We start from the raw sequence: 63,566 nt of genomic DNA on the forward strand, positions 1-63,566 counted from the left end.
GTTTTGAGAAATGAGAAAGAAAAAATTAAATAAAAATATTATAAAGTTAAAAAAATATTTGAATATAATTTATTAATATTATTTTTGTGTTTTAAAATTTTAAAAATTATCTTTTTTTTTTTTTTGGTATTTTGTTTGAAAGTAGAAAATTGTAAGGATTATGTAATAATTAAATGAAAAAAAATCAAAAATTTGAAATTAAAAAATATTTGGAAAAAAAAAATCTCCTTGCCTTGCATGATAGCTCCTTGTCTATTGTCTTGATTTTCTTCCCTTGACGTGGGCTTTTTAATATCAATGGGCTAGTCTATTACTTATGGGCTTATCGCATTTTTATCCTAAGCAAATCCTATTGATCGTCTTTTTAATTTGATAATTATAAATCAGGTAATATCACGTGAGATATAAGAAGATAACTACAAAAGAAAATTTTAAAAGAACCATGAATAATTAAAACGAGGACGGATAGATAACACTTTTTATAAAACGGAGTCACAAGGAGATTATTATTTTATAAAAAAAAATCATTTATTTAAAAAAGAATTGTAAAAAAATTATAAAAGATTTGTATTTTTATCATTACTTACTTTTTTTTTTCAAGTTGTGTTTCTATCAATACTCTTTTTTAGAAAATAAAAATTAACAAATATACCTTATTTAGATTGTTTTTGTCTACAAATCGATATAGAAGACACACCTTTGAGTAATATAGTAGGATTTGATTTGAATTAGAAGTTTATAATTCAATTTTTTTACAAATAAAATTAAGTTATGTCACTATCATATGAATAATATAAAGAGTATGTAGAGTACATTGCACCTCTACATACTCTTTATATTAATAAACATGATAGAATTTAGATAGAATGAGCGACACTTTTCTATACTTATTTATCTAGCATAGGAATTAATGTAATGATTCGGAGTAAAATGCACCTCTACAGATCCCATGTTGGACTGAAATATCCCTAATACACATATTAATCTAACTAAAGTGCCCCTGCTTTAATTCTCAAGTTAGGCTAAAATGCTCATTCTACATATCAAAATTGACTAAAATATTCGTACAACAAAACAAACTAGACAAAAATACCCCTGATCTAAATCAAACCAACCAATCGGAATCCAACTAGAAACCTCAACAACTACAACTCCAAATCTCCATCTTAGATCTCAATCAATCATAGAACATATACAAATTTTCATCTTCTTCTGAAAGATCAAGAACACATTAGTCTGAGCATCATCAAGACCAAACCCATGGTGGTATCGTGGGTATGAGAACCAATGACCCACGGTGCTACCATGGCTTAGCACAATCAAAAGCAAAACAATGACAGGGTTGCAACCACGATAGGGTCACTTGTTATATCGATTTCGTGGGTCCAAGTCTACTCAAAGATGGACCATGACACCATCGTGCGTCCATATCAACCAAGGGATGAACTATGTCGCTATTGTGCGTCCAAATCAACCAAGGGATGGATTGCGAAGTCAACATGGGTTCAAATCAACCTAGGGATGGACCATGTTGTCGGGGTAAGGAGCATTTTGCCTCTCATGGTGATCACCAAGGCGACGAGCACTTTCCATCTCCACGATGCTTGCCTAGATGGTGAGCTTTATGCTCTTTCACGGGGCTTGCCTAGGGTGCGAGCACTTTGCATATAATGCTCGTGGCGAGCACTTTTACTATCCATGGTGCTCGCCTAGGGCATGAGAACTCTCCATTTACACGATGCTCGAAGAGGGGGCAAGCACTTTCGCTCCTGCATTCCTAATTGGCCAGCATTTTTGATCTTCATGGTGCTCGTCTTTCCCTCTCCACAAGCTGAAATAGCGAGCTTCATGCTCATTCACGATGCTCGATTAAGTAATGAGCCTTTTGCTTCATCCAGGATGCTTGCCAAGTTAACGAGCATTTTCGCTCCTGCAGTGCTCATCTTGGTGGCAAGCACTTTTGTCGTCCACAGTGCTCGCCTAAGGTGCGAGCACTTTCCCTTTCCACGATGTCACTGAGGTGGCAAGTTTCTTGCTCATTCACGGTGCTTGTCGAGATGATAGGCACTTTGCCTCCCTGTCAAGGTAGCGATCACTTTTGTTCTCCATGGTGCTCCCCTTGTGGGCCAACAATTTGCCTTTCCATGAGTTGAGGTGGCAAGCTTCATGCTATTTCATGGTGTTCGTCGAGGTGAGGAGCATTGTGCTTCATTCAAGGTGCTTGCGGAGATGACGATAACTTTTGTTCTATGGTGCTCACTTGGGTAGCAAGCACGTTTGCTCTTCATGATGCTTGCCTGTGGTGTGAGCACTTTGCCTCCCGTGATGCTCGTCTAGGTAACGAGCATTTTTACTGTTTATGGTCACTTTTGCTCTCTTGAAGGCATTGACAAAATGTTTAATCAAATGCCTCTCATAAGGAAAATTAAGGTTTGGTTCGTGATTGTGAGCTTTACCCTGAACAAATTTAATTGAAGCAATTTGACAAGATATGTAATGTCATACATAAAATTGCAGGTAATGATGCAAGTTAGTATCAGCTTAGTAATAAATGGGCTGAGAATTATATTCTACAAAATATTATTCATGAAGGTTATAAAAAGACAAAGGTAAAAAAGATAGTGGCATTTCTAGTACATTTTTTTGGAAGCTTCCATCTTTACAATGAAATGTTTGAACTATTTTATCATAAAATAATTATGTTTTAGTGGATGTTAGCCTGTCTTATTTTATCCTATATCATGATGAGGAGAACTTTAACTAACATGTATATATATTAAAGAAAAATGCTGAATGCCTGTGCGTAATTACAAAGAACCGGTATCTACGTGGAAAATGAAACGCACTGTTTTAGTCAAATACTTAAACGATTCGTTTCATCCCAAAGAAATCTCCTCCATTGGTTTAAGTAAATTTTTAGGCAAAGTTTGGCTAATATGGCCCTTTTCTTTTGGTAATCATTTAAAATTTAAATTATATATTGGATTAGACATTTTATTCTGTATAATAATAAAATATTTTTATTTTTATTTTCTTTATTTTATATACTTTTATGCATATTTTTATTTGATTTTTAAATTTTCATTTTCATAAATTTCGAGAGATGTGAGAAAACTTACTATTCGAGATTTTTTTGTGGCTAAAACATTTCTCAACTAATATATAAAAGAGTAATGTTACTTATCATCCTTTTTACCATCTCTCGTTATTTCGTGATATGGTATTAAGTAATTAGAAATTATTTATAATATTTTACTTGTAGATTTATTATTTAATCAAACATTAAAAAATGTGGAGAGAACGATGATAAAAATAAAAATATATAAGTTTTTTTAAGGCTAATATAGCCAAATTTTACCTTATAATAAATAACTCAATATTACCAAAACCAGAGCTCCAAGGATAAATTGGATAATAATAATAGCATTACCTGCCTATGTCTCCCAGTCGTCTCTCTCTCGCTCTATCGAGGCAGAGGAAAAGCCCTGCAAAAGAATTTTTATCACCGGACTCTTACGCAACACTCACCGTACGATCTGCCTGTTTCCTTCTCTTCTACCGTTCTGACTCTCTGATCCTGATCTCTGTAATACCTCTCTCTCTCTCACACACACACACACTCTCTGTTTTCGTTTGTTTTTCTCGTGCATTTGTTTTTGTTATGCATTTGCGCTTGTGTTGTGTTGTGTTATGGAGTGGTAGATCGGGGATTTGTTCGGTCTGTTCAAATTTATCTTCTTTATCTCGTTTTTATCGGCAGCCAAATTGACCGTTAATGATTCGTATAGTTATATTTTCGGGCATTTTGATCTGCAAGCTCTCTCTCTCTCTCTCTCTCTCTCTCTCTCTTTTTGTTTTTGGTTTCTTCCCGGGCATTTTGGTAGGCTCTGTCTTGTGGTCTGAATATCCGGTTGTTAGTGAAGGGAAATTCCATTTGGTGAAAAAGCGGAGGGAGAGATCAAACCATTGCATATGTTTGTTTCTCATGTGCTGTATATAATACGATTTCTCGTTCAATTTGCTCCCTGTTTATTTTTCTTCATTTTTTAGGCTTCTTTTTTTTCCTATGGTTCTTTGGAATTTGTTTCTTTTATCTTAATTAATATATGGCGTCTTTTGATTGGTGGCTGGAAATGGATAAACATAATCAAATTAGGGGTCGTAATTTGAAATGTATCTGTTCTAGCTTGGTTCGTTTCCACGGAAGATCTTTTTGCATCTGCTTTGCTCAGTGGTGCTTTCTATGATAGGTTTTTGGGATCTTTTCAGATGTGCTCAACCCCTGAAAAGTTATCCCTTAATGTTGGAAAGGAAGAAGATGATTTTAGTGGTACAAGTTTCCTAGCTAAACGAGACAGCAATATTCAGGAACCCATAGGTGTCTCTTCTTCTTCATCCTCTTCTTCAGAGGATGGAGATGGCCAGTCTAATGAGAATGCCTCAAAGCAGTTGGTGCTATACGACCCATTGGCTTACAGTGCAGGAATTGTACCTGCTCCTGACCCAATTCAGTCCCGGCCTCCATCTTTACCAAGATACTCTTCTCCAAATTCATCTTCCAGAGTTTTGCCATCTGTAGGGGCTTTCACTGTCCAGTGTGCCCGCTGTTTTAAATGGAGGCTCATCCCAACAAAGGAAAAGTATGAGGCAATACGAGAACATATTCTGGAACAGCCTTTTTACTGTGAAACAGCTCGTGAGTGGCGGCCTGATGTATCATGTGATGATCCAGCAGACATTTCTCAAGATGGAAGTAGGCTCTGGGCGATTGATAAGCCCAATATTGCGCTGCCCCCTCCTGGGTGGCAACGGCTGCTCCGGATCAGAGGTGAAGGAAGCACCAAGTTTGCAGATGTGTACGTGTTCCTTTGCATTTGATTACTTCTATTGTAAAGAACTCTTATATGTAGGTAATTTAATGTTATGCTCTATTTCTAGCTCTTATTTACTAGTCAGTTCCGTCTGGAATTTTATTATTTGGATACTAAATTTGAATTATGCATTGAGTTTTCAGAAACTAAGGTAATAGTGGTGCAACTCTCCAGACTGCCTAGTTCTATTTTAACTACTTGAATAGGATTCATTTTTAGCTTGCTTTATTTTTATTTTTTTCCTGAGCTTGCTGACATTACCTTCGAACTCTTTAGTATTCCCATTGGGTTTCTATCAAGGCTTGAAGAAGTTTGGATGTTTCTGGAGTTCTTTTTTTTTTTTATAAGTAAGATGAAAATTTTATTGATACGAATGAAGTAGGCAAAGCCCGTGTACACATGAAGTATACAAAAGTACACCTAAATACATTCTAGGAACCAGAAATTAAGAACAGAAAATCATGAACACTAGTTCCGTTACAATGGCTGAAAAAACCAGAGCAATAAGGTTTTTACAAAAAAGTTCTGAAGTTCCTCCATTGTACGCGCCCGCCCTATCTTCAAAGTACTGAGCATTTCTTTCCATCCAAATACACCACATAATGCACAAAGGAATCATCCTCCAAATTGGAGCCACTTGGGGACAAACTTGAATCTCCTTCCAACAAGCGCTATTAATGGAAGAGATTTCATGGAGGCAAAAATCGAGGGTGTTGTGGCTGAAGGAGGGGGATAGGTGTACCAAATTTTTTCATCAAATGGCAAACTCTCATCGAAGATCTAATGCGATTGAGGTCCTTCGTGACGGGGACAGGTTGATTACGGATCAAGAAGATGTTAAGGCTCACATTGTGAATTTTTATGAGCAGTTTTTTTCGGAAAACTTTTCTTGGAGACCAAAACTGGACAGCCTTGGTTTTAACTCTATAGAGCAGGTGGATGCTGTGGTTGGAAAGAGAGTTTGAAGAAGAAGAAATTCTAGATGTGGTAAAGGGTATGGACAAGGATAAGGCTCTGGTTCCGGATGGATTCACTTTGGCATTTTTTCAAGTTTGTTGGGATGTTGTTAGAGATGATATCATGAAGGTGTTTACCGAGTTTCACTCATATATGAGGTTTGAGAAGAGCTTGAATGCAACTTTCATTGCTCTTATTCCGAAGACGGTAGGGGCTGTGGAGATAAGAGACTTTAGGCCTATTAGTTTGGTGAATGGCATTTATAAAATTATCTCTAAGGTGCTGGAAAATTGTTTGAGTAGGGTGATGGAGAGGATAATTTCACCATCTCAAAATGCTTTTGTGAGAGGAAGGCAGATTTAGATTCTGTTTTAATTGCTAATGAATGTTTGGAGAGTAGATTGAAGGTGGAGAAAGCTGGTATTCTTATTAAATTGGATATGGAAAAGGCTTATGACTATGTAAGCTGGGATTTTCTTAATTATTTATTGAGGAGATTTGGTTTTGGTGTTAAATGGTGCTCGTGGATTAAGCATTGTGTTTTGACTTCAAAATTTTCTATTTTGGTGAATGGAGAACCAGCTGGTTTCTTTTGTAGCTCTCGCGGTTTGAGTCAAGGCGATCCCATATCCCCCTTTCTTTTTGTTATGATTATGGACGCTATGAGTAGAATGATTGAGAAGGCTGTGGAGGGTAATCTTCTGTCCAGTTTTGTGGTGGGTAATGAGACTAGGAATAGCTTAAAGATCTCTAATTTGTTATTTGCTGATGACACCTTGATTTTTAGTGAGCCTGATTCGGATAATATACGTGCTTTAAGAGCACTTTTGCTGTGTTTTGAAGCTGCTTCGGGGTTAAGAGTTAATTTATCGAAGTCTGAAATTGTTCCTGTGGGTGATGTTCAGAATTTATCAAACTTGGCTAATTTACTGGGGTGCATAATCTCTTCTTTGCCTTTGAGGTATAAAGGGAGCCTCTTTTAAAGCTGTTAACATATGGGATGGGGTGATTGAAAAAATTGAAAGGTGGTTAGCGGGTTGGAAGAGGATCTACTTGTCTAAGAGGGGAAGACTAACTCTTATAAAGAGTACTTTGTCCAACCTGCCCACCTATTTCCTTTCTCTTTTTCCTCTTCCGGCAATAGTTGAAAAGAGGATTGAGAATTTATTTCGAAACTTCTTATGGGGGAGGCAATAGTGAGGAAAATAAGTTTCATTTGGTTAGTTGGAAGAAAGTTTGTCAACCATTGGATCGTGGTGGTTTGGGGATTAAAGATTTTAGGGTTTTTAATAGAGCTTTACTTGGGAAATGGCTTTGGAGATATCAATTGGAGAGTAAAGCCCTTCGGAAAAATGTGATAGAAGTGAAATATGGAAGTTTGTGGGGAGGTTGGTGTACCAAAGCAGCTAGTGGAGCTTATGGGGTTAGTTTGTGGAAATTTATTAGAAAAGGATGTGATTCCTTCTCCAATAATTTCAGATTGAAGGTGGGAGATGGAAAGAGGATTCTCTTTTGGCATGATCTGTGGTGTGGGGATACTGCTCTCAAGCTGGAATTTCCTACCCTTTTCAGAATTGTTAGGGATCATAATGCATCTATTTATGATTCTTACTGCAGTAATAACAATAAGGTTGAATCGAATATCATTTTTAAAAGGGACATTAATGACTGGGAAGTGAATGAAGTTAAGGCTCTGCTGGTAAAACTCTACAGTTCAAAGTTGGTGCTAGAAAGAGAGGATAGCATGGTGTGGATTCCTGCTGGAAATGCTAAGTTTTCAGTTTCTACTTATTACAGAATTTTGTCAAGCCATAGTAGTTGTGTTTTTCCTTGGAAAAATATATGGAAAGTGAAAGTTCCCTCTACGGTTGCTTTTTTCTGTTGGGTGGCTTCTTTGGGCAAAGTATTGACTACTGATAATCTTAGAAAGAGAGGTCTGTTTATTGCCGATTGGTGTGTCATGTGTAAAAGGGAAGGAGAATCTGTAAATCACCTTTTTCTTCACTTCAAAGTGACAAGATTCTTGTGGAATGAGGTTTTGAGTTGGACAGGATTACATTGGGTAATGCCTAGAGAAGTGGTGGATTTATTGGTAGGGTGGAAGGGTTTGAAGGGCTGTAAGAAGGCGGCGAGAGTTTGGAAGATGATTCCTCCTTGTCTTATGTGGTGCATATGGCTTGAAAGAAATGGGAGATGCTTCGAAGATAAAGAACGCTCATTGGGAGATCTTAGGGATTTTTTCTTGAGTACTTTTGAGTTCTTGGGCTAAAGTTTTTGTAATGGCGGATAATTTTCTGCATCTGTTTCAGTTTTCTGGTGTCAGTTTCTTTTTGTTTTTGGAAGTTGTAGGTGTTTCCTTTGTATACGTCCTCTGTACTTGGGCTTATGCCTATTTCTTTGAATAAAATTATTACTTATCAAAAAAAAAAAAAAATGCATAACCCAAGCCACACCAATTCTTCTAAAGATCTCATCCCACAACACTTGTCACCTCACAATGCAGTAATAAGTGATCCACTGATTCTCCACTCTTCTTGCATAAATAACACCAATCCATAACAATGAGGCCCCGCTTCCTCAAATTATTCGTGGTCAAAATATTCCCAAGAGAGGTGGTCCATATGAAAAAAGCTACTTTGGAAGACACACGAGACCTCCAAATACTCTTCCACGGGAAAGGAATATTACTGTTTGCTAGTAATAAATATTCTGCAATAGACTAAATATTGTATTGATCCAAAGAATATATAGTGCCCATCTCTCGCTTCCTGTTTAGCTAACGTATGAGCGAACTAGCCCTGAAGGGTGCTTCTCATATCGCACTCTATGGTTCTTAGGCTTATAATCTGATATCCATCCCCCCCCCCAACCCTCCCTTTTATTTCAGCCCAAACTTCATAAGCTCACTTCTTCTGTCAGCTAAAGAGGTCTCCTTTTCTTGATTACTTCTCTTGTGCAACCCTCGTGCATCCCCAACTCCCACGTACACACACATATATAAACTCATTATTACCTATAGTATAGAAAATCTCCCTTACATTGCTGTTTGCTAGTTGATCCTTGCATATATATAGCTCTGTAGCTGCTACTAGTTATGTGGTTATGTGCTCCATATCCGAGGATAAATGTGGTATTTGAATGTTGGAGTTGAAATACACTGGGAGTGGTTTTACAATATTCTTTTGATGCTTTCACAAATTGGTATTAGTCATTTAGTGTATACTACATGAAGTCTTCTGATTGCTTCCACTGCTTGTGGTGTATCATTTTTTTATAATATCCTTCCACTCTCATTTATGAGTGTTCACTTGGGGTTTTTGGTTCCTATCTAGCTGAAAACTGGATGAACTGTTAGTGTTGTCTCACGTTTGATATTTGAGGCTTATCCTCATACCTAGTTTTTTTCTACTTTGCTTTATCAATTTTTTATTTTTAGGGCAGGTTTGGGGCATAAGACAAAACACAAAATTTTCATCTCATCTCATCTCATTATTACACCTTTTTCAAATCCCCATACAAAATATAATAAACAATTCAACTTTTTCAAATCCCAATATACCTTTTTCAAATCCTAAAACAATAATAATAAAACATAATATTTTAAACTTCAAAACAAAACACAAAATTCTCATCTCACCCCCCAAACCTCCCCTTAATGTTTATTTTGGTGTTTCTAAGTTTATAAGAAGACCATTTAGACCGTCAATCATCAACTTCATTCTAATATGCTCTGTCCAATTATTACAGATATTATCAAGCACCATCAGGTAAGAAACTACGCTCGATGGTGGAGATCCAAAAGTATGTTGTTGCCACTACTCGACTTTTTCCCTGTTGCTTCACTGTGTAATTTTAACTTTACAATGTTTTTCCATATTTCCTTTGCAGCCCTCTTGAGGCTTTTGATTTTGCAGGTACTTGCAGGAACATCCAGAGTATACGAGTGATGGTGTATCTCTCTCACAATTTTCATTTCAAATTCCAAAGCCTTTGCGGGACGATTATGTGAGAAAGCGCCCTCCTCGTCTGCCAGCTTCACGTGTCACTGGACCTCTTGAACCTCGTGAAGGTATGCAGAAGAAGCTACCTGCATTTAAAAAACAAACTGAAGAGCTACCTTTTATAGTTAACTATATTTTTAGCTCAAGAAGAGGAAGTCCCACCTGGTTTAAGTTCTGGCTTATTGCCATGCAATCTGGTGGTGCAGTCTTGCATTTATATTTTGGGGCTTTTTTCAGAATGCTAGTCTAGAAACAATGGGTGTGTTTTGAGAATATTTTTTAATTTTTAATTTTATTTTTAAATTTTTGATATGTGTCTTTCATTGGGTTTTGTGAAGGTAGACTGGAAAATTTGATTTTTTTTAAATGTTTTGTATTGGGATTTTCAAAGTGAATGGGTGGAGTTGAAAAGTTGTTTGAATATAATGTCTTAGGGTATTTTTGTTTTGGTTCTTATGTTTATGACTTTCTGAAATCTAGGCAAATGATTGGATAAAAAGTTGAAATAGGAAATTTTTTTGAGATTGAAAGATGTTTGGATTGAAGTTAAAAAATGTTTTTGAGAAATTTTAGAAACCTAAGTAAACCAAGCAAGGCCTATCTTTGTGAAAATTACACTTGCTATAAGTTACAATGAAACTCCGATTTATCCTTGAGGAGTTAATTCTCTTCTCTATCATGGGGTTCTCCCGATAATGGTATGTCAAAAGTACAATACCTGAAGGCTATTTTTCCTCTATTAGATAGACTCGTTTCAGGGGTGCCTGGCTGCAAAAGTTGGAAACTTCTTCGATGAGAGCGATGTTAAGCAAGAAGTCCGTAGGTTTGGATAGGGCACTTATTTCTCATTAGTAAGTTACACACACGCCTGATGGACTTGAAATGATATAATCCTCTACCTTGTTTTTACAAGAAAGGAGATGTCATTTGAGTTATAGCTTGTTTGCTTTGATGGGAGGAGAGACTTTAATAGAATTTTTGCAACGGAGTTCTCTAATTCCTCGAAGACATGTTCTTGGGTTTTTTATTTTTGGCATATTTACATTTTTATGTTCTTTCACTTGGGGTTTTTTCGAGTTTGCTTACAACATATGACTGTTTCGTTTTATCATGTTTCCATTTAGGATTTCATTACAGTTCTTTTTTTGTCCATCGATTCCTTTATCCACTATGGAAAATCATACCTATGCTCTGGGTGCCTCCTATTATATATCAGTTGCTGACTTGTTGGTTACTTCAGACTCATCAAGTGATGTCTGCAAGTCTGATGCTTGAACTAACTCAAATGAACATGGTTTTACTGCCTGTTATATCATCTTTTTTCCTATGGATTTAGTCTAGAGTACTGACGGCTGAATCTGAAGGGAAATCCAGCAGAGGAATAATTGACCATAAGAGATATTTTTGAATGGAACCTTTCATCTTTGGCTCCTACCTTAGTGATGACATCTTGGTGCATGGAAAAAGAAAACAATTCCAAACTAAGAACTGTAACCCTTTTTTGTTTTTTGTTTCTGCTGCAGCGAGTCCACTGGCTTTGGCAGGTCCAGATGACTGTCCAGACTTGCAGCTTACTCGACCAGGGCTGCCTCCTTACTTTGAGGACCCTGTTTTAGATCCTGTTGGTCGACCTGCAAAGAAGCAAGCTAGAGCTCCCCGAAAAGGAGAAGTACAGTAGGAAGCCAAAATATAATCAGCACAGTGGTCAAAGGTTGAATGGGCTTGGTCAATCTTGAAATAGTACTTACAATCCCGTGGATTGGTCCAAATAGTTTTTGTTGTTTGTTTCTTTTTCTCTTTTCTCTCTTTTTTCCCTTTTTTGGGGGATTGGCCATGTTGTATCTTGTCTTATATTGCCTTGCATTGGTGGATTCTTGCTTTCCCGGCCCCGGGGGGGGTGGGGGGAGGAGAGGGGAGCGGAGGATTTTTGTGAGAAAGATGAAATAGAACAGGTCAGGTTGGGGATTATGCTATGTTGTTGTAAGGTTGGTGTCTGGACTCTATCAGAAACACAAAAGAAAATCTTGTAGTTTACTAGATAAAATTGAATGCAAGGCCAACTGATTTTCCACTTAACATACGTGCATGATTTCCCAATTTGTATGACATTTGCTTGTCTGCTGGCACATAAAAAGAGAACTGTCTTGGTGATCTTAGTGAGTTTCTATATTCTGTTTTGAATATACTTTATATGTTCTTAGCCAAAAAAAAAAGAACGGTCTTGCATTTGTTTCTGTTAGAAGATGTCTGTGCCTTTCATCCTAAGATGATTAGGGTTAGTGGAATTACTTTCACTCTTTTGGGAGTTAACTTGTAACACCCCCATCCCTAGCCCCAGGGATGGGGTGGCGGTGTTACAATTTCGTATCAGAGCTTAGATATTCTGCAGACTTTTTTAAAGGAAAAACAGTATTTTACACAAAAAAAAAAAAAAAAAGCTGCTTATTTTATTAAATTATGCAAATTTTTTGTCGGACTATTTTTATGATAACACATGACATTTCCTAACCTACAGAAGCGGGTGTTACAATTCTTCTCAAGTAGATATTGAAGGCCAAAGGAAACTGACATGTGGTCTTCCTATAGCCTGTTTCAAAACTCATCGTTGGTCCTCTTTGGACATATGAAAGGATATTGGTAAACCTACAAAAATAGAGCTGTAAAGAGCAAACCCGACCAAACAGGATTCAAAGCTAGAGCTATCTCCTCTCCACCTGATGAGAGGAAAGTGAAGCATTTCAGGTTAGATTCTATGTTTTGACAGCTCCTAGGCTACTCATTTTGAACTTTGACATCTGCGAATCTTCACCCAGAAATAATGTTTTGATCCAACCTGATAGGCTTTCCAAGAAACCCTAGTGATTGTCACCTCAAAACTGTTTCCATTTAATTTGGTCTCTGCCCCTCTAGGCTATGGGTACACAAATCATGAAACTATAAAATTTGTGAAAGACTAATCACATCTGTGTCATATCACAACAATCACATATAATCCAAAGTCTCACAACTTGCTCATAAAGCACACAATCTAGGTCTCATAACAAAGGGCCCTTCCCCTTCCCAGAAAGAAAATAGGTAGCAATCTCTTTACTAACTTCCTTCTTTTGGCCAAAGCTCAATGCCATGGACCACAAGGCCAGACTTGCAGTGAAGGAATTCAACCTCCGTCAAGCACATCTCGACCACTCCGTCAACATGGCCACAAAAGAATTCCCCAATCTCAATCTCCATCCACATGATATCATCTCTCTTGATTGGAAGTTGCCCATCCACTGTGTTTTAATTGGTAATAAAATGTCGTCTGGTCGTTGATCATAATGTGTATCCGACGACATTCTTGTCTGCAAGTAAGCATTGGTAGCATCACTTCCTTCCACCCCATTTTCAGACTTGATGAACACTACCACTGGGAGGTGGAACCCATAGAAACCATCCCCATGGTGTAAATAGAATTATTCAAAAAAACATTATCCATGTATTTAGCAATTTAGAGATATATAGAGTTTATTTACAATAATAAACAAAAATTGTGAGTTATAAATAGGCTCCCTCTTTAACAAAGAACTTAATATGATTAGTGTTAATAAAGGAAAACATTCAAGGGAAGGGAAGACAATCAAGCCTAGAAAAGAGAAAATGGAAAACTTCTTAAATTTGATCCAAGCCAGGTGACATGGTAAACTTGCAGCAGGGTACCATGGATTCCACCCCTTACCTAGGCTATGTTCAGGCAAAACAAACGATATTTCAGAGATTGCTGCGCATGCCTTGCTTGTTCCTACAGTAGATGAAGTAATTCCTCCTTTGTAGAATATAAGCGTTCATATAACCGTAGTTTCCCTCAGTAACAATCCCAATACATAACACAACAATGCATGCGACGTATTCACAATACATAGTCCAAGACCAACCCTCAAAACGTTTCTCATAATATAATGCAGAAAAAACAGGTCTCATAGCAAATGTACTTTGCTCAGAAAGAAAATAGGTACCAATCTCTTAATAATTAACTTTCTTCTTTTGGCCGAAGCTCAATGCCATGGACCACAAGGCCAGACTTCCCGTTAAGGACTTGAACCTCCTTCAAGCACATCTCGACCGCGCCATGATCATCAACTTGGCTGCCATTGAAGAATTCTCCAATCTCAATCTCCATCCACATATCCTCTCTCTTGATTGGAAGTCGACCATCTTGTTGGTTAATTTGTAATAATTCCTCACTTGGATTCAAATAAGCATTGGTAGCATCACCTCCTTCCACCTCGTTTTCCAGTCTAATGGATACTTTCACAGGGACATTAAACCCATAGAAACGATCCACCATGGAGTAGATAAAGTATGCCCCATATTTTGTTTTTGGGGAAAGGATTTTTGTCTCAATTCTGCCTTTTATGTCAAGCCACCAAACAATTCTAAGATGAGCTACTTCCGAGAATCTGCACATTATACACACCATTGCTATAAATAACAAAAAAGGGTAAACAAGCATGCAGTACTCAAAATACAGAGAGATGAAGAGAGACCTAGACTTGGGTAGAACTGGTGCCTGAGTTGAGGAAATCCATTCCCAGTAATGTGGAGTTTCTCCAGATCCCCATATTATAGTTAACTCCCTCGCAGCCAGCATCAAACATTTCTTCCCACTCAGTTTATCTATTTGGAAACTCTGTTCAATCATTGACACAGACAGAGATTACAAAACAAGAAGAAAAGTCTAGAGTTGTCAATTCAAGTGGTGATATCACATAGTATTAGAACAGAGGTTCTGAAGTTAAGTGAGGGAGAGTGTGAAGACAAGTATAAATATACGTTAAATCTACATATTCCCATCAACTTAAGCTTTTAGACACAGGTGGTGATTTCACAGGAATAGATCAGAACCAAAGAACAAGGGTCAAAGGTGGTTGCTGTTATCAGAACATATGAAAAATTACCATGTGAAAAATGAGTTTTAAACTAAAAGAACAAAGATAGCATCAAAAATTACCATTAAAAATTATTGGGAGTCGGGACTGCAGTTACAGACTTAAAGCACCTCTCACATTCAAATCTAACAAACAAGAATTCAAGCCAGAAAGTATAGCCACTTTAAAAAGCACTAAGAAACCAATCTATCTGAATTTGGAAAAGTTTTCCAATATAATCATTTTCAGTCTCACAACATGTACTAATCCATATTAGGAACTCAATTGACAAGGGTATATCTTGAAGCAAAAACAATATAGAAAAATAGACCTGAATTCCTAGCTTATAGCAAGTAAACAAAACTAGGTAGACCTGACAGGGTAAAGAGAACAAGGTTTTCTTTTTGCTGATTACCATGTTGTTACCGTTTCCGATCAGAATTGGATTGTCGCAAAGATGGAAATAAAGATTCTTCTTGGTCAAAAGGTTCAAGGATGAGGACGATGATGACGACGATGAAATGATCTCTTGATAATCAGGTGGCAGAAACCTCTCCCACACGAGATTCGAAGTTGCAGCGGATTCGAAGGCACGGGAGACCAGCGACAACCTACATGCGTCCCGAGGGGATGTGCCGGAAATTATGTTGGCGATGCATTCTTCCGGCAGTGTTCTGGTGATATCCATAACCTTTCTCTCCTACTCTTCTCCTTCTCTCGGAAGTTATTACAGGTTCAACGCGTTCACATTTCTCTCCCTCTCTCAGTGTCTCTTAAAAGGGACTCAAAAATGTCTCATTTGTTTATAAGAAACGTTTCGGCTCGTCTCATTTTATTATTATAATTTTTTTAAATTTTTATATAAAATAAAATAAATAATTTAATTTTTTTAAAATTTCAAAATAAAATTAATATTAAAAAATATATTCTAATAATATTTTATTCAACTTTTTAATTTTAATCTCAACTCATTTTATCTCATTTTTTAAAATAAACGAGCTCTAAAGAATGAAAACATTTTCTCATCACAAATACATAAATAACAAAATGAAAACAAAAGACTTTCTACAAAACAACTCCTTAATTACTCAGAAATTTATAACAATCATACATTGTTAGAAAATTCTATAATAATATTTAAATTTCTATGAAAATTCAAAACATGATCTCAAAACTTCTTATACTTCTTCATGAAAATTAAAGCTTGGCCCAACAAATTCTAAAACTGGCATTCAATAATTATATTTTGAAGAATTCTATGCATCAGTCATGATTATCTTTCACATTCAATTTTTATTTTGTTATTTTTATTTTTTTTATAGGGTGTGAGTATGTTTTTTATAGGATATAAATATATTTGTTATAAAATATAAAATGTGAGATAATATATTTTTATGCAATTTTAAGTTTGTAACGAAATATTTTAATACTGGTTCGTACCATTTCAGAATTAGTTATATATATATTTAAAAATATAAACTAATAATTAACAAAATAAATACATGTGTACGTAACTATGTATCATGTATGAAATAAATATGCGTTGAAAACATTAAAATAAAATATAAAGATAATATCATAAAAGATCACAATTATATAAGAGTGGGGAAATTATTAAAAATAATGAGATTTTTTAAACAGAGTGAGAGAATGAGAAGACATATTTAATATTCCAAAAAATTTAAAATTATCTAAATGGCTTTTTGATTTTAAAATTACATGAATGTTATTTAGATTTGGAATTTACAACAATATCATTCAAACTTGAGGTAGTTACAAATCTGCCATTAAAACAATAAAAAAAGGGAATATAGTCCAAGACGCAAAATTGCAGTTGAAGGCTGGAATTTATAAGGAAACAGAATGGAAATGTAGTGAACTGGATACCACACCGAAACAGAATATTCCAATCATGGCCGAAACGGAACGGGATTCAAAACTATGCCAGTGACTACTGGCCTTGCTCTTACAAGAAATGAAGTAATCACTCCCTTCTTATTTGTCTCGTTTATATTCATAATCTATCTCAACTAATCTCAATTCATCTCATTTTATCATTATTATTTTTTTAAATTTCCATACAAAATATAATAAACGATTCAATTTTTTTAAATTTTAAAATAATTTTTTTAAATTTCCACACAAAATATAATAAATAATTCAATTTTTATTCTACAATTTATAAACTATCTCAATACATTTCAACTCTTCTCTAGATCTAAACCACTGCTAATCAACCATTTTGGTGTGGGATTAATCTTTGAGTTTCACGCCTTCTCTCCCATTCCTCCATAGCCGAACCTTCCATTCATTCTCTTCTTCTCCAATTGACTGAAACACATCCTGTAGCATCCCCTTCTCTTCTCTTCCATTCCAACACGCTTCTTGCAAGCTCCTATAGACTTTGCCACTTAAACCCTAGTCGGTCTTTGGATTAAAACCTAGAAATTTACAGACTCAAAAAACGGAAAGCATCATCTGACACCCAGAAACTGGGAAATATCTATTTTGTATTTGACTTTTACATTTTTATTATTATTATGATTTTTTCCCCTTTTAGGTTTTGTTTTTTGAATAAATATTAGTTTCTTGTTGTATGATTTGGGTATACTTTACTTATAAAAGAAGAAGAAAGGACGTGAGCAGAGGAGGAATGGTGGGGTTTGGTGTTGATGGGATTTCAGAAATGAGAGTGGCATTGTTGATTAGATTATTACAACCCGTAATCCCAAAACCACGAACAAAATGAGTGAAAATAAGATAGCAAATCTGAGAAGGTTAGGAATCTTTTTACAAACATGTGGTCGACATTTTGGAAATGAGCATTGGGCCAGAGAGTCAATTTATAGGGCATTGTTTCTTCGACTATGGTGGCAAGCACAACAAAAGTTCCATGGGTGATAGAGGGAGGGATGACTTTATGAAATTATTCAGACTTTAGGTTGTTTTCATGAACGACTTTATGAAATTTAGCTAGCATGAGAGAGAGAGAGAGAGAGAGGGAGAGTATGGGTCTTGACTCTTGATCACATGTTTCACGGGTGATCCATTGAACTTGGACATATCTTTGAAAGTGGATAGTACAAGACCTTCATAGTTATGTTTAGAACTTAAAATCATCTTAAATCATTTTAACTTATCATTATAATTTTTTCAAATTCTAACACAAAATATAATAAATAATTTAACTTTTTCAAATCTCAAAATAATAATAATATTTTAATAATATTTTATCATCTCAACTCAACTCAACTCAACTCAATTCAACATCCAAACGCAGGCAATGTGAACTTGACTTATTCTCTATACACAATTCTTCCACTAAAATTTCAACCCATTAATTTCCTTCCACCCCAGTTTCAGTCTCTCCTCTCCTTTTCCTTCTCGGAAGTTATAACAAAGTTCAACATATGCATGCATATATACATTGAATGCACCAATCGGCTATATTTTATAGACATTATTTTTGAAATGTTACAAACTCAAAAAGTTTCATAAAAGTAAATTCATAAAGTTTCGTGTGATTCATTAGATTTATTTTATGAGAAAATTAACTTTACAATCTACCAGATCACATCAAGATGTATTACTTTGTGGCCCAAGTTTACATTTATGTAATCTATTTGTAACTAAAATATCTCTCTATTTTTTATAATTCAGCTCTTAAAATTGGAAGTTGGATTAGCAAAACTTCTTAGATTTGATCCAAACCAGCTGACATGGTAGGTACCATGGATTCCACCCCTTGCCAAGCTTTGTTCACTCCAGACAAACGTAATTTCAAAAACTACTGCGCATGCTTTGCTTGCAGCTCCTACGTACAGTAGATAAAGTACTAATTCCACCCTTAATAGAATATAGTCGTTTTTATTCATAAAATCCAAAGTCTCATCAAAATGTTGCTCATAATATAATGCACACAAATCAAGGTCTCACAGCAAATGTCGTTTGCTCACAAGGAAAATAGCTAGGCACCAATCTCTTTACTAATTAACTAATTTCTTATTTTGGCCGAAGCTCAATGCCATGGACCACAAGGCCAGACTTCTCGTGAAGGACTTGAACCTCCTTCAAGCACATCTCGACCTCGCCATGATTATCAACGTGGCTGCCAGTGAAGAATTCTCCAATCTCAATCTCCATCCACATATCCTCTCTCTTGATTGGAAGTCGACCATCCTGTCGTTTAATTTGTAATAATTCCTCATTTGATCGTTGTTCCTGTGTACCTGACCACATTCTTGGATTCAAATAAGCATTCATAGCATCACCTCCTTCCACCTCGTTTTCCAGTCTAATGGATACTTTCACAGGGTTGTGAAACCCATAGAAACCATCCACCATGGAGTAGATAAAGTAGGCCCCATACTTTGTTTTTGGGGAAAGGATTTTTGTCTCAATTCTGCCTTTTATGTCAAGCCAAGAAACCTTTCTAAGAAGAGCTACTTCCGAGAATCTGCACATTTTAGACACCATTGCTATAAATAACAAATGGGGTAAACAAGCATGCAGTACTCAAGCAAACAGAGAGATGAAGATAGACCTAGACTTGGGTAGAACCGGTGACTCAGTTGAGGGAATCCATTCCCAGTATTGTGGAGTTTCTCCAGATCCCCATATAAGTTAACTCCCTCGCTGCCAACATCAAAGATTTCTTTCCACTCAATTCATCTATTTGGACACTGATATGTTCAATCATAGACAGACAGAGATTACAAAACAAAAAGAAAAGTCTAGAGATGTTAAGACAAGCAGTACTGATTTCACATAGTATTAGACCTATCTCTTTCCATCAGTTTAAACTTTTGGAGTAAGTGATAATTTCATATAGTATTAGAGTAGATTTTCTGAATTCGAATCCCGGCTATACACTTGTTCAATTAATTAAATATTCCACGTAGTTGGCCCACTTACAGAGGGAGATCTGGTTCACATGTGTGAGAGAGTGTTAAGACAAGTATAAATGATTTAATTTATATCTTCCCATCGGTTTAACTTTTGGGCACAAGCGATGATTTCGCAGGAGTAAATCACAACCAAAGAACAAAGGTCAAAGGTGCTTGCTATTAACAGAATATATGACAAATTACCATGTGAAAAATATGTTTTGAACTTCAAGAACAAAGATAGCATTAAAAATTACCTTTACAAATTATTGGGACTGTAGTTACAGGCTTAAAGCACCTCTGACGTTCAAATCTAATAAACAAAAATTTCAAACCAGAAAGTATAGCCACTTTAAAAAGCACTAGGAAATTAATCTATCTGAACTTGGAACAAGTTTTCCAAACTAACCATTTCAGTCTCACAACATGTACTAATCCATCTTTAGGACTACCTATGAAAAGGGCATATCTTGGAGCAAAAACAGTATAGAAAAACAGCCCCTAATTCCTAGCTTATAACAAGTAAACATAACTAGGTAAACATGACAGGGTAAAGATAACTGTGCATATATCATCATTCTTTCTAATATTTGAATGCTGATAAATGTCTTGTATGCGAACCTCTTTTCCCATTGGATACTTGGCAACACTTAGAGGTGTATGGTATGCTATTCTTGAGTCTACCCATTGAACTATTTCTTGGATAAATTCTGACTCGTCCCTATCAATACAAAGAGAAGAAAAGTCTAAAAGACTTCTCAAAGTATAAGCATGCATGAATTATATGATGTAGTTAATAAAAGAAAACAGAGAGAAGATTTAGATTTGTATTTTTTTTTCCATGTTCTTCTGTTTCTCCAATATACTTTGTGTGAAATTAATCGATAATAAATCCAAAACAGATTTCAAATTTATTTATGGCTTGCATAAAACTCGAGTGTCGAAAAAAAAGGATAAAATATCAAATTGTTTTGTATGGCACCATATCTTCACCAATCAGCACCCTCTCAGATCCTGGATTTGTCTAGATTTTACCCATAAAGTTCTCTTTTAACATCATATATATATATATATATATATATATATATATATATATATATATATATATATATATATAGGCACAACTCATAGCAAGTACCTGTTCCCTAATTCGAACCCGGACAAGTTGGCTACTTCTTCTAAAGCTGCTTTCCACTTCAACATCTTTACGTTATCCTTGAACTGATCTCCAAGTTTATCAAATGATTTTCCAAAATCCCCTTTTTGATGTCATACTTCCGATGGATCTACGCAGTAAAAAATTGGTAGAACAATTTGTTTCATCGCTTGTTTACAATCCAGGATTTTCAATAGCTCGTTCAAGCACCATCTTGATTCTGCATAATTTTTAGAGAGTACAACGACAGAAATCCTTGATTCTTCAATAGCTTTAAAAAGTGCTGCTGAGATTTCCTCTCCTCTTTCAAGATTTTTGTCTATGTAAGTATTGATTTTCCTTTTTTCCAAACCGTAGAACAGATGAGAAACAAATTTTCGGCGAACATCTTCACCTCTAAAGTTCAAGAATACATCATGATTCCATGGACAGATGGAAGAAGAAGAGTCTAAGAAAGAGGAAGAAGCTCCATGAAAGGCCATGGAAGAAGTCATCCTCTGTGTAAGCGTAATCACCATTGACCAGAGATGTCCAATTATAGAGAAGTTGGAAAAAGAAAGAAGAGCAACAGTCATTCCTACACCGGATATGTTGAAGAGCAATGGAGCTGCTGAGTTGCAAGAACACAGTCACTCTCACCCACATCAGCACTGGATGGCAACTCAGCAATAAGGAGAAAAAGGACGAACCAAGGGGAATGAGAGAAGAAAATTCTGAAGTACGAAGTTTTGTTTTATATGCACAGCTTTGTCCTTTGTCTGTCATCTACTCCTTTGTCATTTCTGTAAAAACAAAGTTGGTTAGTAGTGCGCACAACAATGCTCTTTTGTATGTTAGTGATATTCATGTAATGCTATAAATAGCCACACTCTGTACAGGCAGATATACAAGGAAATATAGAAATCCAATTCTTTCCGGACCTCCTCCATTGTTTTGCTCTTGGTGATTTACGTACACTGTTTTTACATTTCTAACAGGATAGGTACATCGATTACAGAGACTCGGTCAAAGAAAGTAGGAAAACTATGTCTGGTACTGTTGCCTGAAGGACTTCTTTCTCATTATTAATTTTTTAGAAAATCGTTGATCAATTTTCTACGGAGAAGATGGGGTTACAAAGGTATCCCATAAATTGAAGTGGTACTACAAGTCAGTTTTTTTTTTTCTTTTCTTTCTTTCTCTTCCGCCGCGCCCCAGACCCCTTTCCCTTCCCAGAGCCCCCCAGACAGAGATTTAGAGGCAGTCCCTCGTTGCCCAGTCCCATGAAGAAGATGAAAAAGAGACTGAGAGAAAGAAGCAAACTAATAATGGCTCTCACAAGCAGCAGCTCCTTTATTCCCACCGAATTTTGTTCAAGCCCATTCTTCTCTCCTATGGTTCTCACAAGCAGCAGCTCCTTGATTCTCACAAGAATGCGCTCCAGCTTTCCTTCTCCAGTCCGGTGATTGCATCGAGAGCTTCAAGGAATTCAATGCCAGCAATACCCATGAAACGTTCAGAATCATCCTCCTGTTGAAGTCCCTGCCCCAAGCAAGCAGTCAACAATGACTGCTTGCTTCTCAACCTCCAGCGTGCAGCGCCCAGCGCCTAGCGCCCAACTGTCTATTGAATGCATATTAAATGCATTCACACGGTAATGCGATATACATTCGCTTATAAATTGAAGCTCCATGCGAGAGCTTCTGATACACCCAAGAAGAGAAAAGAGAGAGAGCCTAGAGAGCTCTGAGAGAAAAGAAGAGAGTTGAGTTGAGTGGAGTGTGATCCTCCTTCTCTGTAATATTTTTTTGTGTGCCACTATTTAATAGTGAAGCTCTTTTCTGTGGATGTAGGCAGTTGCCGAACCACGTTAAATTCTTGGTGTCACTGAGTGAGTAGAGCGTACTCTTTTATTACCGTTTTTATCCCTTCCGCTGTGTTGTTTTCCCCAACAAGTGGTATCAGAGCGATTGTTGGGAAGAGTTTTTTTTTTTTCAGAAAACTCGTTTATTGTGTAGCTCAGTTTTCAAATTTGAGCATTACCACTGTGTTCGTCTCATCGAGACAAGAAAAGGCGGTGAAACTAGAGGCCGGACGGACGCCGCACGCTCTCCCACGCGCCGTCTGAAGATCAGAGAGTGAGTCCACTCTCGACACGCGCTGCACGCGCCCAGGAGAGGAACAAGCGCGTGACACCCACTCTCGGCACGCGCCGCACGCGCTTCAGAGAGGCCCTTGCGCGTGAATTTCACGCGCCTGACGCTTCTATTGACCCAGAAAGCGCGTGAGTTACACGCGCCTACGCTTTCCACGCGCTCCAGTGAGGTTCTGGCGTGTGAAGAACACGCGCCTATGCGCTTTTAGTCACGCCACGTGCTACACGCGCGACAGTGTTCCTGTTTTGGTTCTTTTGCTCATTCCTTATGCTATCTGAGTCCGATTTTGACAAAACAAGACTCGTTTCCAACAAAATCAAGCGTTCCGGACACAACGGTGCTGTCCGTCTTGCGATATTCCACTTCAAAGATCCTGTACTTGCATTTTGTATTTAGAATCAGTCTAAATCCATGGAGGATTCAGCATCAGGCGCCATGATAAAGCTGACTGCCTCAAACTACAGTCTTTGGAGGCCTCGGATGGAGGATCTATTGAACTGTAAAGATCTGTCTGACCCCTTGGAAGATGAAGGGAAGAAGCCAGATGAAGTTACGGATCAAGTGTGGAGAAAGATGCACAAGAAGACTATCGGTCAGATCAGACAATGGATTGACCATAGTGTTTTTCACCACGTGGGCCAGGAGACAGATGCATATAGCCTCTGGAAAAAGTTGGAGGATATGTATCAAGCTAAGACTGCTCGAAACAAGGCCCTCTTGATGAGACGGCTTGTTAACTTGTAGTTGAAGAGCGACACCTCTGTTGCCGAGCACACTAGCGAGTTTCAAAACCTAGTTAACCAGCTCGGATCCGTCAACCTGAATCTTGGCGATGAAGAACAAGCCCTGCTACTTCTCAGTTCGTTACCAGATAGTTGGGAGACGCTGGTGGTCTCCCTCAGTAACTTTACTCCAGATGGCAAACTTACCATGACGATGGTTAAGGATGCCCTGTTTAATGAGGAGGCCAGACGAAAAGAGACAAGCATGAATCAAACTCATGTCCTTGTCACCGAGAGTAGAGAAAGGCCTTGAGGTGATGATAGAGGGAGAAGTGGAGGCAGAAACAGAGGGAAGTCTCAACCACGTGGAAGGTCCAGCAGTAGCAGGAACCAGCAGACGGGTAACATGAAATGTTACCATTATGGCAAAGAAGGCCACATAAGGAAAAACTGCCGCAAGTTTTTAAGGGAGCAAGGTCAAAGCGGTAAGCTGAAGAAAGAAGATGGTGAAACCCCTGTCACTCTTTCGGGAGATGTGGCAATACTCTCTACCAGTGACGAGACGTGTCTGCACGTTGCAAGCCATGATGTTGAGTGGGTGGTAGACACAGCAGCATCATACCATGCCACTTCCCATAGTGAATTTTTCACTACGTACAAAGCAGAAGACTTTGGTATGGTAAGGATGGGAAACGCCAGTTCCTCGAAGATCGTGGGAGTTGGCGAAGTGCAGATAAAAACCAACGTTGGTTGTACCATGGTGTTGAAAGATGTTCGACACATTCCTGACCTTCGGCTCAACCTGATTTCGGGAACAGCCCTTGATCGACAGGGCTATGACAGCTACTTCAGCAATGGCACTTGGAAGCTGTCACAAGGTGCCATGGTTGTCGCCCGAGGACATATTTGCGGTACGTTATACAAGACCAATGTGAAGATTGATACTGATAGCCTCAATGCAGCGGAAGACGAGGCATCACCGAATCTGTGGCACAAGAGACTCGAACACATGGGTGAGAAAGGGTTGGATACGCTTGCGAAGAAGGCACTCATCAAGGTTGCCAAAGGAATAGCGTTAAACCCTTGTGAGTACTGTTTGTTTGGCAAACAACGCAGAGTCTCGTTCAATTCCTCTACAAAGAGAAGATCAGAGTTGTTGAGTCTGGTACACTCTGATGTATGTGGTCCCATGGAAGAAGAGTCATTGGGAGGTAACAGATATTTCGTGACATTCATTGATGATGCTTCACGAAAGGTCTGGGTATATGTTTTGAAGTCAAAGGATCAGGTCTTCGAGCACTTCAAGAATTTCCACACCCTAGTGGAAAGAGAGACGGGAAAGAAGTTGAAGTGCCTGCGAACGGACAATGGAGGAGAATATGTTTCCAAAAGGTTCGCTGCATACTGCGCTGATCGCGGTATTCGACATGAGAAGACGGTCCCATATAGCCCTCAGCACAATGGTGTAGCCGAAAGAATGAATCAGACCATCATTGAAAGAACAAGATGCATGCTCAGTATGGCTAAGTTACCAAAGCCATTCTGGGGTGAAGCTGTTCGTGCTGTCTGTTACCTGATCAACAGATCACCTTCCGCACCACTGGAATTTGAAGTTCCTGAGAAGGTTTGGTCTGGAAAAGATGTCTCTTACTCTCACCTGAGAGTGTTTGGGTGCAAAGCCTTTGCACACGTATCCAAGGAGCTGAGACAGAAGCTCGATGTCAAGTCAACTCCATGTATCTTTGTTGGATATGGAGATGAAGAATTCAGATACAAATTATGGGATCCAGTGACAAAGAGAATTGTCAGAAGTAGGGACGTTGTAGTCCATGAAAACCAGCATATAGGAACTGAAGCTTCCTCGATGTCAGTAGAGCTTAGTTCCTATACACATCCTGCACCATTACAGTTCGCCACAGATAATGAGGATATGCAGGATCGAGATCCAGAAGCAGAAGAAGAAGCTCAGGGTGTTGAGCAGGGGGAGCAAGAACCCCCTCCACCAGCAGCTGGTGTACCACCACAAGGGTTAGATGGTGATGAACCTCCTTTAGTTGATGAAACTCAACTAAGAAGATCGGCAAGAGGCCGCCTACTGATTCCGTCGATGAGATATCCGGAATCAGACTATATTCTGCTTACTGATGAGGGGGAGCCGGAGAGCTTCCAGGAAGTTCAAACTCATGCTGATAGAAGCCTATGGGTGCAGGCAATGCAAGAAGAGATGAGTTCTTTGCAGAAAAATCAGACCTATGAGTTGGTGAAACTTCCTGAAGGAAAGAAAGCCCTAAAGAGCAAATGGGTGTTCAAGCTGAAGAAAGATGGTCAAGGAAAGCTGATAAAGCACAAGGCCAGATTGGTTGTCAAAGGATTCCAACAGAAGAAGGGAATCGACTTTGACGAGATATTTTCCCCGGTGGTGAAAATGATGTCAATCCGAGTCATACTCGGATTGGTAGCCAGCTTGAATTTGGAATTCGAACAGATGGATGTGAAGACAGCCTTTCTCCATGGAGATTTGGAGGAGGAAATCTATATGGAGCAACCAGAAGGGTTTGAAGCTCCAGGGAAAGATCACTTAGTCTGCAAGCTAAAGAAAAGTCTCTATGGCCTCAAGCAAGCGCCGAGGCAATGGTACAAGAAGTTCGACTCATTCATGATGAGTCATGGTTAGAAGAGACTTGTTGCAGATCAGTGTGTCTATGTTCGAAGGTTCCAGGATGACAAGTTTGTCATACTCCTTCTTTATGTTGATGATATGTTAATCGTTGGTGAGGATAGGTCCAAGATTAACAAACTAAAGAAGGAACTATCCAAGTCCTTTGACACGAAGGACTTAGGCCCAGCACAACAACTTTTGGGCATGAAGATTGTTCGTGATAGGAATGTCAAAAGGGTGTGGCTATCACAACAAAAATATGTTGAACGGGTCATCAGACGTTTCAACATGGGAGATGCTAAGCCAGTCAATACTCCACTTGCTAACCACTTCAAGTTGAGCAAGAGCTCGTGTCCTTCTTCAAAGAAAGAGATTGAAGAAATGGAAGTAATTCCCTACTCTTCAGCAGTAGAAAGCCTGATGTATGCAATGGTTTGTACCAGACCAGATATTGCTCATGCTGTAGGCATGGTGAGCAGATTCCTTTCAAATCCAGGAAATGATCATTGGGAAGCAGTCAAGTGGATTCTCAGGTACCTAAAAGGTACATCAAAGATGTGCTTGTGTTTTGGGGGAGCTAAACCAGTTTTGGAAGGCTATACAGATTCAGATATGGCAGGAGATCTGGATAGCAGGAAATCTACTTCAGGATTTCTCTTCACTTTTGCAGGAGGAGCTGTCTCTTGGCAGTCTAAATTGCATAAGTGTGTTGCTTTATCTACAACTGAGGCAGAGTACATTGCCGCAGCAGAAGCTGGGAAAGAAATGTTGTGGATGAAGCGTTTTCTCCAAGAACTAGGGGTTAGTCAAGAAGACTACACGGTACATTGTGATAGTCAAAGTGCTCTAGATTTGAGCAAGAATTCAATGTACCACTCCCGCACCAAGCATATTGATATCCGCTATCATTGGATACGCGAAGCGATGGAACAACATCTATTGAAGCTTGTGAAGATCCATAAGAAAGAGAATCCAGCGGACATGCTGACGAATGTGGTTACAAGTGAGAAGCTTGAGCTATGCAGAGACATAGCTGGGATGGATAGCATCTAGGTAAATGGGCATGGAGGGGGAGAATTGTTGAAGTCCCTGCCCCAAGCAAGCAGTCAACAATGACTGCTTGCTTCTCAACCTCAAGCGTGCAGCGCCCAGCGCCTAGCGCCCAACTGTCTATTGAATGCATATTAAATGCATTCACACGGTAATGCGATATACATTGGCTTATAAATTGAAGCTCCATGCGAGAGCTTCTGATACACCCAAGAAGAGAAAAGAGAGAGAGCCTAGAGAGCTCTGAGAGAAAAGAAGAGAGTTGAGTTGAGTGGAGTGTGATCCTCCTCCTCTGTAATATTTTTTTGTGTACCACTATTTAATAGTGAAGCTCTTTTCTGTGGATGTAGGCAGTTGTCGAACCACGTTAAATTCTTGGTGTCACTGAGTGAGTAGAGCGTACTCTCTTATTACCGCTTTTATCCCTTCCGCTGTGTTGATTTCCCCAACACCTCCAAATGGGTGATGTTTTAATGTTAAATTCGGAGTTCAAATGCCTGTTATCAAGGTTGAGTCTTGTGAAATTTGGATATCACAGAGCATGGCGAGCAGGGAGATAGGTATGTGTCATCTCTCATGGCTAGATTCGTTTTAGAATTAGGCCTCGTTTGCTTTAATAGATGAAATACAAAATTTTGAAAACTTTTCTAAATTTTATACGATCAGATACTCTCTAAAAGTAAATATTCATATCTCATCTCATCTCTCGTTATTTTATCGTTACTCATCAACTATACACAAAAAAAAGCTACCAGTGCAGTCTATCCTTTCTTTCTCTTGCGTTCATTTTTCAGCAGGAAATAGTTTTTATGAGTGAGTTCCAGTGGCAGTAACGCCGAAATGTGTGAGAAAAAAAAAACGCAAGTGTTAAACATTATTGGGTGCGGCGGCAGGAAAATGCCGAAATGTTAGAAAAACAAATCAAAACAAAACGCAACACAATCAGGAAAAAGAAAAAAAAAATGGATGTGGTCCTACAACCATAAATAATTCACAAAAAAATCAAATTAATCTTATTTCATATCTATAAACAAACATAATTTTATTTTATCTCATCTGTACTCAACATATCTTAATACTATTTACACATATCTTAAAAAATTTCATCCCATTTCTAAAAACAAACTAGACTTGTATTGCTTTCTTGAAAACTCTGGGCTGTACAAAAGGGCGAGTAGGGACAACAGCGGACACATAAGCTCCCCACAAACTTTCCCAAGACCCTCTCCTGTACTGACTTTCTTTTTACTTGCAAGAAAGGCTCATTTTGATATCTGCGATGGGTGTATAACCATTAAGCTCCTAATAGATCGTTGCTCTTCTTTGAACATATGAAAGGATGTAAAGGCGAAAGTTTATTAGTATACCTACAAAAATAGAGTTGTAAAGAGCAAACCCAACCAAACTGGATTCAAAGCTAGAGCTATCCCCTCTCCACGGCTCCACCTAATGAGACGAAGTGAAATATTTCAGGTTACATTCTATGTTTTGACAGCTCCTAGGCTACTCATTTTGAACTTTGATATCTGCAGAAAACAGATTCTTCACCCTTAAATAATGTTTTGATCCAACCTAACAGGCATTCCAAGCAACCCTATCGAATGTCACCTCAAAACTGTTTCCCTATAATATGGTCTCTGTCCCACTAGGCTATGGGTACACTTAAAGCCTTCAACTCCATAGAACACTTATTCCAAAATCATGAAACTATAAAATTTGTGAAAGAATGATCACATCTGTGTCATATCATAACAATCACATATAATCCAAAGTCTCACAACTTGCTCGTAATGCACACAATCTAGGTCTCATAACAAAGGGCCCTTCCCCTTCCCCAGAAAGAAAATAGGTAGCAATCTCTTACTAACTTCCTTCTTTTGGCCAAAGCTCAATGCCATGGACCACAAGGCCAGACTTGCAGTGAAGGAATTCAACCTCCTTCAAGCACATCTCGACCACGCTGTCAAGTTGGCCACAAAAGAATTCCCCAATCTCAATCTCCACCCACATATCCTCTCTCTTGACTGGAAGTTGCCCATCCTCTGTGTTAAGTGGTAATAATTCGTCGTCTGGTTGTTGATCAAAATGTGTATACGATGACATTCTTTTCTGCAAGCAAGCATTGGTAGCATCACTTGCTTCCACCCCATTTTCAGACTTAATGAACACTACCACAGGAAGGTGAAACCCATAGAAACCATCCCTCATGGTGTAAATAGAATTATTCAAAAAAACATTATCCATGTATTTAGCAATTTAGAGATATATAGAGTTTATTTACAATAATAAACAAAAAGTGTGAGTTATAAATAGGCTCCCTCTTTAACAAAGAACTTAATATGATTAGTGTTAATAAAGGAAAATATTCAAGAGAATTCAAGGGAAGAAAATCAAGCCTAGAAAAGAAAGATTAAACGAGTTTATAAAAATAAAAAAAATTGTAGGGCTAACTTTAAGAAACATATGCATACAATTATTTTAATTTTTTTTGGTGGTTAAGGTGTTGTTTTATTGTTTTGAGCGGCCCCTAAGATCCGTCCTTACATATATATTCCCCTAAATAGGAATAGAAGGCTTGAAGACTCAGTACAGCTTTTTGTTTTTTGTTCTGTTACTTTTATTTTGTTATTTATTTGTTGGAAAAAACTACTCTTCCCGCTGGTAGCTCCCGCTGTTGCTCTTGATATTGGATGTTGGATTCGCAAAACTTCTTAAATTTGATCCAAGCCAGGTGACATGGTAAACTTGCAGCAGGGTACCATGGATTCCACCCCTTACCTTGCTATGTTCAGGCAAAACAAACGATATTTCAGAGATTGCTGCGCATGCCTTGCTTGTACCTACAGTAGATGAAGTAATTCCTCCTTTGTAGAATATAAGCGTTCATATAACCATAGTTTCCCTCAGTAACAATCCCAATACATAACACAAACAATGCATGCGACGTATTCACAATACATGCATACATATATATATACATAGTCCAAGTCCAACCCTCAAAACGTTGCTCATAATATAATGCAGAAAAAACAGGTCTCACAGCAAATGTACTTTGCTCAGAAAGAAAATAGGTACCAATCTCTTAATAATTAACTTTCTTCTTTTGGCCGAAGCTCAATGCCATGGACCACAAGGCCAGACTTCCCGTTAAGGACTTGAACCTCCTTCAAGCACATCTCGACCACGCCATGATCATCAACTTGGCTGCCATTGAAGAATTCTCCAATCTCAATCTCCATCCACATATCCACTCTCTTGATTGGAAGTCGACCATCCAGTCGGTTAATTTGTAATAATTCCTCATTTGATCGTTGTCGATCATGTGTACCCGACCGCATTCTTGGATTCAAATAAGCATTGGTAGCATCACCTCCTTCCTCCTCGTTTTCCAGTCTAATGGATACTTTCACAGGGACGTTAAACCCATAGAAACCATCCACCATGGAGTAGATAAAGTATGCCCCATATTTTGTTTTTGGGGAAAGGATTTTTGTCTCAATTATGCCTTTTATGTCAAGCCAATAAACAATTCTAAGATGAGCTACTTCCGAGAATCTGCACATTATACACACCATCGCTATAAATAACAAAAAAGGGTAAACAAGCATGCAGTACTCAAGAAAACAGAGAGATGAAAAGAGACCTAGACTTGGGTAGAACCGGTGACCGAGTTGAGGAAATCCATTTCCAGTACTGTGGAGTGTCTCCAGATCCCCATATTATACTTAACTCCCTCGCAGCCAGCATCAAACATTTCTTCCCACACAGTTTATCTATTTGGAAACTCCGTTCAATCATTGACACGGACAAAGAGATTAAAAACAAGAAGAAAAGTCTAGAGTTGTCAAATCAAGTGATGATTTCACACGATATTAGAGCATAGATTCTAAGGTTAAGTGAGGGAGAGTGTGAAGACAAGTATCAATATGCATTAATCTACATATTCCCATCAGTTTAAGTTTTTAGACATAGGTGGTGATTTCACAGGAATAAATCATAACCCAAGAACAAGGGTCAAAGGTGGTTGCTATTATCAGAACATATGACAAATTACCATGTAAAAAATGAGTTTTGAACTTAAAGAACAAAGATAGCATCAAAAATTACCATTAAAAATTATTGGGACTGCGGTTACAGACTTAAAAGCACCTCTCACATTCAAATCTAACAAACAAGAATTCAAGTCAGAAAGTATAGCCACTTTAAAAAGCACTAGGAAATCAATCTATCTGAATTTGGAACAAGTTTTCCAATATAATCATTTCAGTCTCACAACATGTACTAATCCATATTAGGAACTCCAATGACAAGGGTATATCTTGAAGCAAAAACAATATAGAAAAATAGCCTGAATTCCTAGCTTATAGCAAGTAAACAAAACTAGGTAGACATGACAGGGTAAAGAGAACTAGGTTTTCTTTTTGCTGATTACCATGTTGTTACTGTTTCCGATCAGAATTGGATTGTCGCAAAGATGGAAATAAAGATTCTTCTTGGTCAACAGGTTCAAGGATGAGGACGATGATGACGACGATGAAATGATCTCTTGATAATCAGGTGGAAGAAACCTCTCCCACACGAGATTCGAAGTTGTAGCGGATTCGAAGGCACGGGAGACCAGCGACAACCTACATGCATCCCGAGGGGATGTACCGGAAATTATGTTGGCGATGCATTCTTCCGGCAGTGTTCTGGTGATATCCATGACCATTCTCTCCTGTTCTTCTCCTTCTCTAGGAAGTTATTACAGGTTCAACGTGTGCAACAGCAGTAAAATGAGAACAGAAACAGAACAAGAAAAAGCTTGAAAGGGTCTCAAAAGGAGAATAAACAAAAATACGGCAGGTTTTGGTGATATCATTTCCTTCTCTCGGAAGTTATTACAGGTTCAACGTGTTCACATCTCTCTCTCTCTCTCTCTCTCTCTGAAAGTGACTCACATTTTACAGTTTACGAAAAATACATTTATATTTTATGAAAAAGGCAAAATAAACAAAATGTAAAAGAAAATTCCTCAAAGAATAATTATTAGAAGTCAATTATTTTAAGAAGTTTTGAGATCATGTTTTGAATTTTCATAGCAATTTAAATATTATTAAAGAACAATGTATGATTATTATAAATTTCTGAGTAATTTAGGAGTTGTTTTTTAGAACAGCTTTTGTTTTCATTTTGTTATTTATGTATTTGTTTGTTATCTGAGCATGTAGGCATTTTTTTATGCAATTTTAAGCTTGGAAAGAAATATTTCGACACTGGTGCGACCATTTCAGGATTAGTTATATATATATTTAAAAATATAAACTGATAATTAACAAAATAAATACATGTGTATGTAACTATGTATCATATATGTATGTATATATATTATAATATATATAGAAAAATTCGAGATTTATGAAATGAATATGTGTTGAAAACATTAAAAAATATATAAAGATAATGGGGTTAAAAGATAATATCATAAAATATCACAATTATATAAGAGTCGAGAAATTATTAAAAATAAAGAGATTTTTTAAAGAGAGAGAGAGAATGAGAAGACATATTTAATATTCCAAAAAAATTTAAAATTATCTAAATGGCTTTTTGATTTTAAAACTATATGAATATCATCTAAATTTAGAATTTATAAAAATGTCATCCAAACTCCAAGAAGTTACAAATCTGCCATTAAAACAATAAAAAAGGGAATATAGTCCAAATGCAAAATTGCAGTTGAATGCAGGAATTTAGAACGAAACAGAATGGAAATTTAGTGTACTAGATACTACACCGAAACGAAATATTCCGGTCATGGCCGAAACGGAACGGGATTCAAAACTATGATTTAGAACGAAACATAATGGAAATGTAGTGAAATGGTTATTACACCGAAACGGAGTATTCCAGTCGTGGCCGAAATGGAACAGAATTCAAAACTATGCCAAAAATCTCAAACCAAGAAAGGTCAAGCCAGCAAGAAAAGCGACTTAAATAAGCACTAAGGAAATCAATCTTTCTCAGAGAAGGTATAATATTACATACTTAAAAACAATGCTATCCATAAATAACCATTGTAAGTTTCACAACAAGCTAGCTAATCAATTGGACTATGAATTCATTACTTGTCCCAAAAGTTAAAATTGATTGAAAGAGTTCTTTAATCATTTATCTTAACACTCCCGTCACATGTGAACCAAACTCCCCCTCAATATATAGACTCAAGACGTTCATTATTTAATTAATTGGACGAAGTATAGAGTATGGAGGGGATGAAAGCCCCCTCGGCCTAACAAGTTGAGCTCAAAAGGAAACAAGAAGCCCATCTCCCTGCCCGAGCATCTATTCAGCCCAAAACCCCATAAGAAATCAGAAGCCCATCTCACAGCCCAAGGATCAAGCCGGCCCACCCAAGAGACCTCGAAATGGTAAAAAAGGGGATTGAGGAAAATGATAAGTTCCGACAAAGAGTTGACAAAGGCGGGCACCGCCCACGTAGGCCGGGAGATCATCGGCGAAATTGTCAAAGGCTCCTGCTACCGCATCAGTAACCCTCCTCTGATATGCAACCTCGCAGTGGGTGTCTCAGGCACACCCCAGGTACTCATGAGCTACTGCTTGAGGACATGTGAGAGAAGTAACTATCCCCCTACACCCAGAGAATGGAAAAGGCAAGCGCCGCCGACACAAGCTGAGAGGTCACCGACGTGCTTGTCAAAGACCCACTCTGCATTAGCCACTCTTCTTCGGTACGCTACATCACGTTAAATGCTCTAGGCGGCCAGTGCATGAGAATGATGGGACTTCACCCTGGCGATGGGTGTGAGATGTTCCCCCATACCCAATATAAAAGCAAACCACCAGGTACATACTAACTCAGGCAAAAACTTCTATCAAAATCCTGGTAGAAAAAATTGACTTAGGTATCGGAGGGTCCTCTGACCACTCCCGAGCCTTTCCTTGAATTAGTGTTGGTGCAAGTTAGCTATCCATTCCTCAGTTGTCCGAGGAGACCTTGTGGTACATAGAAAACACGTTCAAAACAGAATAAACTTAGAACCTCTGCTCTGATACCACATATAATCACCACTTGTCCCAAAAGTTTAAACTGATCGAAAATAAATAAATTGAATCGTTTATATTTATCTTAACAATGACCTCTAGTAACGAGAGTAGTTCTTGAAGCAATATATATATATATATATATATATATATATAAGTAGCCCTTCCTAGCCCATATCAACTAAACATCAGGTAAAGATAAGTAATAGGTTATGTCCACCATGTTACTGTTGCCGATGAGGATTGGATTGTCACAAAGATGGAAATAAAGATCCTTCTTGTGCAACATGTTCAATGATAAGGGCAATGACGATGATGACAACGAAATGATGTGCTGATAACCTCTACCACAAGAGATTCAAACCCCATTTGGATACAGAAACACTCTCAACTCGTATCATATCATCTCATCTCATCATTACAACTTTTCTGAATTTCCATACAAAATATAATAAACAATTCAACATTTTCAAATCTCAAAACAATAATAATATTAAAAAATAATATTCTAACAATATTTTATTCAACTCATCTAAAACCATCTCATCTGATCTCAGTTCACTATCCAAACGAGCCCAAAGTTGCAGTGCTTTCGAAGGCTCGAGAGACCAGCAACAACCTACATGCATCGCAAAGGGATGTGCCAGAAATTATGTTGGTGATGCATTCTTCTGGTAGTGTTGTGGTGATATCCATTTCCGTCTCTCCTCTCTTTTTCCTTCTCAAAAGTTGTAACAAAGCTCATGAACATGTGCATAAATGCATTGGATGCACCAATCGGCTATATTTTATGTATATTTTTTTAAGTGCTACATACATAAAGGAAATATATAAAAATAAACTCACAAATTGATGTGATCCGTTAGATCTACTTTATGATAAAATTAATTTTACAATCTGACGTACCACATTAAGTCACGTCACTTTATAGATTTACTTTTGTGTAATCTCTTTGTAGTTACAACATTTCTCTATTTGTTTACAATTCAATTTGTGTTGTATATGTAATATATACAATTATTGTGAGCATAATTCAAAAATTAAAAAAGTTTGTGCAAAAAATAAAGACATGATAGTGATTTCCTAGATTTTTTAGACAAATTATAAAGCGTGTTCTACTCTAGACCTAACAAATATTCTAAAAGAACTCATATATCAAAAAAATAAAAACAAATATTGTCAAGCTGGTATATAGAACACATCTAAGAAAGTACTTAATGATATAATTTGATTTGGAAGATATATAAATTTTCAAATTGGAATGTCAAATATTAAGTTATGTGAATGGTGTGCTATACATGACACTGGCTTAAGAATAGAATTATTCGATAACAAAAAAAAAGAATAGAATTATTCAAAAAAACATTATCCATGTATTTAGCAATTTAGAGATATATAGAGTTTATTTACAATAATTTAAAAAAAAAAAGTGCGAGTTATAAATAGCGCTCCCTCTCTAACAAAGAACTTAATATGATTAGTGTTAATAAAGAAAAATATTCAAGAGAACTCAAGGGAAGAAAATCAAGCCTAGAAAAGAGAAAATAGAAAAGAAAGATTAAACGAGTTTAAAAAAAAAAAATTGTAGGGCTAACTTTAAGAACCATATGCATACAATTATTTTAATTTTTTTTAGTGGTTAAGGTGTTGTTTTATTGTTTTGAGCGGCCCCTAAGATCCGTCCCTACATATATATTCCCCTAAATAGGAATAGAGGACTTGAAAAATCAGTAAAGCTTTTGTTTTTTGTTCTGTTTGTTGCTTTTATTTTGTTATTTATTTGTTTTTCTGTCTATTTCTGATCGCCTAGGTAATTTCTATGCAAGTTTGGATGTTGACCAGGTTTTAAAATTATAACCCTTGAGAGAAATGTTTGGCATGCACCCAAATTTTATAAAAGAAAATTTACAAATTAATATATCTTAAAATGATACATCAGAATTAGAGGTGTAATCGGTCCGGTCGGTCTTGGGGGAGAATATCGGACCAAACCGATTTTTTTGGTCCACAAAAAGTACGGACTGGGCTGGACCGATAAGGATTACTTTGGACCCAACCAGATCATTTTGGACCGAAAATTCAATTTCTTTAGTTTCTTGGACCGAGATCGATCGGTCTCTTTCAATCAGTTCGATCAATTTTCTCGATCCGAAGAAAAAAATCTTACACCCCTTAATCAGAATGTAAATTATTTTTTATTATAAAGTAAATCTAACAGTGCACTTTTTTATTAAATATTAATCCGATAATTTGATCGAGGCTTTTCTAATATTCCTTTTTCAAGTCTCCTACAATTAGTTCTTCGAATTTCTACTAGGGTTTTACTGATGGAGGCTCCAGTTACTCTTAATATTGGAAGTTGGATTTGCAAAACTTCTTAGATTTTATCCAAGCCAGCTGACATGGTAGGTACCATGGATTCTAGCCCTTGCCAAGCTATGTTCACCCAAAACAAACGAAATTTCAAAAACTGTTGCTCATGCTTTGATTGCTCCTACGTGCAGTAGATGAAGTACTAATTCCACCCTTATAGAATGTAGTCGTTTATATTACCAAAGTAGTAAAAAATTAAAAATCCCAATACATAACACAAAACCATGTACGCTACATATTCACAAAGCATGCATATATATATATATATGAGTAATGTTATATACAATCTTAAGGTGTACAAGTCTCATGCACTCCCTTTGAAAAAAAAAAAGTAGAATCCACCATTTTTTTCGGAAAGAATGCGGGACTTGCACACCTGAAACTGCAAATATAATTTCTCTATATATAATCCAAAGTCCATAATATAATGCACACAAATCCAAGTCTCACAGCAAGTGTCCTTTGCCGAGCAGATGGAAAATAGACACCAATCTCTTATTAACTAACTTTAAAATTCTTCTTTTGGCCGAAGCTCAATGCCATGGACCACAAGGCCAGACATGTCGTTAAGGACTTGAACCTCCTTCAAGCACATCTCGACCTCGCCATGGTCATCAACTTGGCTGCCATTGAAGAATTCTCCAATCTCAAGCTCCAACCACATATCCTCTCTCTCGACTGGAAGTCGACCAACCAGTCGATTGAATAGTAATACTTCCTCATATGAATTCAACGACCACATTCTTGGATTCAAATAAGCATTGGTACCATCACCTCCTTCCACCTCGTTTTCCAGTCTAATGGACAGTTTCAAAAGGTAGGGAAACGCATGAAAACCATCCACCATGGAGTAGATAAAGTATGCCCCATATTTTGTTTTTGGGGAAATGATTTTTGTCTCAATTCTGACTTTTATGTCAAGCCAACAAACATTTCTAAGATGAGCTACTTCCGAGAATCTGCACATTTTACACACCATTGCTATAATTTATAACAAAATAAGGTAAACAAGCATGCAATACTCAAGCAAACAGAGAGATGGAGAGAGACCTAGACTTGGGTAGAACCGGTGACTCAGTTGAGGAAATCCATTTCCAGTAATGTGCAGTGTCTCTAGATCCCCATATTATACTTAACTCCCTCGCAGCCAGCATCAATCATTTCTTCCCACTCAGTTTATCTATTTGGAAACTCTGTTCAATATAACAGGCACACACAGAGATTACAAATGTAGAAGAAAAGTCTCAAGATGTTAAGACAAGTATTTTTCCATCGGTTTAAGCTTTGGGGACAAGCGGTTATTTCACTAATTTTATAGTAGATGTTTTGAGTTCGAACCTAACTCTCTATCGGCTTAAAACTTTTGGGCACAAGTTGTGATTTCAAGGAGTAAATCACAATCAAAGAACAAAGGTCAAAGTTGATTGCTATTATCAGAACATATGACAAATTACCATGTGAAAAATACGTTTTGAACTTAAAGAACAGAGATATCATTAAAAATTACCTTTAAAAATTATTGGGATTGCAGTTACAGGCTTAAAGCACTTCTCACATTAAAATCTAATAAATAAAAATTCAAGCCAAAAAGTATAGCCACTTTAAAAAGCACTTGGAAATTAATCATGTACTAATCATTTCAGTCTCAAAACATGTACTAATCCATCTTTAGAACCTCCTATGACAGGGTAAAGATAACTACATTATGTCTTTTTGCTGATTACCATGTTGTTACTGTTTCCGATAAGAATCAGATTGTCGTAAAGATGGAAATAAAGATTCTTCTTGGTCAACATGTTCAAGGATGAAGATGATGATGAGGATGAAGAAATGATCTCTTGATAATCAGGTGGAAGAAACCTCTCCCACACAAGATTCGAAGTTGCAGCGGATTCGAAGGCAAGAGAGACCAGCGACAACCTACATGCTTCCCGACAGTGTTTTGGGTAATATCCATTTCCTTCTCTCCTCTCCTTTTAGTTATTACAAAGTTCAGGACGTGTATATAATTATATAGGAATATTCTTGTCATCAGCAACTATTCCCTTCCTTCCTCCACCCCATACCTTACGTGTACTTCCCTTTTTTTTCCTCTATCTCTTCTTCCGGTTGATAAAAATGAGTGAGAACTTGACAAAAATGAGAGAGGATCCGATGAGATGGGAGAGAGTTTGAGGAGAGAGAGGAGTCCAGACGAGAGAGAGATTGATGAGAGAGAGGAGTTCGATGAGACGAAAGAGAGTGAAATGATGGGTGAAAATGATGAGAGAGTGAAATAATGAGAGAGAGAGTGGGGTCTGATGAGGAGAAAAAAATTGAAAATAATTTAAAGAGAGATCAGAATGAGAGGTCTGATAAAACAAGAGAGTTTGAGGAGAGAGGGCGCTTGATGAGAGAGGGGTCCGATGAGATTGAGGAGAGTCGAGGGGAGAGAGTGAAATGATGGTTTGTTTTGTATGAAGTGTGGGGGTGTGGAGTGTCTACAGTAGCTGATATGTAGAATTACTCAATTATATATGTTAGATGTACCAATCGGCTATATTTTTTGTATATGTTTTATAAAACTCTTTGTGCTGTATATGTGATACAAATAGTATTGTGTGCATAATTCAAACATTAAAAAAAAATTATGCAAAAAACACTACACATATATGTATATATATGGATAGTGATTTCTTAAATTTTCTATACCAAATTTAGAGATACATAGAGTTTATTTACAATAATAAAAAGAAATTATAGATACATAGAGTTTATCCATGTATTTATCAATTTAGAGATACATAGAGTTTATTTACAATAATAATAAAAAAATTGCAAATTGTAGATAGGCTCCCTCTTTAACAAAGAACTTAATATGATTAGTGTTAATAAAGAAAAATATTCAAGAGAACTCAAGGGAATGAAGAAAATCAAGCCTAGAAAAGAAAGATTAAACGAGTTCAAAAATTTGTAGGACCAGACATTAAGTTCATAATAAAGAAAAAATCAATTATTTAATAATATTTGGGATTATGTTCTAAATTTTCCCAGAACTTGAAATATATATTTTATAAATATTTTTTAAGGAGCATACAATTATTTTAGATTTTTTTTAGTGGTTAAGGGGTTGTTTTATTTTTTTGAGCGGCTCCTAAGATTGTTCCCTACATATAAATATAAATATATATATATATATATATATATTTATATAGATTATAGGCTTGAAAAATCAGTACAGCTTTTGTTTTTTGTTCTGTTTGTTGCGTTTATTTTGTTATATATTTGTTTGTTTGTCTGTTTCGGATCACCTGGTAACTTCTATGCAAGTTTTGATATCTACAAGTTTTGTTATAAACTTATAAGATTGAACGGTAACTTCTATACCGTTCGATCTTACCGCTTATACATTTTAAAATTTTTTTTTTTACTTAATGGTTAAGGAAATAATTATTAGTGAAATTATATATTTTTTTATTTTTTCTTAATGAATAAGAATGTTGAAAAAAAAATACTCGAAAGAAAATAAAAAAAATAATAACAACAAATTTATAACTAGCGGTATGCCCAGTGGTAAACGCTGGGCGGCCCACTAACACCAACCTTTTAAAAATATGACCCTTAGAGAAATGTTTGGCGTGCATAAAAATCTTAGAAAAGAAAACTTAGGAATTAACATGTCTTGAACTAGTACATCATAATGTAAATCACCTTTATTACAAGGTAGATCTAACTCTTCTTTATTAAATACTAACCCGATAATTTGACCGAGGCTTTTCTAATATTTCTTCGAATTTCTACAAGGGTTTAACTGATGGAGGAGGAGGCTTCCGTTGCTCTTGATATTGGATGTTGGATTTGCAAAACTTCTTAAATTTGATCCAAGCCAAGTGACATGGTAAACTTGCAGCAGGGTACCATGGATTCCACCCCTTACCTTGCTATGTTCAGGCAAAACAAACGGATATTTCAGAGATTGCTGCGCATGCCTTACTTATTCCTACAGTACATGAAGTAATTCCTCCTTTGTAGAATATAAGCATTCATTTAACCATAGTTTCCATCAGTAACAATCCCAATACATAACACAAACAATGCATGCGACGTATTCACAATACATGCATATATATATATATACACACACACACACACACACACATAGTCCAAGACCAACCCTCAAAACGTTGCTCATAATATAATGCAGAAAAAACAGGTCTCACAGCAAATGTACTTTGCTCAGAAAGAAAATAGGTACCAATCTCTTACTAATTAACTTTCTTCTTTTGGCCGAAGCTCAATGCCATGGACCACAAGGCCAGACTTCCAGTTAAGGACTTGAACCTCCTTCAAGCACATCTCCACCGCGCCATGATCATCAACTTGGCTGCCATTGAAGAATTCTCCAATCTCAATCTCAATCTCCATCCACATATCCTCTCTCTTGATTGGAAGTCGACCATACTGTCTGTTAATTTGTAATAATTCCTCATTTGATCATTGTCGATCATGTGTACCCGACCACATTCTTGGATTCAAATAAGCATTGGTAGCATCACCTCCTTCCACCTCGTTTTCCAGTCTAATGGATACTTTCACAGGGTGATGAAACCCATAGAAACGATCCACCATGGAGTAGATAAAGTATGCCCCATATTTTGTTTTTGGGGAAAGGATTTTTGTCTCAATTCTGCCTTTTATGTCAAGCCAACAAACTTTTCTAAGACAAGCTACTTCTGAGAATCTGCACATTATACATACCATTGCTATAAATAACAAAAAAGGGTAAACAAGCATGTAGTACTCATGAAAACAGAGGGATGAAGAGAGACCTAGACTTGGGTAGAACCGGTGACTGAGTTGAGGAAATCCATTCCCAGTAATGTGGAGTGTCTCCAGATCCCCATATTATACTTAACTCCCTCGCAGCCAGCATCAAACATTTCTTCCCACTTAGTTTATCTATTTGGAAACTCTGTTCAATCATTGACACAGACAAAGATTACAAAACAAGAAGAAAAGTCTAGAGTTGTCAAATCAAGTGGTGATTTCATACAGTATTATAACAGAGGGTTCTGAGTATTATAACAGAGGGTTCTGAGGTTAAGTGAGGGAGAGTGTGAAGACAAGTATAAATATAGGTTAAATCTACATATTCCCATCAGCTTAAGCTTTTAGACACAGGTGGTGATTTCATAGGAATAAATCAGAACCAAAGAACAAGGGTCAAAGGTGGTTGCTATTATCAAAACATATGACAAATTACCATGTGAAAAATGAGTTTTGAACTTAAAGAACAAAGATAGCATCAAAATTTACAATTAAAAATTATTGAGACTGCAGTTACAGACTTAAAGCACCTCTCACATTCAAATCTAACAAACAAGAATTCAAGCCAGAAAGTATAGCCACTTTAAAAAGTACTAGGAAATCAATCTATTTGAATTTGGAACAAGATTTCCAAAATAATCATTTCAGTCTCACAACATGTACTAATCCATATTAGGAACTCCTATGACAAGGGAATATCTTGAAGCAAAAACAATATAGAAAAATAGCCGAGTTCCTGGCTTATAGCAAGTAAACAAAACTAGGTAGACATGACAGGGTAAAGATAACTAGGTTGTCTTTTTGCAGATTACCATGTTGTTACTGTTTCCGATCAAAATTGGATTGTCGCAAAGATGGAAATAAAGATTCTTCTTGGTCAACATGTTCAAGGATGAGGATGATGACGACGAAGAAATGATCTCTTGACAATCAGGTGGCAGAAACCTCCCCCACACGAGATTCGAAGTTGCAATGGATTTAAAGGCACGGGAGACCAGCGACAATCTACATGCGTCCCGAGGGGATGTGCCAGAAATTATGTTGGCGATGCATTCTTCGGGCAGTGTTCTGGTGATATCCATATTCATTCTCTCCTGTTCTTTTCTCTCTCGAAAGTTATTACAGATTCAACGTGTGCACGTACATACCATATATATATATATATATATTCGAAAGAACCCAAGGAAAAGCTTGAAAGGGACTCAAAAGGAGAAAAAACAATAATTATTGCAGGCCAAGTTTGTTGGGCAAACTTTAAGAAGAAGTTTGAAGGAGTCATGATGAGGTAAATTATTTTAAGAAGTTTTGAGATCATGTTTTGAATTTTCATAGATTTTTTTTTTCTTTTTTATAACAGACATATGCTTCATTCCACAAGGAAATATATGTATTAAAGAATTTTCTAAAAAAGGTATGATTATTATAAATTTTTGAGTAATTAAGGAGTTGTTTTTTAGAACAGCTTTTGTTTTCATTTTGTTGTTTATGTATTTGCTTGTTTGAGCATGTAGACGATTTTTATGCAATTTTAAGAATGAAATATTTCGATACCGAGACATACCATTTCTAGATTAGTTATATGTGTGTATATATATATATATATATATATATATATATTTAAAAACATAACTATTAACTAATCCCACTGATCACCAGTTCGAGTCCCCTTAGAGCTATTGGAAGTTTATCTGGTCGTTAACTTCAGGGCTTTGTGAGATTAGTCGAGGTACGCGTAAGTTAGCCCGGACATCCACAGTTATCAAAAAAATAATAATTTACAAAATAAATACATGTGTACGTAACTATGTATCATGTATGTATACACATATATATTTGAGATTTATAAAAATCAATATACATTGAAAACATTAAAAAAAAAAATGTAGAGACAATGGTGTTAAAAGATAATATCATAAAAAGATCACAATTATATAAGAGTCGAGAAATTATTGAAAATAATGAGATTTTTTTAGAGAGAGAATGAGAGGACATATTTAATATTCCAAAAAAATTAAAATTATATAAATGATTTTTAGATTTTGCAATTACATGAGTGAAATTTAGATTTGAAATTTACAAAAATGTCATCCAAACTCGAGAAAATTACAAATCTGCCATTAAAACAGTTCAAAACGAAATATAGTCAAAGATGTAAAATTGCAGTCGAAATGACCAGAACTGACTAGAACGGGCCGAAATGGGCTGGAATTTAGGACGAAAAAGAATGGAAATGTAGTGAACTAGATACTACACCGAAATGCAATATTCCGGTCATGACCGAAATGGAATGGGATTCAAAACTATGTTCTAAATTCCAGCCTTCAACTGCAATTTTGCGTCTTGGACTATATTCCTTTTTCGATTGCTTTAATGGCAGATTTGTAATTTTCTCGAGTTTGGATGACATTTTTGTAAATTCAAAATCTAGATGACATTCATGTAATTTTAAAATCAAAAAGCCATTTATATAATTTTAATTTTTTTGAAATATTAAATATGTCTTCTCATTCTCCCTCTCTCTTTAAAAAATCTTATTATTTTTAATAATTTTTTGACTCTTATATAATTGTGATCTTTTATGATATTATCTTTTAATACCATTATCTTTATATCTTTTTAATGTTTTCAACGTATATTCATTTCATACATGATACATAGTTACGTACACATGTATTTATTTTGTTAATTATTAGTTTATATTTTTAAATAAATAAATATATATATATATATAATCCTGAAATAGTACGTAATAGTATCGAAATATTTCGTTCCAAACTTAAAATTGCATAAAAATTGTCTACATGCTCAGATAACAAACAAATACATAGATAACAAAATGAAAACAAAAGCTGTTCTAAAAAACAACTCCTTAATCACTCAGAAATTTATAATAATCATACATTGTTTAGAAAATTCTTTAATAATATTTAAATTTCTATGAAAATTCGAAACATGATCTCAAAACTTCTTAGACTTCTTCATGAAAATTAAAGTTTGGCCCAACAAATTCTAAAACCTATGGCATGCAATAATTCTTCTTTAATTAATTTTTGTTTCGTTATTTTTTCATAAAGTGTGAGGATGTTTTTCTTTGTGAAAATATAAAGTACTTTATAATAAATAATGACCGATAAAAAACTTTCTTATTGTTATTCTCCTTTTTGAGTCCCTTTCAGAGACACAGAGAGAGGGAGAGAGATGTGAACACGTTGAACTTGTAATAACTTCCGAGAGAAGGAAGATAACAGGAGAGAACGGAAATGGATATCACCAAAACACTGCCTAATTATTGTTTATTCTGCTTTTGAGTCCCTTTCAAGCTTTTTCTTGATCTCTTTCTGCTCTCATTTTACTGCTGTTGCACACGTTGAACCTGTAATAACTTCCGAGAGAAGGAGAAGAACATGAGAGAACGGTTATGGATATTGCCAGAACACTGCCGGAAGAATGCATCGCCAACATAATTTCCGGCACATCCCCTCGGGGACGCATGTAGGTTGTCGCTGGTCTCCCGTGCCTTCGAATCCGCAGCAACTTCGAATCTCGTGTGGGAGAGGTTCCTGCCACCTGATTATCAAGAGATCATTTCATCGTCGTCATCATCGTCCTCATCCCTGAACCTGTTGACCAAGAAGAATCTTTATTTCCATCTTTGCGACAATCCAATTCTGATCGGAAACAGTAACAACATGGTAATCAACAAAAAGAAAACCTTGTTCTCTTTACCCTGTCATGTCTACCCAGTTTTGTCTACTTGCTATAAGCTAGGAATTCAGGGCTATTTTTCTATATTGTTTTTACTTCAAGATATACCCTTGCCATTGGAGTTCCTAATATGGATTAGTACATGTTGTGAGACAGAAAATGATTATATTGGAAAACTTTTCCAAATTCAAATAGATTGATTTCCTAGTGCTTTTTAAAGTGGCTATACTTTCTGGCTTGAATTCTTGTTTGTTAGATTTGAATGTGAGAGGTGCTTTAAGTCTGTAACTGTAGTCCCAATAATTTTTAATGGTAATTTTTGATGCTATCCTTGTTCTTCAAGTTCAAAACTCATTTTTCACATGGTAATTTGTCATATGTTCTGATAATAGCAACCACCTTTGACCCTTGTTCTTTGGTTCTGATCTATTCCTGTGAGATCACCACCTGTGTCTAAAAGCTTAAGCTGATGGGAATACGTAGATTTAAGGAATATTTATACTTGTCTTCACACTCTCCCTCACTTAACCTCAGAACCTCTGCTTTAATACTGTGTGAAATCACCACTTGATTTGATAACTCTAGACTTTTCTTCTTGTTTTGTAATCTCTTTGTCTGTGTCATTGATTGAACAGAGTTTCCAAATAGATAAACATAATGGGAAGAAATGTTTGATGCTGGCTGCGAGGGAGTTAAGTATAATATGGGGATCTGGAGACACTCCACATTACTGGGAATGGATTTCCTCAACTCAGTCACCGGTTCTACCCAAGTCTAGGTCTCTCTTCATCTTTCTGTTTTCTTGAGTATTGCATGCTTGTTTACCCTTTGCTGTTATTTATAGCAATGGTGTGTATAATGTGCAGATTCTCAGAACTAGCTCATCTTAGAAATGTTTGTTGGCTTGACATAAAAAGCAGAATTGAGACAAAAATCCTTTCCCCAAAAACAAAATATGTGGCATACTTTATCTACTTCATGGTGGATGGTTTCTATGGGTTTAACCTCCCTGTGAAAGTATCCATTAGACTAGAAAACGAGGTGGAAGGAGGTGATGCTACCAATGCTTATTTGAATCCAAGAATGCGGTCGGGTACAGATAATCGACAACGATCAAATGAGGAATTATTACAAATTAACCGACAGGATGGTCGACTTCCAATCAAGAGAGAGGATAGGTGGATGGAGATTGAGATTGGAGAATTCTTCAATGGCAGCCAAGTTGATGATCATGGAGCGGTCGAGATGTGCTTGAAGGAGGTTCAAGTCCTTAACTGGAAGTTTGGCCTTGTGGTCCATGGCATTGAGCTTCGGCCAAAAGAAGAAAGTTAATTAGTAAGAGATTGGTACCTATTTACTTTCTGAGCAAAGTACATTTGCTGTGAGACCTATTTTTTCTGCATTATATTATGAACAACGCTTTGAGGGTTGGTCTTGGACTATGTATATATATGCATGTATTGTGAATACATCGCAGGCATTGTTTGTGTCATGTAATGGGATTCTTACTGAGGGAAACTATGGTTATATGAACGCTTATATTCTACAAAGAAGGAATTACTTCATCTTCTGTAGGAACAAGCAAGGCATGCACAGCAATCTCTGAAATATCGTTTGTTTTGCCTGAACATAGCAAGGTAAGGGGTGGACATCCAATATCAAGAGCAACAGCGGGAGCTACCAGCGGGAAGAGTAGTTTTTTCCAACAAATAAATAACAAAATAAAAGTAACAGAACAAAAAACAAAAGCTGTCGTCAGTATATATGTAAGGACGGATATTAGGGGCTGCTCAAAACAATATAACAACACCTTAACCACTAAAAAAAATTAAAATAATTGTATGCGTATGGTTCTTAAAGTTAGCCCTACAATTTTTTTTTTAAAACTCGTTTAATCTTTCTTTTCTATTTTCTCTTTTCTAGGCTTGATTTTCTTCCCTTGAGTTCTCTTGAATAGTTTCCTTTATTAACACTAATCATATTAGGTTCTTTGTTAAAGAGGAAGCCTATTTATAACTCACACTTTTTGTTTATTATTGTAAATGAACTCTATATATCTCTAAATTGCTAAATACATGGATAACGTTTTTTTGAATAATTCTATTCTTTTTTTTTTTTTTTTGTTAAAGAATAATTCTATTCTTTAGTCAGTGTGTAGAGCACACCATCCACATAGCTTAAACAGTAAGATTTAGTTTGTAAGATTTTAATTTTAAAATATATATATCTTCCAAGTTAAATTATATCATGTAAGTACTTTATTAGGTGTGTTCTATATACCGGCTTGAAAATATTTTTTTTCATGTTTTTGATATATGAGTTCTTTTAGAATATTCGTTAGGTCTAGAGTAGAACACATTTTATAATTTGTCTATATTTTTTCTCCATCCTAAATCTAGGAAATCACCATCCATATTTTTATTTTTTGAACTAACTTTTTTAATTTTTGAATTATGCTCACAATAATTGTATATACTACATATACAACACAAACTGTATTATAAGAAATAGAGAATTATTGTAACTACAAAGAGATTATACAAAAATAAATCTACAAAGTGACGTGATTTGATGTTATATGTCAAATTGTAAAGTTATTTTTATCGTAAAGTAGATCTAATGGATCACATAAAATCATATCAGTTTATTTTCATATAATTTTTTTATGCATGTAGCACTTAAAAAAATATACATAAAATATAGCCGATTGGTGCATCTAATGCATATATGCACATGTTCATGATGAACTTTGTTTTAATTTCCAAGAAGGAAAAAATTAAGAGAGGAGAGACGAAAATGGATATCACCAAAACACTGCCGGAAGAATATGCATCGCCAATATAATTTCCAGCACATCTCCTCGCGATGCATGTAGGTTTTCGCTGGTCTCTTGAGCCTTCGAAAGCACTGCAACTTTGAATCTCGTGTGGGAGAGGTTTCTACCACCTGATTATCAGCACATCATTCGCTGTCGTCATCGTCATTGCCCTCATCCTTGAACATGTTGCGCAAGAAGGATCTTTATTTCCATCTTTGCGACAATCCAATCCTCATCGGCAATAGTAACATGGTGATAAGCAAAAGGATATAACCTACTACTTAACTTTACCTGATGTTTAGTTGATATGAGCTAGGAAGGCCTACTTTTCTATAAATATAAATAAATATATATATATATATATATATTGCTGCAAGAACTACCCTCGTCATTGGTCCTCGTTAAGATAAATATAAATGATTGAATCTACATTTTTCAATCAGTTTAAATTTTTGGGACAAGTGATAATTATATGTAGTATCAAAGCAGAACTTTTAAATTTACTCTATACTTTGTCCAATTAATTAAATAATGAACATTGAAGGGGAGTTTGGCTTACATGTGATGAGAGTGTTAAGACAAATGATTAAATTACCTATTTCTATCAATTTTTAACTTTTGGGACAAGTAATGTATTCATAGTCTGATCGATTAGCTAGCTTGTTGTGAAACTTAATTAAAATGGTTATTTATGGAAAACATTGTTTCTAAGTATGCAATATTATACCTTCTCTGAGAAAGATTGATTTCCTTAGTGCTTATTTAAGTCGCTTTTCTTGCTGGCTTGATCTTTCTTGGTTTGAGATTCCCTTTCCAGAAAGTTTTGTTTATTAGGTTTGAATGTGAGAGGTGCTACAATTGCAATCCTATAATAGTACCTGTAATTTTAATGCCATCTTTGTTCTTGAAGTTCCAAATATATTTTCCTCATGGTAGCTTTTCATATGTTCCAATAATAGCAAGCACATTTGGTTGGGATCATATTTCATGAACTTGAGGTTAAAGTGTCACTTCTGTTGAACTGCAGTTTATAATATTCATGATTTACTTCCGAATTCTTTGCTTTGTTCTGTCCTTGCTGTTGGGGAAATCAACACAGCGGAAGGAATAAAAGCAGAAATAAAAGAGCACACCCATGTACTCAGTGACATCAAGAATTTAACGTGGTTCGGCAAATGCCTACATCCACAGAAAAGAGCTTCACTAATAAATAGTGGAACACAAGAAAATATTTCAGAGGAGGAGGATCACACTCCACTCAACTCAACTCTCTTATTTTCTCTCAGAGCTCTTCCGGCTCTCTCTTTTCTTTTCTCCTTAGGTGTATCTGAGACTTTTGCTGGGAGCCTCAATTTATAGGCAAATATCAGTATGAATGCAATTAATTGCATTCAATATGTAACTGCAAATGCAGTTACCTGTTGAACGCTGAGCAGCAGTTGTTGACTGCTCAGGCTCGGCATGGACTTAAACAATTCTCCCCCTCCATGCCCATTTACCTAGATGCTATCCATCCTATCTATGTTTCTGCATAACTCAAGCTTCTCACTTGTAACTACCTTCGTCAGCATGTCCGTTGGATTCTCTTTCGTATGGATATCCAATGATAGCGGATATCAATATGTTTGGTGTGGGAATGGTACATTGAATTCTTGCTCAAGTCTAGAGCACTTTGACTATCACAATGTACCTTGTAGTCTTCTTGACTAACCCCTATTTCTTGGAGAAAACGCTTCATTCACAACATCTCTTTCCCAGCTTCTGCTGCGGCAATGTACTTTGCCTCTGTTGTAGATAAAGCAACACATTTCTGCAATTTGGACTGCCAAGAGACAGCTCCTCCTGCAAAGGTGAAGAGAAATCCTGAAATAGATTTCCTGTTATCCAGATCTCCTAACATATTTGAATCTGTATAGCCTTCCAAAACTAGTTTAGCTCCCCCAAAACACAAGCACATCTTTGATGTACCTTTCAGGTACCTGAGAATCCACTTGATTGCTTCCCAATGATCTTTTCCTAGATTTGAAAGGAATCTGCTCACCATGCCTACAACATGAGCAATATCTGGTCTGCTACAGACCATTGCATACATTAGGCTTCCTACTACTGAAGAGTAGGAGACTGCTTCCATTTCTTCAATCTCTTTCTTTGAAGAAGGACACGAGCTCTTGCTCAACTTGAAGTGGTTAGCAAGTGGAGTATTGACTGGCTTAGCATCTCCCATGTTGAAACGTTTGATAACCCGTTTAACATATTTTTATTGTGATAGCTACACCCTTTTGACTTTCCTATCACGAACAATCTTCATGCCCAAAATTTGCTGTGCTCGGCCTAAGTCCTTCATGTCAAAGGACTTGGATAGTTCATTCTTTAGTTTGTTAATCATGGACCTATCCTCACCAATGATTAACATATCATCAACGTAAAGAAGGAGTATGACAAACTTGTCATCTTGGAATCTTCGAACATAGACACACTAATCTGCAACAAGTCTCTTGTAACCATGACTCATCATGAATGAGTCGAACTTCTTGTACCATTGCCGCGGCGCTTGCTTGAGGCCATCGAGACTTTTCTTTAGCTTGCAGACTAAGTGATTTTTCTCTGGAGCTTCAAACCTTTCCGGTTGCTCCATATAGATTTCCTCCTCCAAATCTCCATAGAGAAAGGTTGTCTTCACATCCATCTGTTTGAGTTCCAAATTCAAGCTAGCTACCAATCGGATTGACATCATTTTCACCATCGGAGTAAATATTTCGTCAAAGTTGATTCCCTTCTTCTGCTGGAATCCTTTGACAACCAATCTGGCCTTGTGCTTTATCAGCTTTCCTTGGCCATCTTTCTTCAGCTTGAACACCCATTTGTTCTTTAGGGCTTTCTTTCCTTCAGGAAGTTTCACCAACTCATAGGTCTGATTTTTCTACAAAAAACTCATCTCTTCTTGCATTGCCTGCACCCATAGGCTTCTATCAATATGAGTTTGAACTTCCTGGAAACTCTCCAGCTCCCCCTCATTAGTAAGCAGAATATAGTCTGATTCCGGATATCTCCTCGACAGAATTAGTAGGCGGCCTCTTGCCGATCTTCTTGGTTGAGCTTCATCAACCAAATGAGGTTCATCACCATCTAACCTTTGTGGTGGTACACCAGCTTCTGGTGGAAAGGGTTCTTGCTCCCCCTGCTCGACACCCTGAGCTTCTTCTTCTGCTTCTGGATCTCGATCTTGCATATCCTCATTATCTGTGGTGAACTGTAATGGTGCAGAATCTAGAGTATAGGAACTAAGCTCTATTGATATCGAGGAAGCTTCAGTTCCTATATGCTGGTTTTCATGGAACACAACGTCCTTACTTCTGATAATTCTCTTTGTCACTGGATCTCATAACTTGTATCCGAATTCTTTATCTCCATATCCAACAAAGATACATAGAGTTAACTTGACATCGAGCTTCTGTCTCATCTCCTTGGATACGTGTGCAAAGGATTTGCACCCAAACACTCTCTGGTAAGAGTAAGAGACATCTTTTCTAGACCGAACATTCTCAGGAACTTCAAATTCCAGTGGTGCAGAAGGTGATCTGTTGATCAAGTAACAGGAAACATGAACAACTTCACTCCAAAATGGCTTTGGTAACTTGGCCATACTGAGCATGCATCTTGTTCTTTCAATGATGGTCCGATTCATTCTTTCGGCTACACCATTGTGCTGAGGGGTATATGGGACCGTCTTCTCATGTCGAATACTGCGATCAGCGCAGTATGCAACGAATCTTTTAGAAATATATTCTCCTCCATTGTCCGTTCGTAGGCACTTCAACTTCTTTTCCGTCTCTCTTTCCACTAGGGTGTGGAAACTCTTGAAGTGCTCGAAGACCTGATCCTTTAATTTCAAAGCATATACCCAGACCTTTCGTGAAGCATCATCAATGAATGTCATGAAATATCTGTTACCTCCCAATGACTATTTTTCCATGGGACCGCATACATCAAAGTGTACCAGACTCAACAACTCTGATCTTTTCTTCGTAGAGGAATTAAATGAGACTCTGCATTGTTTACTAAACAAACAGTACTCACAAGGGCTTAACGATTTTCCTTTGGCAACTTTGATGAGTGCTTTCTTCACAAGCGTATCCAACCCTTTCTCACCCATGTGTCCGAGTCTCTTGTGCCACAGATTCGGTGATGCCTCGTCTTCCACTGCATTGAGGCTATTAGAACCGATCTTCATATGGGTCTTGTACAACGAACTGAAAATATGTCCTCGGGCAACAACCATGGCACCTTGTGACAGCTTCCAAGTGCCTCTACTGAAGTAGCTGTCATAACCCTGTCAATCAAGGGTTGTTCCCAAAATCAGGTTAAGCCGAAGGTCAGGAATGTGTCGAACATCCTTCAACACCATGGTGCAACCAATGTTGGTTTTTATCTGCACTTCGCCAACTCCCACGATTTTCAAGGAACTGGTGTTTCCCATCCATACCCTATCAAAGTCTCCTACTTTGTACGTAGTGAAAAATTCACTATAGGAAGTGGCGTGGTATGATGCTGCTGTGTCTACCACCCACTCTACATCGTGGCTTGCCACGTGCAGACACGTCTCGTCACTGGTGGAGAGTATTGCCACATCTCCCGAAAGAGTGACAAGAGTTTCACCATCTTTTTTCTTCAACTTACTGCTTTGACCTTGTTCCCTTAAAAAGTTGCGGTAGTTTTTCCTCATGTGACCCTTTTTGCCACAATGGTAACACTTCATGTTACCCATCTACTGGTTCTTGCTACTGTTGGACCTTCCACGTGATTGAGACTTTCCTCTGTTTATGCCTCCACTTCTCCCTCTATCATTACCTTGAGGCCTTTCTCTACTCTCGGTGACAAGGACATGAGTTTGATTCATGCTCGTCTCTTTTCATCTGGCATCCTCATTGAACAAGGCATCCTTAACCATCGTCATGGTAAGTTTACCATCTGGAGTAGAGTTACTAAGGGAGACCACCAGCCTCTCCTAACTGTCTGGTAATGAACTGAGAAGTAGCAAAGCTTGTTCTTCATCGCCAATATTCAACTTGACGGACCCGAGCTAGTTAACTAGGTTTTGAAACTCGCTAGTGTGCTCGGCAACATAGGTGTCACTCTTCAACTTCAAGTTAACAAGCCGTCTCATCAAGAGGGCATTGTTTCGAGCAGTCCTATCTTGATACATATCATCTAACTTTTTCGATAGGTTATATGCATCTGTCTCTTGGGCCACGTGGTGAAAGACACTATAGTCAATCCATTGCTTGATCTGACCGATAGTATTCTTGTGCATCTTATTCCACACTTGATCCGTAAATTCATCTAGCTTCTTCCCTTTATTTTCCAAGGGGTCAGACAGATCTTTACAGTTCAAGAGATCCTCCATCCGAGGTCTCTAGAGACTGTAGTTTGAGGCAGTCAAATTTATCATGGCGCCTGATTCTGAATCCTCCATGGATTTAGTCTGATTCTAAATACAAAATGCAATTACAGGATTTTTGAGGTGGAATATCGAAAAAAGGGATAGAACCGTTGTGTTTGGAACGCCTGATTTTGTTGGAAACGAGTCTTGTTTCGTCAAAATCGGACTCAGATAGCACAAGGAATGAGCAAAAAAACTAAAACAAGAACTTTGTCGCCCGTACAACGCGTACGATGCGAAAAATGAGCCAAAACTCTCTCGAGCGTGTGGGATTCAAGCGCTAGGCACCTCTGGAGCGCGTGCGGCGCATGGGAGAGCGTGGGCTTCACGCGCTCAACACCTCTAGAGTGCGTGCGGCGTGTGGGAGAGCGTGGGCTTCACACGCTCGGCACCTCTGGAGCGCGTGCGATGCGTGGGGTAGCGTTGGTTTCACGTGCTCAAGCCTCTCCTGGGCGTGTGTGGCGCGTGTAGAGAGTGGGCTCACTCTCCGACCTTCAGATGGTGCATGGGGGTGCGTGCAGCGTCCGTTCGGCCTCTAGTTTTCACTGCTTTTCTTATCTCGATGAGATGAACACAGTAGTATGCGCAAATTTGCAAACTGAGCAATGCACTAAAAATTATTTTTCTGTAAAAACTCCTCCCAACAATCGCTCTGATACCACTTGTTGGGGAAATGAACACAGCGGAAGGAATAAAAGCAGAAATAAAAGAGCACAACCATGTACTCAGTGATACCAAGAATTTAACATGGTTCGACAAATGCCTACATCTACAGAAAAGAACTTCACTAATAAATAGTGGAACACAAGAAAATATTTCAGAGGAGGAGGATCACACTCCACTCAACTCAACTCAACTTAACTCTCTTCTTTTCTCTCAGAGCTCTCCGGGCTCTCTCTTTTCTTTTCTCCTTAGATGTATCTGAGACTCTCGCTGGGAGCATCAATTTATAGGCAAATATCAGTATGAATGCATTTAATTGCATTCAATATGTAACTGCAAATGCAGTTACCTGTTGAACGCTGAGAAGCATTTGTTGACTGCTCAGGCTCGGCATGGACTTAAATAAACAACCACTTAAAATGTATCATATCAACAACTGTGATTTGTGATAAAAACAAAGTTGGGATAAATAGCATGTCAGAATAGCATTTCTCTTTCCCATAACAACTACTACATTCCTTCTAACTTCCCTTCAAGTTACACAAGAAGGGGGAGGAGTTACTTCATGTCCAGGAAGAGCATGGTAGGAGGTTTTGGTGCTGTAAAATTTTGTGTGAACATAAGCAATGGTTGGAATCCATGGTAGCATGGTACCTTGCTGCAAGTTCACCATATACAGTTACTCTGTTGCCCAGATGACTAACACAAGAGGGGGTGAATTGAGTTGTATTTAAAAAATCCGCAATTATAAACAAAATATACAATATAAAATATGAATAAAATACAATGCAATAGTAAAAATAAAAAGTAAGGAGAAGAGGAAGCAAACTCAAGTATTTTAATGAGGTTCAGCCTCACTGCTTACGTCCTCGCCTCAAACTACCCCTTGAGGATTCCCAAATTCACTATCCAATCTCTTTCAGGTGGAGATAGAAACCTATTACACATTTCAGCAATACCGCTACAAAGAATCTGTGTAGAACACCCTCTACACTTGCAATCACGTTACACGTGGTGATTCAACGTCTATTTCCTGTGTAGAACACCTTCTACACACACAAAGGTTATACACAACATTTTACTGATACAAGAGCTGATAGTGGGTAGGTTATCAGAAAACACTCATTGATGAGTGGAATAAGAACAATACAACGCAAAACTATATCTCTTTCAAAATGAACAATGATTAAGGCTTAATGCTTAGAGAAGAGAGATTGAAAGCTTTGAATGAATGATGTAAAACTTGCAATAATGTGTTTTAAATTTGAAGATCTCAAATGAGCTATTTATAGACATATGAGACTTCATTTTCAAATTTAAATCAAAATATTCAATTCAAAATTTTACTTTTCACAATTGTCAAAGACAACACCATTCACTTTTTAAAATATTCAAATCAAAATTTCACTTTCTTGAAATTGTCAAAGACAACATTATTTTCTTTTGAAAAGTTTCAAACAAAACATGCACATGTGAAAGATAACAATCAATCATCTTTCAATGTTTCAAAATTCAAACTTTCAATCATCAAATATGTCATGCACATGTGAAAAATGCAATTTGATGTTTTATGAGAAAATATTAATTTAGAACCTTAATCCAATTTCGAATTTTATCAAAAGATTTACAAAATTACTCTAAGAGTTTTATTTGTAAGCTTGTTCCATTTCTTGCTCATGTTTGATTTGCTCATATGCTTGGCTCCATTGTGTAGACAACTTGAGTTTGAGATTCCTTTATACTTGAATTCATTTGTTATCATTAAAATCCATATGTAGATATGTAATTATATGAAACTTGAAACCTTGGGTTCAATAATCTCCCCCTTTTTTATGATGACAAATACTTAGTAGCACTCTGAAACCTGTAGCAATACTTAAGCTCCTCCTGAGAATGTGCGTTAGTTTTTCAAGTAATAGATAAACATAATTCCAAGCATATATAAACAAGCTTTATAAATAAAGCATTGGAAAGAACATGTTAATGTTCTAGTCTAAAACTTCTCCCCCTTTTGGCATCATTAAAAAGGAACTGCAGCAAGCAATGCCAATTGACTGATCAAAACGGTGCGTTTGTAGAAATTGTGGAGAGCTGAATAATTGGAGTCGCCCGGTCCTAACAAGTGTCGCAAAACCCGGAGCCGCTTGGGTCCAGATACGTGCCGCAAAACACAGAGCCGCCTGGGTCCCTCAAGCGTGCCACAAAACATAGAGCCGCCTAGGTCCCTGACGCAAGCTGCAAGGCCTCGAGCCCCACCCCGGTCCCACCTGGATTAACTCTAACATCTTTTGCAGAGATTTGAATGCTCTGGGCTTATATAAAAAGACCATTTTCACCCTTCGACTACCCATATAACAAATTCTCACATTGCCTATTGATCTAGTTTCTTGTTTATCCAGAACGATATGGCCGAGCAATATTCTTCCAATAATGTTCCAGATTTGAATTAAGAACCCTTTATGCCTCAACTACTAATTTTCTCTCATGAGGCTGTCAACACAATAATAGGAGCAGAGATGCATTTTTCTAGCATGACTGATACTGAGGTTGTTGCAAGATCAAGAATGCTCAGTGCTCAATATGCTGCCGCGATTACAACCATGTCTCGGAGGTTACTGGCAAGGGTTCGTGAGGTTGATCAGCTTAACAATCAAATATCTGAGCTGCATCAAAGACTTGCTAATAAAAGTAGAAAGAATAAAATATTAAAACAAGAAAACAAAGAGTTGAAAAAATTTGTGGACTGGTACGCTCAAAACCTGCAACCACGAATAGAGGAGTTGGAACGAGAGAGAGAACAAATACAAAGTCAATATCAGCAGCTAACAACAGAGGTTCAGCGTTTACGAGAAAAATAGGGATAGTCTGCAGTTAATCTCATTGGTTTAACTAAATAAAATATGCACCCAGCATATCTTGTAATCTGATAGCTTGTCTTGTTCTCATTTTCATCCCTATAAAATCAGTCTTAAGTTTTATTTCATTTGCATCGACTCTTCTTTGCTGTCTGAAATCCATCTGCATTCTCGCTCTCTAAGCTTTTTCTTTAATGGCTCAATAATCTTCTTCCAACAATCCCCTTGTTCATTACATGGGGTATTCTGCACCTGGGCCACCAGTTGTTTCTGCATTTACCATAGGTGCCAAGATGCAGTAAGAGAATGATCTGACTAACAAGTCAGATGATGACGCCATTTATGAACTTGTGAGTCTCGGTACTCGATACTCATCATCCATTGTCGCATTTTCTCGACGATTGTAGTCCAAAAATCGTGAGGTTGAAAAGCTTAACGAGAATATTTATAAACTTCAACGACTTATTCATGAGTTTAACAAAAAAAATAGGATATTTAAAGTAGGAGAATAAGGATTTAAAATCCTTACTTGTCTCTTCATTTCGACTGCGTCATCCTTTAGATAAGGATAACATGCTGATATATGAAGAATAAGAGCACTTGAAAAATGAGGTTAAAAGTCTTAAGTTTTTGTAAGACGTTTGAGATAATAAAATAAAAATGTTTGATAAATATTCATGGTATGCATCATTCTTATTTCCCTTCTAATCATGCATAATCTATCTTCTGGCAGAGGTTTTGTGAAAATGTCTGGCCAACTGATCGTGTGTGCTTGTTAATTCTATTACAATATCGCTCTTCTGCACATGATCTTGAAGAAAATGATATCTAATCTGCATCTGAGTAGCTGATTAGATCAAAAGAAGTGTGCTTAGGATACCATAACTCTAGGTCAATTGTATTAGCAAGATATCTAAGAATGCACTTAACTACACATAAGCGCATAAGCATACACTAAACATAATATCTGATCTACTGGCTGTCAAATATAATAGACTACCAATCATATCTCGATATACTTTTGAGTGAACTGACTTACTGGTTTCATCCTTGTCAAGTTTGGTTGATGGGCTTATTAGTGTTCCAATTTCCTTCGTACTTGGTTTGCAATCCGAGTAAGAATTTAAATTCTCCCATCATACTCATTTCAAATTCTTCCTGCATACTTTTAGCAAAAACTTGGCACATATTTTCATCAATAGCACCAAATATTATATCATCCACATAAATTTAAATACAAAGAATATAGTCATTTTTGTGTTAAAAGAAAATGATTGTATCGATTTTTCCTCTTGAAAAACCTTTTTAATCAAGAAACCACTAAGTCTCTCATACCAAGCTCTAGGAGCTTATTAAGTCCATATAGTGCTTTTGTGAACTTGAAAACATGATTTAGAGTAATATGATTTTCAAAACCTGAAGGTTGCTCAACATTTATAAAACCATTTTAGAAAGCACTTTTAATATCCATTTGAAAAACTTTGAAATCTTTATAACAAGTATAAGCAAGTAGCATTCGAATAGTTTCTAATCTTGCGACCGGTGCATATGTCTCACCATAATCGATTCATTCTTCTTAATTGAAGCCTTGGGCTACAAGTCGAGCCTTGTTTCTAGTGAAAACTTCGGACTCATCTTTTTTTGTTTCTAAAAAACCATTTTGTTCCAATAATAGTATGAGTTTTGGATCTCGGAACAAGTGTCCAAACATTATTTCTTTCAAGTTGATTTAGCTCTTCTTGCATACCTAGAATCCAAGATTCATCAAGAAGTGTTTCATCAATATTTTTTGGTTCAATCTTAGATAAAAAAGCAGTATGATTGCAAACATTTCTAAGAGATGATCAAGTACTTACACCTCGTGAAGGTTCTCATAGAATTTGTTCCGCTAGATGATCTTTTACAAGTTTTCACTGTTTGGTTGCATCTTGGATTAAGTTTTAATGATCTTTCCTAATGTCTCCAAATGTCACGTATCTTGAACATTCACTAATCTAAAAATCATTTACTTTTGCTTATAGAGGACTTCATACATACCTACAAAAATAATTAAAATTGTTTTTCTTGGTACCCAAGCTCTTTGGGTCCTTCATTTAATAGTATTAGAAGAAATAGGATTTTTAGGTACCCATATAGCCCTAATAGTCATTGCATGTTTTCTTCTAATATGACAAGCATGATAATTATGACCATTTCTATTACAAAAATTGCAAATAATATGTGACATATACGAAGAACTTGAGTGATTATAATAGTATATTTATTTGAAAATTTTCTTTTATCAAAATAATTTTGAATACTAGATTTTGATTTAGAAGAATTATCAAAGAAGTTTTTATAAGGTTTGTATTTTTGTTTTGGCATATATCACAAGCCTGCCTTGCCAAAAACTTCTTTGACTACCAAGAAGTTTTTTAAAATTTCTTTTCCCGTTTGTAAATTTTTCAACAATCTTTTCTAAACCAGTCACTTTCTTTTTCAACTCATGATTTTCATCTTTCGAAATGATGTTTTCTTTACTTAAAATATCAATTTTGTTTGTTAAAGAAGAATTTTTCTTTTTTCAAAGTAGTATATTTTATACCCAATTTCTCAATTTCCTCGTATACATCTTCTAAGACAACTTGCAATTCTTCATATGAAGGATTTTCAAAATTGTCAAGATTTGTTACCTCAGTGTCGTCTTTAGCCATGAGACAAAGATTTGCAGATTCTCCATTACTTGCTTCGCTATTTGAGCTTCTTGAATCATCATCCCATGTAACTTTCATTGCTTTCGTTTTCACTTTGTCATCACTTTCATCATCTTCATCACTTTCGCTTTCATGAGGACAACTTTAAGTGCCAAGCTCTTTTTTGGCTTTCATTCTTCTGTTTCTTCTTTTTTCAATGTGTACTCATGTGTGGTAAGTGACTCAATGAGTTCATTTACTTCGAATTTCTTGAGGTCTCTAGTTTCAAGAATCGCCGTCACTTTTGATTACTAGCGTTTTGGTAGAGAGTTGAGAATTTTTCTTACTATCTCGACGCTGGAATAAACCTTACCGAGAGCTGTCAAGCTGTTTATAATGTTAGTAAAACGAGTGTACATAGTAGAAATAGATTCATCATCATTCATTTTAAAAATTTCATATTCATGAGTAAGAATATAAATTTTTGATTCCTTGACTTGCAAAATTCCTTCATAAGTAACTTCCAAGTTATCCCAAATTTCCTTTGTTATCTTGCAAGTCATTATTCTATTGAACTCATTCCCGTCGAGAGCATTATATAAAAGATAGCCGTTGAGTTCAATGTTGTAATTTTATCGTCTTCACGATCGAACTCTTCTTCTTCCTTTTTGACTTTTACTCCATCAACAACTTTTGTTGGAATATAAGGTTCATTTATAACGCATATCCAAATTGCTCGACCTTGAGATTGAATGAAAATTCTCATTCTAACTTTCTAGGATATGTAATTGTCTCCGCAAAATAGTAGAGGCCGATTGCTAGATTGGCCTTACCAAATGTAGTTGCAATGTTAACCTTAAGATTTTAACTCAAAAGATAGTTAATCTAATAAAGAAGCTCGTGGCTCTAATACCAATTGTTGCCCAGATTACTAATACAAGAGGGAGGTGAATTGAGTTGTATTTAAAAAATTCACAATTATAAACAAAATATACAATATAAAATATGAATAAAATACGATACAACAGTAAAAATAAAGAGTAAGGATAAGAGGAAGCAAACTCAGTATTTTAACGAGATTCAACCCCACTGCCTATGTCCTCGTATCAAGCTACCCCTTGAGGATTCCCAAAGCCATTATCCAATCTCCTTCAGGTGGAGATGGAAACCTATTACACATTTGAGCAATACCGCTACAAAGAATTCGTATATAACACCCTCTACACTTACAATCACCTTACACGTGTTGATTCAACGTCTATTCCCTGTGTAGAACACCTTCTACACACACAAGGGTTATGCACACACTTTTACTGATATAAGAGCTGATAGTAGGTAGGTTATCAAAAAACACTCCTCAATGAGTGGAACAAGAACAATACAACGCAAAACTATATATCTTTCAAAATGAACAAGGATTAATGCTCAATGCTTAGAGAAGAGAGATTGAAAGTTTTGAATGAATGATGTAAAACTTGCAATAATTTGTTTTAAATTTGAAGATCTCAAATGAGCTATTTATAGGCATATGAGACTTCATTTTCAAATTTAAAAAGATTCACATGTCAAAAACAATATCATTCACTTTTCAAAATTTTCAAATCAAAGTTTTACTTTCTTGAAATTATCAAAGACAACATCATTCACCTTTCAAAATATTCAAATCAAAATTTTACTTTTCGCAATTGTCAAAGACAATATCATTCATTTTTCAAAATATTCAAATCAAAATTTCACTTTTCAAAATTGTCAAAAACATCATCATTCACTTTTCAAAATATTCAAATCAAAGTTTCACTTTCTTGAAATTGTCAAAGAAAACATTATTTACTTTTGAAAAGTTTCAAACAAAACATGCACATGTGAAATATGACAATCAATCATCTTTCAATGTTTCAAAATTTAAACTTTTAATCTTCAAATATGTCATGCACATGTGAAAAATGCAATTTGATGTTTTATGAGAAAATATTAATTTTGAACCTTAATCCAATTTCGAATTTTTTCAAGAGATTTAAAAAATTACTCTAAGAGCTTTATTTATAAACTTGTTCCTTTTCTTGCTCATGTTTAATTTGTTGATGTGCTTGGCTCCATTGTATAGACAACTTGAGTTTGAGATTCTTTTATGCTTGAATTCATTTGTTATTATCAAAATCCATATGTAGATATGTAATTATATGAAATTTGAACCCTTGGGTTCAACAATCTCCCCCTTTTTGATGATGACAAATACTTGATAAAATTCTGAAGCCTGTAGCAATACTTAAGCTCCCCCTAAGAATGTGCATTAGTTTTTCAAGCAATATATAAACATAATTCCAATCATATATAAACAAGTTTAGTAAATAATTTTGAGCTTTAATCCAATTTCGAATTTTATCAAGAGATTTACAAAATTACTCTAAGACTTTTATTTATAAGCTTGTTCCATTTCTTGCTCATATTTGATTTGTTGATGTGCTTGACTCCATTGTGTAGACAACTTGAGTTTGAGATTCCTTTATGCTTGAATTCATTTGTTATCATCAAAATCCATATGTAGATATGTAATTATATAAAACTTGAAACCTTGGGTTCAACATAGTTGTTAAATCAAAAGTCTAGGGTCGTATAAGGTTAGTTGGTGAATCAAAAGCCAAGGGTCATATTTTTTGATTTGGAACTGCTGGATTTGCCTCTGAAGGGGGGTGAATTTAAAAAGGTTTGAGAAAAACAATCTCACGAGTTGAGTGAGAGAGTGTGCTTTCATTCCTATATATATTGAATCATTTACAAATTGTATAGGACCACGTACAATCTATTTTTATTCTAAGGAATCTGTACAATATAGAAAGAATGCTAGAATAAAGGAATTACATAATAACTATACACAACTAGGCAGATTCTAACTTTCAATATTTATATATCAATCATCATGTTGCAGCTTTAGGTAAGTTGTTGAAATTGTGGTGTGCTACTTCTTTGATTGCTATGATTGCTGGACTGTTTTTTATTCTTAGCTTGATCTTTGGCTTCATTCCTTATACTCACCCTCAAACTTGGCTATGTTTGGTAACAAAGGCCAAGTTTGTCTCGTAGTTGTTTGAAGGGACCCTTGAGCAATGGCTTGGTAAAAATATCAGCTAGTTGATCTAGTGATGTAACAAGTTCTATATGCTTTGTTCAAGCATATAGAATTGGATTAACAATCATATATAAAGCACTCAGATCATCACAGTGTAAAGTTGGTGCTTTTGATTGAGGTACTCCAAGATCTCTGAGTAGTTTTGAAAGCCAAGTCAGCTCAGCTGCAGTAGATGCCATGACTCTGAATTCAGCCTCAAGACTTGACCTAGACACTGTAGGTTGCTTCTTAGCATTCCATGAAATGCAATTGTTGCCAAGGAAAGTACAGTACCCTGAAGTAGATATTCTTGTGGTTGGGCAACCTACCCAATCTGCATCAGAAAACCTATACAAGTTGAGTGTGCTGTTTGAGGTTATATGTAGACCAAGTTTTGCAGTGCCCTACAAGTACCTAAGAATTCTCTTAACAAGCTGGAAGTGTTGGACTGTTGGTGTTTGCATAAATTGGCAAACATAGTTGACAGAAAAAGAGAGATTTGGTCTGGTAAATGTCAAGTACTGCAAGCCTCCAACTATGCTTTTGTAAGTGGTTGGATCATGGAAAGGCTGTTCATAAGCTTTGAGCTGTTGACCTTTGGATGACATAGGGGTAGATAGAGGTTTACACTCATGTATATTGGCTAGAGTTAGCAACTCTATAATATACCTGTGCTGAGATAAGAAGAAGTCTGAGCCAATTTTGTGGACTTCTATTCCTAGAAAATGGTGAAGAAAGCCAAG

At 36.5% G+C, this 63,566-nt stretch overlaps 4 protein-coding genes, 1 long non-coding RNA gene and 2 pseudogenes across 7 annotated transcripts; 2 read left to right on the forward strand and 5 right to left on the reverse strand.

The window, feature by feature from the left end:
• Nucleotides 1–3,419: 3,419 nt before the first annotated feature.
• On the forward strand, nucleotides 3,420–11,905 carry LOC121242892 (methyl-CpG-binding domain-containing protein 2-like). Of its 2 annotated transcripts, none has more exons than XM_041140895.1 (5): nucleotides 3,420–3,586; nucleotides 4,270–4,856; nucleotides 9,576–9,629; nucleotides 9,743–9,897; nucleotides 11,353–11,905. In XM_041140895.1, the coding sequence occupies exons 1-5, from the start codon at nucleotides 3,437–3,439 to the stop codon at nucleotides 11,505–11,507; spliced, it is 1,101 nt and encodes a 366-aa protein (XP_040996829.1). In that variant the 5' UTR covers nucleotides 3,420–3,436; the 3' UTR covers nucleotides 11,508–11,905. The 2 variants fall into 2 exon arrangements, with proteins under 2 accessions (XP_040996829.1, XP_040996830.1); XM_041140896.1 differs by having other exon boundaries at nucleotides 3,448–3,586; nucleotides 4,251–4,856.
• A 1,552-nt stretch (nucleotides 11,906–13,457) lies between these two features.
• On the reverse strand, nucleotides 13,458–15,468 carry LOC121243727 (F-box protein PP2-B10-like). The gene is made up of 3 exons (XM_041141864.1): nucleotides 15,149–15,468; nucleotides 14,353–14,495; nucleotides 13,458–14,265 (listed from the first exon to the last, which is right to left on the reverse strand). Exons 1-3 carry the CDS (start codon nucleotides 15,419–15,421, stop codon nucleotides 13,836–13,838), a joined length of 846 nt encoding a protein of 281 aa, XP_040997798.1. The 5' UTR covers nucleotides 15,422–15,468; the 3' UTR covers nucleotides 13,458–13,835.
• Nucleotides 15,469–18,580: 3,112 nt separating this feature from the next.
• LOC121243728 lies at nucleotides 18,581–19,893 on the reverse strand (annotated as a pseudogene).
• Nucleotides 19,894–19,945: 52 nt separating this feature from the next.
• On the reverse strand, nucleotides 19,946–21,350 carry LOC121242433 (annotated as a pseudogene).
• Nucleotides 21,351–30,223: 8,873 nt separating this feature from the next.
• Nucleotides 30,224–42,810, reverse strand: LOC121243725 (F-box protein PP2-B10-like). 2 transcript variants are annotated; one of them, XM_041141862.1, is made up of 4 exons: nucleotides 42,377–42,779; nucleotides 41,567–41,709; nucleotides 41,257–41,478; nucleotides 40,817–41,222 (listed from the first exon to the last, which is right to left on the reverse strand). In XM_041141862.1, the coding sequence occupies exons 1-4, from the start codon at nucleotides 42,650–42,652 to the stop codon at nucleotides 41,084–41,086; spliced, it is 780 nt and encodes a 259-aa protein (XP_040997796.1). In that variant the 5' UTR covers nucleotides 42,653–42,779; the 3' UTR covers nucleotides 40,817–41,083. The 2 variants fall into 2 exon arrangements, with proteins under 2 accessions (XP_040997795.1, XP_040997796.1); XM_041141861.1 differs by lacking the exons at nucleotides 40,817–41,222; nucleotides 41,257–41,478; nucleotides 41,567–41,709 and adding exons at nucleotides 30,224–30,896; nucleotides 30,985–31,127 and having other exon boundaries at nucleotides 42,377–42,810.
• A 1,924-nt stretch (nucleotides 42,811–44,734) lies between these two features.
• LOC121243726 (F-box protein PP2-B10-like) lies at nucleotides 44,735–46,616 on the forward strand. The gene is given in 4 exon segments (XM_041141863.1): nucleotides 44,735–45,045; nucleotides 45,047–45,256; nucleotides 45,905–46,047; nucleotides 46,136–46,616. Coding segments are annotated over 4 exon segments (882 nt in total). The 5' UTR covers nucleotides 44,735–44,982; the 3' UTR covers nucleotides 46,602–46,616.
• Nucleotides 46,617–55,011: 8,395 nt separating this feature from the next.
• LOC121243729 lies at nucleotides 55,012–61,011 on the reverse strand. Its single transcript, XR_005936239.1, has 3 exons — nucleotides 60,944–61,011; nucleotides 58,081–58,083; nucleotides 55,012–55,127 (listed from the first exon to the last, which is right to left on the reverse strand). It is a non-coding gene; the product is annotated as an uncharacterized LOC121243729 (long non-coding RNA).
• Between the last annotated feature and the right edge of the window lie 2,555 nt (nucleotides 61,012–63,566).

The sequence above is a fragment of the Juglans microcarpa x Juglans regia genome, chromosome 8D (genome assembly GCF_004785595.1).
Source record: "Juglans microcarpa x Juglans regia isolate MS1-56 chromosome 8D, Jm3101_v1.0, whole genome shotgun sequence".
Lineage (NCBI taxonomy): Eukaryota > Viridiplantae > Streptophyta > Magnoliopsida > Fagales > Juglandaceae > Juglans > Juglans microcarpa x Juglans regia.

Bases quoted from the DNA above. Each gene is read 5' to 3' on its own strand.
- LOC121243725 (XM_041141861.1), bottom strand. From the start codon at position 42,652: ATGAATATGGATATCACCAGAACACTGCCCGAAGAATGCATCGCCAAC. The intron at 31,128-42,376 runs GTAATCTGCAAA...ATGATTGAACGG, and splicing joins TCGGAAACAGTAACAACATG to AGTTTCCAAATAGATAAACT. The intron at 30,897-30,984 runs GTCTCTTTTCAT...TATAATGTGCAG, and splicing joins CCGGTTCTACCCAAGTCTAG to ATTCTCGGAAGTAGCTCATC.
- LOC121243727 (XM_041141864.1), bottom strand. From the start codon at position 15,421: ATGGATATCACCAGAACACTGCCGGAAGAATGCATCGCCAACATAATT. The intron at 14,496-15,148 runs GTAATCAGCAAA...ATGATTGAACAG, and splicing joins TCGGAAACGGTAACAACATG to AGTTTCCAAATAGATAAACT. The intron at 14,266-14,352 runs GTCTCTCTTCAT...TATAATGTGCAG, and splicing joins CCAGTTCTACCCAAGTCTAG to ATTCTCGGAAGTAGCTCATC.
- LOC121242892 (XM_041140895.1), top strand. From the start codon at position 3,437: ATGTCTCCCAGTCGTCTCTCTCTCGCTCTATCGAGGCAGAGGAAAAGC. The intron at 3,587-4,269 runs GTAATACCTCTC...GGATCTTTTCAG, and splicing joins ACTCTCTGATCCTGATCTCT to ATGTGCTCAACCCCTGAAAA. The intron at 4,857-9,575 runs GTACGTGTTCCT...CAATTATTACAG, and splicing joins AGCACCAAGTTTGCAGATGT to ATATTATCAAGCACCATCAG.